General features: G+C 48.8%; 1 protein-coding gene across 4 annotated transcripts; it reads left to right on the forward strand.

Annotated features, from left to right (window-relative positions):
• Window positions 1–3,175: 3,175 nt before the first annotated feature.
• On the forward strand, window positions 3,176–35,032 carry ACKR3 (atypical chemokine receptor 3). Of its 4 annotated transcripts, XM_088167536.1 has the most exons (4): window positions 6,502–6,519; window positions 6,627–6,709; window positions 13,865–13,979; window positions 33,080–35,032. In XM_088167536.1, the coding sequence occupies exon 4, from the start codon at window positions 33,107–33,109 to the stop codon at window positions 34,199–34,201; it is 1,095 nt and encodes a 364-aa protein (XP_088023662.1). In that variant the 5' UTR covers window positions 6,502–6,519; window positions 6,627–6,709; window positions 13,865–13,979; window positions 33,080–33,106; the 3' UTR covers window positions 34,202–35,032. The 4 variants fall into 4 exon arrangements, with proteins under 4 accessions (XP_088023663.1, XP_088023662.1, XP_088023661.1 ...); XM_088167537.1 differs by lacking the exons at window positions 6,502–6,519; window positions 6,627–6,709 and adding an exon at window positions 3,176–3,231; XM_088167535.1 differs by lacking the exons at window positions 6,502–6,519; window positions 6,627–6,709; window positions 13,865–13,979 and adding an exon at window positions 29,236–29,356.
• Window positions 35,033–70,124: the final 35,092 nt, after the last annotated feature.

The raw sequence follows: 70,124 nt of genomic DNA on the forward strand, positions 1-70,124 counted from the left end.
AGCTTTGTTTAGTCTGCAGTCAGTAGTTCTAGCAGGAGCCCTGGGCGGAGAGCTGGGAAGTTGGGTGTCCTCTGCTTAGGCTGATATGATTTACAGTGTTGAGATCTGGCTGTGGGATTGACAGAGCCAAAGCAGAGGGAAAAGTGTGCTGGAGAGCTTGTCTCAGTGCCAAAGGGTGGGGAGCAAGGGTAGAGTTGCTCATTCCCCATGGCCACATTTCTCCTTGTGGCCGGGCCCATCTTTCCTGCCACCCTCTGTGATATCTGGACCATTTGCCAGGCTGGAATTGTGCTGGCAGAGCTGTCTGAAGGACCTTGGGATGCTCTGGGTGAGGATGAAGGAAAATGAGGATGGCTTTGAGGCTGCTGGATGGTTGGGATGTCGTGAGTGATGAAGGTTAAGGACATTCCTGCCCAGCTCCGGCTGCCTCTGTGAGAGCAGGAAGCGCCTCCAGAGCCCCTCCTGGCCTAATTCCTCCAATAAATAGGATATTGTCAGAGCAGGACTCCACCAGCTTGGTGAAAAGCTGATACTTGCAGCAAGGCTGTGGCTTTGTACCACCATAGTCTTGCCAGTTCCTCCAGCAGTGTAAAAAACTCGTTGCTTTTGGTGCCAACACCATCAGAGGAGCTGAATGGCTGAATTCTCTTGGCACTGTTTCAGAGCAATATCTGTTCTCCTTGCCTGATCAACATATCTGTTAATTACATTAAGGTAATCTGACCCTGGGCTCTTGCAAAAACCTCCCCCTGCTGCTGAAGGTGGTGGAAACCCTCCCTGAAGTGAGCAGCAAAGCAGCACATGTGGGATCAGAGGGTGGCTGGGGGGCACATCCAAGCCCTGGAAAACACCCTGGATGGTAAAGATGTGTCAGCTCTCTGATATCCTGGTGGTGTTGGCCTCACATCCTCATGTGGCTCCAAATCCAGAGGTTGGCAAAGAGCATACAGTCCCTAAGAGATGCAGCTTGCAGTGCTAAAAAAGCCTGGAAAACTGGAGAGCAGCCTTTCCCTTTAACTGGTGCCTGGCCCAGGGAGGAGTGGGATTTAAGCACGTACCTAAATTTCAGCATGTGTTGTCCCAAATGGGGACCCTCTTGAGCTGAAGTGCTGTTCTGAAGCAGGGCCAGCAGACTGTGGAAGTCACTTCTTATTGCCTCTACCCCACTGTGTTTGTGCTCATTGCAGCTCTCTGGCTGTTTACTACAAGGAGAAAATCACTTTATTTACTTGCAGCTCACTCAGTAACTGAGACCAGGCAGGTTGGGAGAGTCTCACATCAGCTGAGAGCGAGACATCTGACCTTGTCTCTTGTCTGTCTTGTTTCTATGATCCTAATTCTGCTCTAAATTAATTCTTTTGTTTAGCTGCTGGGGTTTTTTTTTCCTCCTTTTTGTTTTCGCATGAATGCTTGTCTCTATATTTAGGTCTGCCGGGGCGGGATGTTATGAATAATTGTTGATTGATATTATTAAACGCTAACACGCTTGGCTGTGTTGCACTAATGATGGGGCTTTGGGGATATGCAAATCAATTAATTGCAGTAATTGCTGTAATAGCTGTTTTGGAGGAGGCTGTTGAAGAGCCCTTGGGAGAGCAGACAAAGATGGAGATGTTTGGAAGTGCAGAGGAGAAGGGGTGCTCGAGTGTCATTGCAGAGGGCTCCTTCAAGTTGCCAACTTGTAAAGTGGGGTTTGTTTTGCTCTCCAAAACCCACTCACACCAAATCCGCTCTTGCTTTGTTTCAGAGTTACCCCAGCGTGGCTATTCTGGACTTTTCTGCTGTGGTGGAGCTGAAGAAACTCACGGATGAGACGGAGCCTTGTCCAGGTAATCTCTTGCCTTAGAAATCTGGGAGACCTCCCTGAAAAACACTCAAGCAGGCAAAAAACTATCTCCAAGGCTAAACCTCAGTGTCAGCTCGCACTCAGCAGCTTTGGTTTGTCAGCTGATTCTCATTCACATCAAAGCTCTTTCACCCCTTCTGTGGCCGCATCACGGGGCCTCACAGTGGGCACAAGGGGACGTGAGTTGCCTCAGGAGCCACGCTGGGAAGGGAATGGGATTTTGGGTATTGTGAGGATGGGGAGGAAGAAGTCTCTTTTGGCTTCTTCCCTGTGCTATATGCGCTTTCCCTGCCTTTGTGTATTATTGTATATTCTTTTGTCTGGCTTTCCATATGCAACGTGCCTCAGTCTCCGTGCTCCGGGGCTGGTGTTCAATGTGGTGCACAGATGGTGCTCCCAGAAATCCCCTTATTTACTAATGGGATTTTGTGCAAAGCGTTTCCACTGTTCTTTTCAAAAGTCCCCACGTTTGTGTCAATATGCCCAGAGCCCCATCTTGCAGAGACACCCTCTCCCATGCAGCTGAGAACACCACTTTATTTCTTTATTTGCCTGGTGTTTTAATCCCTGGGAAGGATGTCAGGACAGCTTCTGTGGGAGGCAATGGTTGCAGGACCCAGGCAGCTCTGAAATCACCTTGCACAGTGAAGGAGGCTCAGGATAATTGGGGTTGGAAGGGACCTCTGGAGATTCTCCAGTCCAACCCCCTGGGTCACCTGGAGCAGGTGACACAGGAATGCATCCCGGTGTGTTTGGATGTCTCCAGAGAGAATGAGACTCCACGACCACCCTGGGCAGCCCTGCCAGATGTCACAGCCTTGCCAGGTGGCCTGGCAAGGCCGATTGGGGCACTCCAACGTGCACTTGTCACCTCGCTGGTGGCCCTGCCCTTACATTTTGTACTAAGATGTACTTACCTATTCAGCAGCTTCCCCCGGGGGTCTTGCAACATTTCAGTAATGCAGTGTTCAGCTATTATGCAGCTATTCCCAGCTATTATGCAGCAATTCCCCTCTGTGCCCTTCATTCTTCAAGCAGTGCTCCAAATCAGGATATAAATAGCAAAAGGCTGGAATATGTTGCTTTTGTTACCAGAGGCCTTTCAGAATAGGTTAGATGTGTGCCTGACAGGGATAATACAGTGCTAACTCTTCCAACGGGGCACAGAGCTGGACTAGGTGACCTCCTGAGGTCTCTTCCAACCCTCATTTTTCCATCCCTGCGTGACATCCCCTGCTAGTGGGTAAGTGGAGCTTTGTTTTGCGTCACACTGGCTGGAGCAAGGTCAGGGGGGTGTGTCAGGAAGTTCCCTGTCTGTCTGCCCAGCCTCATCCTGCGTCAGGCTCTCCTCCTGGACACTTCTCAGGCTCCTCTGCCACGGGAAGGTGAGTCACACCAAGGCAAGAGCTTCTCTTGGAGCTGGCCAAGGGCTCCAGGTGGTTCCTCTGGAGCTGAGCTTAAGCAGAAAAATCTCATCACAGCCCCGGTTCACAAAGTCTGGGCAGCCCAAGGCAGGAAAACTGCCAAGGACTGTTCCTGTTGTGGTACAGGCCACTGAGATGGTGAATTTGGGATCAGGAGCTGGCAATGGCTCACTGCCAGGCAAAGAGAACCAGCTGTGGGATACTGTTGTGTGCAGATTGACCCTTAGAGCCCCACTGTGCTTCTCTGAGCATCCAGGACTGTGCTGTCCTCCAAAAGGGGGTCTGACACTCAGGAAGCCCTCATCTTCAGCTCTGTGCCAGATTCCAGCTCTGGGCTGGGGAGCTGTGCTAACAAAGTAATTCTTGTTGTAGTCACCTCCACAGCACCTGGATCTGTCTCAAGTTTTGTTTGTTTTGTTGACCATCGCTGCACCTCTTGAGCATCTGGCTGCCACGGTGTTAGTCCATCTGTGACTACTTTGTCCAAAATTTAGGAGCTATGGGGGATTATGGAATACAGCCCTCTGTGTCTCAGAGCTCTCCTCAGCAGCAGAGTTTGGGAAATAACATTTTTTAGGTCTGCAAAAGATGGCAGGGAACCGGCACAGACACTTCTCTTCAGCAGTGCCCCGCTGTGATCCGATATCTCTGCGGGGAAAACAGCTCTTCAGAGGTATTGGCTTTCCGTGCCCATCAAGAAATACCTCTTTGCCTCGTGTTTTTTCAGCCTCTCAGCTTTGCTGATTTTATCACCCTTCTGATAAGGGTGATTAGATCTGATTTGTTTGAATTACAGCCCGGCTGCTTTCAGCTCTCACAGACACAACACGGTGCTGCGGTGCTGCGCAGGGTTGGAGCAGGGAAGTGAGGAGGGAGAGCCTTTCTCCCTCTCTGATAATAGTTAGCAGATGTGATACCATTACCAGGTCAAGGATCTGAAATCAGGCAGCAGCAGGAAAAGCGCTGTGCTCGGCTGGCACTTGAAAGCCGTGCAGGGAAGGATGTGGCAAAGGCTGAATCACCCCGTGCTCAGCAGCAGCTCGGAGCATTGCTCTGCGAGGTTTCACAAGCTGTGGGATCTTTAAGCAGTCCTGGTTTGCTGCTTTGGCCCCAGGAGCTGTTCTTTACGTTTGGAATACACCATTAGTGATGTCTTGTTAAAAATCAACGCTGCCCAAGGCTCGTTTATTGCTTGGAAGCTGTGAAGTTTGTCAGTGTGTCTTGTTTTTGTGGAGGTGTGATGCCCCATTTTTTGCCCTTTTTAGAGGTTCCTGGGCTACTAGAAAGACTTTTCCCCTTGGACTAGGTTTTGTGCAAGGTTGGTGCCCTGCTGTGAGCCACACCGTGATGCACACAATATTAAAACCTGGCTTTCTGTGTTATCAGGAGCATTTTTTTCCCCTAAAGCCCTTGCAATAGCTTTCCAGGGTAGTTCAAAAAATCTGGGACAGGTCAGACAGATGACTGTGCCCCTGTGGCTTTGTCCTTTGATTTAGGGCTAAAAATCTGAAAGAAGACACGATTCAGCTGTGGGTTTGGTGCTGGTTTGGGCTCTGGGAGGAGCCTGACTTCTGCCTGCAGGTGCATCTTTTCTGCAGAGCTTGGCCAGGAGCATCTCTGGCTCTTGCCCTCCTCATCCCCTTGCCTTGCAATCTCCTCTCCCCAGTAACTGAAATCACGGTGGCAGAGCCTTGTGGGATTGCTCTTTAGAAAAAGGCTGTGCCTTAACTTTGGCTGGTTTCAGTGAGAGCAACGTTCTTGAAAAGCCATTCCTGGGCTCCAAGCAGCCCTTGGAAAAAGAGCTTCCCAGGTTTCTGGCTGAAGGAATGATCATCAGATAGTAAATGGTCACTCCTAGCAGGAGGGCAGAGAGCTACAGGGGTTTTAAGGAGACAAATGGGTGTGCTTACAGCATGCCAACAAAGAACAAAATATCTGGGAATACTGGGAGGAGTCTTGAGGAGTTGCTCTGGGAGAAAGGTGAGTGAATTGCATCTTTAAAAGCTTCCATGGGGAGGATGTGGCAGCTTCACCTTAACATGGAGGTGTGTATTGGGAAGGAAAAGCTTAACCTGGGCTGTCTTTTCATTGCTGCAGTGGGTGGTGGTGATGTGATATACTGATGGTCTCCTGGCAAAAGTCCTTTACTCTTTCCTCTGCTTTTCTTTCCCTGCTCCCCCTCACCTCCAGCAAGGTGTCCTCTTAGGTCAGGCTTAGGGTGAGAGAAGGGAAGTCCATGTATTCAACTTAATGAGTGGTTTGAGTGCATGCAGGGTCAATGCAAAGCAGGGGGGTACAGCAGTGTGCATAGGTGTGTCTGGAGAGTCTATAAATAAATACCATATATTGCACCCTCCTTTGCTTCTCTCTTATGCTCATGGCACATTTTCTAGCCCCACAGGTGGCAAACCCTTCCAGGTGATGTTTGCCCATACTGAGAGCCCCTGTGAACTCTCCTGCCACTGCTCTTCGCTGCCCAATGGCCATGGGAAGAAAACTGCAACGCTGGCAGTGTGCCTGCTCTCTCCCACCTCCCCCCTATATCTCCTTCCCCAGCTGCTTTGACCAGGTCACTCCCCAGCTTTGATTCTCTCCTCTCACTGAAAGACCTCCCGTGGCTGCATTGTCTGGAGAGCTCTCGTGGAGGCTTCAGAGCTGTACTTCCACCTCAGTAGAGAACAGGCGCTCATTAACAGCCTCAGGGAGGGTGAACATCGCTGCTGCCTTCAAAGGAGGCACAGAGGTGCTGAGCCAGCTCCTGGCCCCTCTGGTTGGAGCCCTGCTGAAGGCATCAGCAAGATCAAAACATCAGCTGGGGAGAGCAGAAGAGCTGCAGGTATTGCTCCACGAGGCAGGAGCTGCCTGGCTTTGGGGCTCCTGGAGACACCAGGTGTGAGTGGGGATGGTTCTGACAAAAGGGCGGGCAGCAGGCCCAGCTCTTGGGAGGGTTTCCATGCATGTGCTGCTGTCAGCACTGACTGCTGCTTATCCTAGATTCTCCTAGGACTGCCCACGCCAGTGACAGCTGGCAGAAGAAATGTACCTCAGGCAAAACCACGCTGAGGCTCAGGAGCCAAGGCCCTCATCCTCCTGCTGACCTCCTCCTCTCTGAACACCTCTGCCAGGCCCTCTGTCTCCTCCCTCAGAGCTGCATCTTGGTGGATGAGCTCCAGATGGTTGGGTGGAACCTTGCCAAGCACAGGGGGCTATCAGCAGTGCTGGGGATGACTGCAGGCCTCCTGCTGGGAAGTATGTGGAGATCTGTTGGCTTCTTCATTTAAGCCCCCAAAAAAGCACTCTCCCAACTACTTTTGGCTTTCCCTTTAGCCTAATGAGTTCTTCTCCTTTTCCAAAAGGTCTGAGGCCAGTCAGTCCTGAACATCTCTTTGTCTGGTTCCCCTTGTCTGGAAGCATGTCCAAGGAGTGCAGTGGGGTGGAGGTAGGTTGGAATTGGGCCATCCTTTGGCTCCTGCCATGAGTGCATAAACTTTTATCTTTCCAATGTTACCATTAAGGGGAATTGGAAAAAAAAAAAGGAAAGGAAACTAAACCACAAACAACTGCATTAAAATAATAACCAGAGCCTCATGAAAGTGCACAAAACCCCAGCAAACCCTCTGTGCTTTGAAACTTGAATCTTATCTCCCCCTGTCAAGGTTAATTGCTGCTGGGTTCAAACCATGGACAAGCTTTCATTGAGGCTGGAGATGGGAGCCATGGCTGGGCTGGGTGCATTGGAGCAGAGCTGAATTTGGTCCAGTGTGTTAAGGAGGGAGTCACATCTGTAGCTACACAACTTCATTGGAGTCGTTGGATTTAAGTCTATCTTTAATGTTTCTGGACTGTCTTCTCCCAAGGTTATAACCTGTGGAGCTGTTTTAAAAGTGGTCACTTTATTTCTTTCCATATAACTTTATTTCTTTCCATATCACATCGAAGACTGGAGTATTGCAGTGTGATGAGATCTGGAGAGCTCAAGAAGAGCTGATAAATATTCTGCTATAAAAAGACCCTTTTAGTTTATGTGGTGGGGAGCAAATAGTCTGTCCTGGGAAGCAAATCCTCCTCATTTCTCACTTAATCAACCTCCCAGGAGCCAGACACTGCTGATTTTCTCTTTTTTTTGGATTGCTGTAGAGTTGCTATTGCACCCTAACCTGCATGTTGAGGATTCCAGCTCTTCTGGTTGTGGTTGTTGCTCCTGCACCTCATGTTCTTGTAAAGGGATGCTTGGAGGAAAAGGGCTTCTAAGAGCATTATCAATGAGAAAAACACACCACAGCATTAAAAATACACTAAAGAAAAAGGAATCATGAGTTTTGGAAATAGTTTTTTACCTCCTTGAACTAGAGAATATCAAGATATGTCAATAAAATGAGTCTCCCCTACCCCCCCCCAGAGTCATGGCTAGATTAATTTGGGAGACAGTTTTTCACATTCAAATATGTTGGGATTATGGTTCTGCTTGGGTAAATTAAAGAAACTAACTGTTCAGTGACTCAATTTGATCAACCATGAAAGGATTGTCTTTGCCTCTGCTCTGCTTCCTGGGATGCTCAAGCAAAAATAATGCTGAGAAGATATAGGATGAAAAGAGAATGGATTTATTTTCTCACTTTCAGCCATTTTTTTGAGGTGGGTGAGACAGTTGCTTGTGCCAGTGCTGGAATCTGTCCCGGTGTTTGTGTTAGAACAAGCAGTAGGGAAAACAAGCTTGTTTTGGAAATAACAGTGGTGGGGTTTTGTTGGTTGGGTTCTTTTTTTTTTTTTTTTTTTTTTTTTTTTTTTGTTTTGTTTTGTTTTGTTTTGTTTTGTTTTGTTTTTAAATTTTTCTTGACTTTTATCAGAATTTTGCAAATTTTTAATACCAAGTAAAATTCATTAATTCCTCTCCAAACTCCTTTCTCTCAGCAACGTTGCAAAGCATCTCCTAAAGTGGTGATTTTGTATGATTGAGCCCTGGGTGGTTTCTGGGTTCTCCTGGTGTAAAGCACGGGAGCCGTGGAGCTCTGGGATGTGCAGCCACTGGATGCCAATGCCTTGAAGGAGCCCATGTCCCAAAAAAGAGTCCAGAGTGCTGCAGGATTGGCTGTGCAGGATTCCTCCTTGGCTGTTTTGACACGAGCACCCCTCAGACACGACTAACGGGCTGTGGCCAGCCGTGACTTGACATGATTGCTTAGCATTCCATCCCCACCTTTCCCCCAGCCCGCTCCTTTCCTGTGGCTTGTTTTCATTTCCTTGCTAATTCAAGCATGTCTGATGTTAGCAGGAGGAATTTCTGTGTGGTGCATAGGTCAGGGAGAGCTGACTGGGACTGGATTTTACAGGTGACGTTCATGTGTAGAGGTGGGGGAGCAGGACAACAGAAAGGTCACTGAGATGGGAGCTGGGAGAACTGCTGTTGTGCGTGGTGGGGAAGCCTCGGAAGGGGAATGCAGTGGTAGAAATGAGGTTAAAACACTTGTAAATAGGTTCAGTCCATGGGGATTTCTGTTACTTTCGGCTATTGGAGACACAGGAGCGCCTGCTTCCTCTCTGTGGTGACCAGCCCCTGGTGCTGTGTACCCTCACGTGCCATCCTTGGTCACCACACAAGTGCTGGTGATAAGCAGGTGTCCCTTGCTGGCATGTGGGAAGAAGAGTCTGCTTTCTTTGGGAATGCTTTCCCCAAAAACTGCTGCAGCCCTTTTGTGGGGCTCAGCCTGTTCCCTGTTGCTGTGGCTGACAGAAACCAGACCCCTCACTTCTGTGTGGACTCTATCCACCAGCAACCAGCTGGTGCTGGTATTTGATATCAGCTGGGACAGCCATCAGGAAGCTTTGGTTGGTCTTTTTTCATTTCCTTTTTTAAAAATTTCCATCACCTTCTCAGCCTTGCCCCCTACTCTCTGCTTGGTCATGTGCCCCCAGCAGGGACCCAGAGTGCCAAGCTGTAGGAATATCCCTGATGTGTCTCACCTTGGGCAGTCTGAACTTGGCAGCATTTCTATCAAACTGGAGAAAAAAGCTCTGGAACAGGCTTTTTTTTCCCAGTCAAATGCATTTCCATGCCTGGAAGTGGGTACATGTTCAATTTATTAAAAGCAATCCTTAGAAAGCTACAAGCTGTAGCTTTTAAATTTCTTGTGTGTTTGTTTTCATGAAAAAGAAAAAAAAAATCCCATGTTTTCTTCATTAATAGATGGTATTTACTTTAAGTACAGCAGAAATCTGACGTTGAGCTTCAAACTAAGTAAATCTCCATTTATTAAACCCCTAAGTGGCTCCGTTTCCAGATTTTTTCACGGTACATTTAGGCTCTGTGTCAGAGACTCAAGGCTGAGCAACCTGAACTCTGATCCAGCAGGAAGGGATCTAACAGTGGGGTTGACTTTTTGGGCTGCATTAAAGGCTGGTGCCATGCAGGGGTGTGAAAAGCCTTTCATGTGGCCACAGGAGGACTCTTCAGAGGCCAGCCTGTGTGGAGGAAAATCTGGGAGCAAGGCAAAGACAGGGATCCAGCCTGTTAGAGGCACAGATAAGGTTTCATTTCTGGGGGCTGATTCCTGTACTCTAAAGCAAACAAAGCCTCGGGTTTGACTCTGCTCATTTGGTTTTGCCTTTTCTGGAAATGTGCTGCTTTATCAAGCACTGCTGGGTGCCTCCAAAATCTTGGTTTGCAAGAGGACATTTGAGCAATTGCTGAGAGATTTCTGTGTCAAATCCAGTCAGCTGAGGAGGGACCCTCTTAGCACCAAGGTCTCCAGTTTATACTCCAGTCTGAGTAATGCAGGTGGAAGGAGAGGTGGCACTTCCCACCAGATGTGCTTCCTAAGCTTTGTATCCAACTCAGTGTGACCATGAGCCTTGCAGGCACCATCATTAGCAGATAATTGTCCCCTTCTGGCAGCCTTTGCACTTCCCTTCGATTTTGTCCAGTGTCAAATGGGTACTGAAAAGCTTTCCCTCCTCTCCAGAGGTGCTTAATTCCAAAGGATCTCAAGATAAGATAGGTTAATAGTAACAGTGAAAATCTGTCCCCTTAGCAGCTGGTGCTCGATTAAGGGGGGTGGCCCATTTTTAGAAGAGAGGAAAGCAATTTCTCTGGCACGGGCACTGTCAGGCCCTTTTGCAGTAGTCTAGTGCTGGTATTATATTAACTAGAACTGGAAATAAGGAAGTCAAGTGTTAGTCCAGCAACGGATGCAACCACCCCAACCAAAAGCTCCAGAAAGCATTGACATCTCCCTGCCCCTCCCAGTATTCAAAATTTCCATCAGAATTCTGTGTGCTGTGGGAAGAATATGTTAGGAAATGAGCAGGTGCCACAGGTGGTGGTCCTGAGGAGCTCTGCCCTCACCTTTCCTCCCTGCAGCCATCTTCCCCTCCTGGAATAATATTCCTAAATAAATCACATTAAATTCCACACCTTCCTCCCAGGCAAAACCACCCTGGAGTGATAGACATTAGCATAAGCAAAACTAATTCCCTAACTTATCTCCAGTGTGCCGTATAATTGATTTCATCAAATCAAATCTGCCTAATAAAGCTCTGGAAGTGAAGGGAAAGCTATGACTTAATTGTAGTTCAGCCAAGAATCAACTCGTCATCTTCTGTGTTTTCTGACAATTCCTGTGTGTTGATGAGAGCCAAAAAATATGGACATTTTACAAATATTTCTATCCTCTGGATCACTGACATTTTATATCCAGACTGAAAATGAAAGGAGATTTTGCAGATTGGATCAGCCACAGTAAGGAAATATCAGGGTCAAAATGTCCAGCAATGAAGCTAAATATGTGTTTTATCTATAAATTTATATTTTAGTTCATCCTGTTGCTTCCTCTCAACACAGAGTTAGGGGGAAAAAGGGATCAAGACTAACTTATTTTATGATGTCTTCATTTCAGAAACACAATAAAAACGTAAAGCACAATAAGAAGTTGCAAGCTCAGTCCTCATTTGCTGAGTGAAGAGGTTTGGGAAATATTTCGGATAAGAAATCTGCAGTGAAATCCTCGAGTCATTCACACTGAAAGATATTCAACTTTTCTTTGTTTTCAGTTTGGAATTAAGTGTCATATCCAGGAGGAAAAAAAGGAAGGATTGGACCACATTTATCTCATATTTTCTGGGTTGCCTGGATAGCTGAAGAGTGGTGGATGGTCTGGGTGAGCAGGTGCTGCATGGGCATAAATTGCCTGTGAAAATAAATCTTGTAGGAGTCCAGCCAAAATGCATGGCATAGGGTTGTTTTTTTTTTTTTCTCAAGATGGAACTGTTTCCCTTTTGAGTGTTTATTTTAGGAATGGCTTAGATCTCTCCAGTAGGAATGTCAGCTGCAACTCTTGAAAGCTTTAGTTCTTCACCTTGTCTCAATTTGTTGCTGCTTTTCATGACCAGAGAGAATGCAGGAGACGTTTTGGCCACATAAGAAGCCTTAAGCCCTTCAGAGGAAGAGGCTAAGGGAAGTGGTGAAGTGACAACTCCTGTCTCTTCTCCTTAATCCTGTCAGCCTTGGGATTTCAATATGGACTGCTGAGATGGAAGCATCATCTTGATTTGGAGCTCCAGTCCTGGTGGGTTGAACATGCCAGGTGTAGCAGCCTGGGTTCAGCAGGGATTATTTAAAGCAGTCATAACATGGCAGACATTTTAATTCTGGGGATGCCCCACATTTATCTTCAAACTGAGAGGCTGCAGAGATCAGGGAGGGTTGGGAATGGGTGGAGGAGGAAAAAGGAGTGTGCTATCCAGAGCCTTGAAGTTCCTCATCCACCATCCACACGGAGCTGGGCTTCACCAGAGATACCTCTCCTTGCTTTCTCTGTTTGCACAGCTGGGTTTGAAGCACGCTCTTGTAGCACATACATTCAGAACAAATATTATCTCTATCCATTCCCCCCCGGTATTCCTTGTGTGCAGGCTCAGCAGCTTGCAGCCATGCCTTCAATCTTGCAAGATGCTGGAGCCAGCCTGAGAAACATGGCCTTGAAACACACCCTTCCCCTGGCCAGCCAGCAGGACACTGGGAATGGGGGCTGGAAGGTGCCTTCAGCCAGGCCTGGATCCTGAGAGAGGTTTCAGTCTGCAGGGAGGAACAGTGAGGTGAGACAGGCCTGGCTTTCTGCAGCTCATTACGCTCCCCTCGCCGATTTCTAAACGGAGTCCTGGCGCTGAGACAGACCAGGTTTGCTTTTACTAAAAACAGAGGGGTGGGGTTTTTATTTTTCTTGTACCAAAGTATGTAACTTTAGATGGCCATCTCTGTGCCTGGTCACCTCTGAGATTTTTTTATTTTTTTCCACTGGCATTCACCTTGATAAGCTACAAAGAGGTAAAAACGACAGTGGCTTGCTGTGTCTTGACTAGTGTCTTGCTTTGATAGAAATCCTCAGGGTAAAAAAACCACCTTGTGCAACGAAAGCAAAGGCTGAAGTGGCTTTCATGAAGCAGGCTTAGTTCCCCTGGAGGACTGACATCCCCATTTTTGAGGCCTAATTGCATGAAGTCTCCTGTGATAATCTTTTAGCGATGAAGAGCAGCCGGAGGCAGCCTCTGGCAGTGAGGGGTATGAGCCCAGCGGGTCAGAGCAGTGTCTTGATAGGGCAACAAAGAGATCCAAAGCCTTGGACAACAGTGCTTAAAGCCTTCCTTTATCCATTGCTAACACAGGTTCCTGGGAGTGATCAATATTAAAATGCTGCCCTGGAAGGTGTGTTTCCTGTGCAATTTGGGACGATATTGTAATGATAAAGGAGTGTTTTTGTATTAAGTGGTTTGGAGCAGAGGCAGTGTTTGTAAGAGCCCTGAGTCTGACACGGGGCTGATGATATCAGCCTGGCCACACAGGGTGATGGCAAGGACCCATCAGCAGCACCTGCCTTTGTGTGCAGGGACCACAAACCAGGCTCCCTGCAGCAGGAACCTGAAGGTTTTGTGTTCCTGCCTCCCCTTTTCCACTCCATATTTCAGGATCAAGTGAGGCTGTGCTTGCTCCCTGTGTTTTACCCTGCTCCCAGCGTTCCCCTTCCTTGCTTTCCCAATGATCCCATGTCCCAGCCCCCAGGCTGAGCTCGTAGCAGTGTGTGGGGTATTGATTTCTGTTCCACAGAACGATAGCCTTCAAAGGATGGCTGGGCATAATGAGCTGGGCAGCTGCCAATAGCTCCGTGTCACCAGCAGCTTGTGACTCTCCATGTGTCAAAGCTTTGCTGCCCCTCAGTACTTCAGATGGCTTTGTGTCTGTAAGAGCAGGCACAATGTCTCAGCTTCTTGGGGTGCGCCTATATCTTCTGAACCCTTTTTGAAGCTATTTCTGCATTTGATTTGGCAGCCTAAAGCCCACAGAAGGGAAGAACATAGGTTTGGAGGCACGCAACCCCTACGTTTAACTTGGACATCACAGCCCCTTCATAAACCCTAAGGAACAAGCAGTTTTGAAAGTCCTCTGCAGTATTGATTTCTCATTTTTTGCAGCATCAGCATCACTTTGAAGAACAAGGGGCTTTGTAATGTAGTTATACATTATTCCTATAAGCATCTAAGTGCCTCATGGGAGTGCATGATCGCTCAAGATGCTTCATAATTTATTCCTTCTCATGTTTTTCAGCTGTGCAATGAAACATTTGTGAATATCCAGGAACGAGGGTCCTTACAGATAGCATTGACATGCACCAGGCTCACATGGAAACCATCACATCACCTGCAGGAAGGAGAACAAGAAGGTAGGAATGAGTCTCAGAATTTCCTGAACCTATGTGGTGGGTTTGAAACTCCTGAAAAGATTTTAAACATGGTAATTTTGCTTCTTGAAGCCTCTTCACTCTCAGTAATGTTGTTGCTGTTTAAGTACTTGATAAGCTGGTGGATGTTGAGCTGGTAGCATCAGGTCCTACAGGGTTCCAAAAGCTGCTGTCCCAAAGTGTGGAGTTCCACTTGTAAATCGGAGAAGACCTCAATGACCAAATGTATACAAGGGATTACAAGCCCCACTTGCCTCTTGCTGGTGAGAGCAGGCTTATGTCATCCCAGATACTTTTTGAGAGTAAATAAATGGCTTTGGTTTACATTATTTGAGAGAAGCCTAACAGGAAATTTGCTCTGTTGACTTCAATGATCTCAAAAACACTCGTAGCCATTTAATCTTGCTCATTCAAGTTCTGTGTAGATTTGTTACGGGGATGTAAACGCTGGTTGAAATCTTACAAAGGTAAGTTTTTCTTGAGTGGAAGGCCAAGAGACTGCAGTTCAGTGAGTAAACAGAGAGGAACCTTTATTTCTGGCTCCACATTGGGATTTCTAGCTCACTGCTCCTCCAGGCTGAATGCCATCAAATCCTTGAAGGTAAGGCAGGGCGTGGTGGTCCTTTGACAAAACAGGTCTTGAGGGGTTGAGATACTATCAGCATATCTGCCTGCTTAAATTAGCTGATACAGAACTAATAGTGGTCCTATGACTCAGGGTATGAAATAAATACCAGTCACTGCTGAATGTTGATCTTTGGAGCACAAGAATTGTTTGTGGCATTCTGTTCAGGTGTTGACCTGCCCTGAACTCTGGGCAATCCTGGGAGTTACTGATAGCTACAGCCCGAACACAGCGAGCAGCACCTTTTGCTCTGTGCAAACACACTGTGAGACCAATGCTGAGTCCCAGGGACTGCCCTCAATCCATCTTTGGTTTGCTCTGACTTCCCGACATGTCCAAGGCACAAGGAGCTGTTCTGGAGCTCCCTGTGGTCATGGGCACCAGATGTTGCCCTACCACAGCTGGCCATCCCTGCTACCCAAACACCTGTCTGTGCTAGTAAGTATTTCATGCCAAATCCTGAAGGATGAGCCAAAATGTCTTGGTAGCCTGGGAAAGCCCCGAAAGTGTGTGTAAGGTCTGTTTTCAAGACCAATCACCATGTGTGGGCCTCTTACTCAACAATGGACTGCTCAGTGCAGGTCTTGCAGAGCAATTGGAAGTGCCTTTTGCCCTCTCCTTCATCCATCTGGCCACTCATAGCTTGTTAGGGGATCCAGAGGATTTAGAGGGACTGGCAGAAGTGGCAGCTGGCCTGGTGGCCATGCTGCTGTCTCCTGGTTCCCTGTAATAACCCATAAATTACCTCCCTTGCTTCTGAAGCCAGTGGTGGGTGTGTGCTGATTACAGCGCTGTGCCTGACTCATCATTGCAGCTTGGCTTCAAAACCAAATGTATCCTTTTCTTTTTCGTGTCAAGAGCATGATTAAGTCCTTCTGTTTCTGTGCAAGAGCCTGGAGCAGCTGCCTCTGTTCTCCTCTGGCTGGACCGTGTTTCTCAGGATACAGGAGGGATGCCAAGGAAGCAATGTCTCTCCTGGGAGAGGGTTGGATGAATCATGTTAAGGGAGCTGTAGCAGACAGTTTCATCCACAAAGGGTGGAGAACAGCAGCTGATCTAGACCAAATGATGGCTTAACCTTGAAAATTAAGACGTTCCTTCAATTTTTTTCCTGCTGGAAAACTGAAAATATTTCTGTGACGATATTTCCATGAAACCCAACTTTTTTTTTTTTTTGGCAGAAAACCTTTCTTCTGCCCGAAATCTTCCTGTTGGATTGCTCCCCACCAGCTCTATTGGTGGGCTGGGAATTTTCCAGGACTAGCCTGAAGTTTCAGTCAAGGAGTTGCTTGGGGTTTTCTGGTTTGTTTATTTGTTTGCTTTTAAGGCAGCCAAGCAGAACAACTGCTGGCAAGAACTTCAGTACTTGATTCATCTCTATAAAATTCTCTGCAAAATGAGAAGGCATTTGCTTTTAAAACTGAATTTCCTCTGCTACTCCAAGTAAGAGTTAATAAAGGACTTAGAGGTGTTTGTTTCATTTTGGGTGCCTAATCAGTTCTCAATTTGTTTCAGATGAGCCATGTTAAATTTATCCCATGACCCTGTAATTACAATCTGTCTTTCCATCCCTTCAATAGCCATTGTCTTTTCAAGCATTATTTTGGTTCACCTTCCTGGCATCCAGTTTTAAGTAAATGTTTTAAGTTCTGAAGAGTGTGGTTGTCTGCCTTCCGCTCTCCTGGCTTCCTTGAGGACAGCAAGGGCTTCACCAGTTTCCACTGATGGGCTTCAGATCAGCTCCAAATTTCTTTCTGGCCTTTCATTCTGGTGGAGAACAACTTTTTGGCTGTTTAGAGAGTGGAAAGGAGCCTCAGGGAATCTCCTTTTTCTCTCTGATGGAGGATAATGAGCACTTTTTTTATCTTTTGTGCCTTGGTGCAGCTGAAAGGTGCTGGAGCAGACCCTGGGAAGGGAAGGTCCTGCAGAAAGAGGAGAGGATGGGCCCATCCTTCCTGGAAAGGGTGGAACAGGGTGGCCTCTGGCTCTTCAGGACATCATGGAACACCACCCATCAGATCCTGGGGATGACTTCAGACTGGCCTGAGGATGGAATACCACCAAGGAATGACATTTCACTTGGATTTTTAAAGTTCTAGGCAGAGCTTCTGCTCCAGGTCTGCTTGGTAAATGAGTTCATAATTTTGGCTTTCACTGCTTGGCAGTGTGCTTTGAAATGGGATCATCCATGAGGCAATACTGGAGCTTTTCCCACCTCCTCCTCCTTAGTGCCTTCCCTTTCCTGCATTTCTTGTGCTCCTCCAGGCTTTATTGCACTGGTCAGGAAAGATGGAGTTGAAATTGCCACAGCTTTGCTTTGAAGACTGCTGCATTAAAAAGAGCAAGCTTTCTGTCAAGCTTATGATATTAAAATCAGTAAGTCTCCCTCTTTTCCAACTGTTTTTAGTGGTGTGCAGAAAAGACTCACATACTGCAATGCACTTGGCACCTGAGCAGAGAAGGGGCAGGTTGTGGATAAAGACTGGGCAGGTCTTCTCCTTGCTGGGACCTCTCCTGATGGCTGGAAAATCTCCAGGGTTGGTTTTGCTCGTGTTGTTGCTGTTCTAAGTGGAACTGACTTATAAAAAGGAGTGGTAAGATGGCCCTGCAGACATAGAGGGGTTGAGAAGTTCAGCTATTGTGATGATGAGTATTTTTTGGGAAGGAAAGATGTGTCCATTAAAAAATACTAGAGTTTCCATGTGCATAATTCCTAGACCTGCCTCAGCAGAGAAATTCTCACCAGCTGGGTGAGAAGTGATTTTACAAGGACATGTAGGACAGAACAAGGGGGAATGGCTTCACTCCCAGAGGGCAGAGTTAGATGGGATATTGGGCAGGAATTTTCTCTGTGAGGGTGGGCAGGCCCTGGCACAGGGTGCCCAGAGAAGCTGTGGCTGCCCCTGGATCCCTGGGAGTGCCCAAGGCCAGGCTGGACATTGGAGCTTGGAGCAGCCTGGGACAGTGGAAGGTCTCCCTGCCTGTGGCATGGGTGGAATTGTATGGGCTTTAAGGTCCCTTCCAACCATTCCATGATTGTCCCAGAGCTCTCCAAGATGAGCAGTGGCAACTGCCGGCAAAGCCCATGTGGAGAGACTGATCTGTGTCTTTCTTCTGTCTGAAGGAGAGACAAGTAAAGCCCTTCCCAGCACTCGTTTCTTCGAGATGGCATTGCCTGGCTGTGAATATTCATGTACAGCTTGTTTTTGCAGCAAAAGTGTAAGCAGGGCTGTGATGCTGCTAATTGCAAGTGAAAGTGTTAATTTTCACACAGGTGTGAAAGAAAATCCCAATTTGTGAAGATTTCGCTTGAGTCAGGGGTGAAGTTCCTGTCACTTTTAAAAGGCGCAGATGGGAAATGCTGAGTTGGAATATTCAGCCCCTCTTAAAATACTTTATTCCATCCAGAATCCAGAAAGATTCCCAGGCTCTCTCAGAATGTTACTTTGTCAAACTCACCTTTTTTTTTTCCTTTAGAGAGGTTGGAGTCTCGACTTATTATTCAACTTTCTATTGCAGCTTTGTTTAATGGAGTTTATATATTCTTAGATCAAACATTATACAGTCTGACCAGGAATCACGCAATCACAGTGGGAGATGGGAAGAAATAGTATAATTTATTTTATAAATAAAGGCATCATCCACATTAAAGTACCAGTTGGTTAATAAAATGGGTTTTAATGCAATAAAAAAAATAAATATGCAGCTTTCCCTGAGCTGTGTTTAGAAATAGTTGCACTCAAATGAGGAATGTGGTGCTCATGTCTTCCCACAGAGGCTGCCTTCATCTCCTGAACGCAGCTATCCTGGCTGGTTTTGTCTGGGAAGCCTGGAGGGATTTGACCAGCTCCTTATTGTAAAATGGAGTGGATAATGAATGCCAGCAGAAGGGCTAAACTCCATTTAATATTTATCCAGAGATGAACCAGCTGCTCTAGGTTGGGAACACGCACAATCTCACGCTAGGAGAGCTCTGAGGAGGCTTAGCAGGGACAGAAACAGGTGATGTCCAAGCATCACTAGATGTCATTACCCACAGCTTGTTCCTGGAGGATGCATTCATTATATCCTTGTGGGACAGCTTTGCTGGTAAAGTTGGGACTTTGGGAAATTGGCCAAATTACTGTGCTTGGGCTGCTGGGTGGGCAGAGAATCCTCCTGAGTGTTTGCTGGACAACCAGCCTCGTTGAGGAGCTGGAAAAAATGCTGAGTGGGGTTTGTGTTGAGGGCAAAGATCTGGTGGATCAAGCTGGAGCTTCTGGAGCTGGGCCCTGGGAAGGAGGAGAGCTGGGGAGATATCTGCTTTTTCTGAGGATGTATTGCAGTGTGGATAGGGATCTGGGAATTATCAGCTGGATCAAAGCTTGCTTTATCCAACAAACATTTTGACAGCTCCTGGAAGAGGAGGAAGGCTAACTTGAGTGAAGGTAGGGGTAGAGTGAGCCAGGAGAAGATTGCATCCTGGGGCTGCAGTAAGTAGAGTTATTACACACATGTGCACACAACAGAGCTCAGAGCCCAGCCACTGAGATCCTTCCTTGGGGATCCATATAAAATACCTCTCACAAAAGCTGCCCTGTGTGCAAGCAGAGGAACTCCTCCTAGTGACGTTAGAAATGGTAAAAAAAAAAACAATCCCACAACCCCTTTTTCACACATCCAAGTGGCATAACTCTTATCTTGCTGCCAGTCTGCTGGAGATACCAGCACAGCTAAACAGTACACACCATATGGGACGCTAAAAATGCTGCCTGGGAAGCGCTTTTCAGAGGCTGCTCTGAACTGTGCCAGTGTAAAAAATGTCCCCTTTGTCGTGGTTGTGAATGAATCTTCTTGTTCCCCCTTTTGCCTGGATTTATGTTAGCCCTGGCTTTCAGCCGAGTTTGATCTGCTCACTTTATTGAATTGCAAACAGTAGTCAATGGCTCTTCAGCTCGAGATCGCCTGGATTTATTTTCAGGTCAAGTCAACTCTCCTTGACCCAAGTCTGAACCAAAATACATTCCCAGAAGATTCCCCCACAGGATATGGGATCCAAAGACAGAGTGGCATTGTAATGAATTCAAGGTTTTGGCTCAGTACAACAGAGACCCCGTTGGTGCAGGGAAGGCACTGAGCAATCCTTATTTCAGCAGATTTTGTCACCCATCAGTCACTTCCCTTCACTGAGCAGTGTCATCCCATGGAATCCCAGGATGGTTTGGATTGGAAGGGACCTTAAAGCTCATCTTGTTCCACCCCCCTGCCATAAGTAGGGACACCTTCTACTAGACCAGGTCACTCCAAGCCCCAGCACACTGCTGGTGTTTGTGGTCTGCAGGGAAGCCAGTCCTTAGAGGTGTGTTTGCATGGCTCTGACATGCCTGTGTGGAATTTGCTGTGCAAGCTTTAAGCAACTGATGAGATGGTCTGCATTCTTTCATGATTTTTTGTAAAGGAAAAGTCTTCAGGAGACTGCCTGGCACAGAGGCAGAACCAGCTGATACCGTGTCATGAAGTGTAAAACACTGCTTTGAAGATTTGGGACAAAACCAGAATGAACTCATGGATTTAGCCTGGGTGATAAATCTTCCTTCAAAATAAGGCAGCCTTATGTTTGGTACAAAAGACTGTTTATTTCTTCTATGGAAAAAAAAAAAAAAGAAATGGTGTAATCAGCTAGGATTAACTTTCCAGGGGCCCTGGACAGAAGCTAAAGCCCACATTGCCTCCTTCTCATGCTCACATTGGATAATTTGAGTAGTTTAAAACCTCTCTGGCTTCCTACAGTTTTGGGCTATGAGCTGCTGCCAGTGTGCCTTGAACCTAAAGCCATTGCTAAGGACCTCAGCAACAGAAATTAAATGCCCAAGTATGAATGGTATGAATTGCCTGTTTCAACTAGGAGCCTGGCCCAGGTGTGGAAAAAACCAGGGCCTTACTCCTGTTTTCCATCTCAAGGAGGTATTGAATCCACATGGCAAATACACAACTAAGGTCCAGCTGCCTTAATGCTGCATTAAGAGTCTTTGTGGTTCAGGTGTGCTGCTTTTGTTGTTCTGCATGCTCGTGGTTAGTGTTTCATCAGCCCTTTTTCATTTTATCTGCCTATGTAATGACCTAGGAACAGCCCCGTGTGCAGTTTGGTGATGCTTCAAATTTCACACCTCGTTGGGATGGGTGCTGGGAAAGCTGTCAGCGAGGTAGTGGGGCAGAGGGAAGGAGGAGAGCGGGAATTCCTGCAGGAGCTTGTGTGTGTGAGCTCTCTTGGGCAGAGTGGTCCATGCAGTCTGAGTGATAAGCAAATCCCATCTTTTCTGATGGGTCAGGCTGGGTTATCAGTGCTTGAGCTGGCTGAGAGTGTGACAAGGTCAAACAGGCATCAATTGTTTTATGGTGCAACTGCCGCTCAGCGGTCCCTGTTATCTTATGTGGGGAGCTTAAGCTGTCCTCTCCCCTTGTTCCTCTGGAATAAACTCCTTTGGATGGGGAGTTGGCTCAGGGGAAGGCCACGGGCACAAGCAGTTACTGTACACTGAGTTGTGTGTCTGCTGAAAACCTTCCATGAAGTGCTTCTCTACAATCCACAGGTTTCTCCTGAGGAAAGACACTGCAGGAGACAGGTAGGGAGGAAAACAAGGAGAAAGGATGTTCCTCTTTCAAAGGAACACAAGGTTTGTGTGGTTAGGAGACCGGTGGGAAGCCAAAAGTGGAGTGTGACCATACCTGTGGAAGCTGCCTTTGTGAGGAGACCTTGCTGTGTGCAAGGTGTCTGCCAGGAAAGGTCCCTCGAGGGAGGAAGGGCTTTATTTGCCTCCATGTGATGCAATTTAGGCAGGAGATGGGGCTGGATCTGCAGCAGGAACATCTGGCACGTGCCTCCTGGAGAATGAAGATCAGGCATGTCGAGAACCTAGGCTGGGAAGCAGCTGGAGCAGGGCTTTGGAGAGCCCATGTTTTGCAGTTGGCTACTGAGTTCTCCCCAGATCATGTGTGTCTGGCTGGACTGAGAGCCAGGAGAGCTTGGCAATTTCCACTGCTGAGCCAGAGGCAATCCAGAGGAGATGACCAAGCAGTTCCCAACTACCAAACATCCGATGAAAGCAGCTGTAATGTCTTTGTCTTCTCACTTGTTTGCTGGTGGGCAAACAGTGACTGTTCACAGTAAAAAATTACCCTTTGTGTTCACTTACTTAACATTTTCAGGAGTTGTGGCTAAATGGAGGTGACCTTCACTCTCAGCTCCTATGCAATGGCTTAGCTCCAAGAACTGCAGTCAAACCACGCTGACTTTCAGCAGCTGGGACTTGGGCCCTGCGTTTAATGTCCCTTCCTTGGAGCTCATGCACTCGCCTTTCCTTGCCAAGATTATATTTGCTTTCCTTCCTCAAGGACTGCTCTAAATATCAGACTTTAAAACAATATGTCTTTTTTCCCCTGCAGAGAACAATATGATATGCCACCGTTGAATTAATATGTCCATGAGAAGTGAATATAATCTCCCCAGTAGATCCCCTTTCCAAAAGATTTATTATTTAATGAATTTTTTATTTCTTACTGACCTGTAACGTTTAGTTGTTTTACACCTAGCAGGGCTCTTTCCCATGGAAGCAAGAGAAGGTGGGGGGGATCCCATCCTCCTAATTCCAGCTCCTTGCTTTCCTCTCTCTGTCCCCAGCCTGCCACTTGCTGCTGATGCAGATTTCCATAGCATGGCTCCTGTCAAAACCCACCCTTGCCATGTTCAACGTCTCGCTGTTAATGTGAAAGTACACTGTGAGGACAGGAAAAGTTTTTGAATAATGTTTATGTAGAAATCAATGTCTCTGAAAAAAATACTATCTGCTGTCTGCTTAGCTGCTCCAGGCAGGATTTCTGACTCAGGGTTTGATGTTATCCTCCTCATGGTCACATTCTGGCACGCCTGCAAATAAATAGCAGTAATGCCTCTGACAGGAGATTATGAAGCAGCAAATTACATCCATTGGTAACGCCTTTATTTAGTGGAAAGGGTAAGATGGAAATGAACTGTGAAGGGGAGACGCATCTTCTACAATTATTGGCTACACAGGTTATATTCCTAATTCCACCACCAATTGATTTCTCCTGAAAGCTCTGATTGCATTGAAAACAGCAAATTGATTGCTCTGCCAGCCCTTTCCTCAGTGGATCCTGCTGGAATTGTTGCCGTATTATTGCTTGGCTTTGGGAAAGCTTGCTGGGATTGACAGTAAATGCCCTGCCACGCAGGTGGACAAGACTTAAACCTTTCTCTCTCCTTTATCCCTGGGGCTGTCCAAGGAATGCTTGGATGGCTTGGATGTGGCACTCAGTGCTCTGGGCTGGGTGACAAGGCGGGGATTGGTCACAGGTTGAACTCGATGATCTCGGAAGCATTTTCCAACCCAAATAATTTTGTCTTTGAGTGGACAAAGGCAGAGAATGGTTAAAAGCCTGGGTGGCCCAGCTGAAGAAGGCCACGTGAAGCACTGTGTGCTCTGAGTTGTCTCTCTGCATCAGAGCTGCTCACCCTCACTTGTCAGGAGGCGAGAGCTGATGGCAGTGTCCCTGGGCCTGGAAAACACAGATCTCTCGCGGCAGCTTTTCACAAAGCTTTCAGCGTCTGCTGCCTTAAACCACAGATGCTGGAGGCCTGTGAGAGCCCAAGAAGCTCAGCTTTCTGCTGGAAAATCTTCCTCTTCAATTTGGTCCTTATCGTTGTGGTGCTGAAGCTGAAAATGCAGCCTTGGAGCTGCAACAGAGATGGAAACCAGCCCCCGAGTGGCTTTTTGTAATAAAAATGTAATATCTAGTGAACCTTTGAACTAACAGGTGGGTGGTGTGGAGGAGGAAGGGAAGTCCTGAGCTGTGATTTCTCTTTTATTGCTTGGTTTAGTGGTTTAGGCTAGGCTAGGGGAAGCAGGAGCCTTGCCCTAGGATGGGTTGTGGTTGCCCTGGCAGCCTCTCTGTGCACTTCTCTTCCTTTTTTCTCCACTTTTAAGAGGTCAGCTTCTTTCTGTCACAGTTTCTCTTTTCCCACCCTCTGAGCAGCTTCCCCAGCTTCGGGCACCTCTGGCTGGCTCCATCCTTGTGCAGAGGTTTCCTGGAGCTGCCTATGAGCACAGGAGCAGTGGCAGGCTGCTTCTCCCTGCTCTCTTCCCCTTGCTTTCCTCGTCGTGCGTCTGTTCTGGACGGGACAGGACGGAGCTGGACAGGAGAGCAGCCCCGGGGCTTCCCTGAGCCTGTTGGAGGCAGGGTTTGGCATTAAATGACCCGATTGTTCCCTGCTGCTGCGGGAAGTGAAGCCTCTTTTTCTTTCCTCTCATTTTCCCTCTCTTTTTCTATTTTTCTCTTTCTAGCACCGCACCCGCTGCCTGCTGGAATCGCTCCTTTCCTTTCTGCTGCCGTCTCAGATGTGACTCCTGATGCAGTAATCTATTTATTCCTTTTGTTTGTCAAACCATGCATCCCTGCATCCATCCATCATCCCGGCGATGCAGCGAGGGACGTGACCGGCAGAGGACAGAGGTCTGGTTGTCCTGGCAGAGGGAGGAAGCGGGCGCTGCGCCTTCATCCCGCAGGAAGCTCGGCTTCACCTTCGGCCACTTTATGGATCACAGCCCGGCTTCCTGCAGGGCTGTCCCGGGCTCTGGGTGGGTGTTTGCGCTCCTGGCACCGTGCTCTGTCTGTGCGTTAGGCTGCTCGCACCTCGCTCCTGCTGCACGCAAACCCTCTCTTGTGCAACGGGAGAAATGTTTCCCTTTGTCCCACTCCGATACTTGCCGTGCAATCAAAATGCTCCCCCACCCAGCACGATCTGCACTTTGCCTTCTTGGCCTTCTCTCACACTCCCAAACCCGTGTCTTCCCAGCACTCGAAGCTGCCAACTTGACTTTTTTACCTTTTAGTTTTGATTTCTCTGTTGATTTGAGTAGGCAGGGCTGGGTGTCAGCTTCCATCTGCCTCCCAGCTGGAAAGGGAAGCCTTAAGAGAAAGGGAGGGTGCCTTTCAACCTGTTCCCTGATTTCTCCCAAAATCAATAGGAGAAGGCTCTGAGAACTGGGAGAAATTCAGGATTTTTTCTTTCCCCGCCCTCGTTGGTAAAACTTATGCTTTCGGAGAAAAAAAAAGAACATATTGCTGCAGTTCAGGCAGTTAAACAAAATATAAATGCAAACCAAAGCAGTTAAATAATGATCTGGCTTTCAGTGCTGCATTTTGCCCAACATTGACGTGTTGCTACAGACTCCATAACGGGGTGAAAACTGCAGAGCTTTGCTTCCTAAATCATAAAATGGTTTGGGTTGGAAGGGACCTTAAAGCTCATCCTATTCCACCTCTGCCATGGATAGAGACACCTTCCACTCTCCCAGGCTGCTCCAATCCCTGTCCAACCTGGCCTTGGACACTTCCAGGGATGGAACATCCACAGCTTCTCTGGGCACCCTGTGCCAGGGCCTGCCCACCCTCACAGGGAAGAATTTATTCCCAATATCCCATCTAACCCCACCTTCTGGCAGTGGGAAACTATTTCCCCTTATCCAAAGTCCCTCTTCAGCTCTCTTGGAACCCCTTCAGGCACTGGAAGGTGCTTTAAGGTCTCCCCAGAACATTCTGTTTTCCAGGCTGAACAATCCCAGCTCTCCCAGCCTGTCTTGTTTCAGGGGGTGATGGATCACCTGGACAGCTGCATCTCTAAGGAGCTGCTGGCCACAGCAACTTCAATCTGCAGTCACATCTCTTGGATCACCTGCTTGGACTGGGGGCAGATACCAATTAATCATGGCAAGCAGGCAGCGCCTCGACCTTCTGCTGATTTTATCTGAGGCTCCCAGTCTGCTTGCTCTGTTCTAAGGAGGTGGTTTTGTGTCATGTTGTTCAGGTTTTTAATGCCTGAACACCGAGCAAAGTCTAGTTTTTGTAATGAAAAGGGAATTGACCCTGGCTCTCCTGTGAGGAACGTGCTCCCTATAAAATGATAAAAGGAGGAACCTGGAGAGGGCAGCGAGGGCTCTGCCCATTGCAAAATGCAGGAGAGGGGAGGTTGCCTGTGACTCCTGGACACCCAGCAGCTTTGTGGTTCCAGGTGCTGGCTGGTATTTTTGGAGAGCTGTGGAAGCCTTTGCACTTTTTGATGTTATTTTCTGGCACACCAAGTAAGGAAAAAACACTCCACTTGCTTTTTTGGCCAAGTGACCAGAGTGCTGCTAGAGTGCCTTTAGTTTTGATGTTGGTTTTTTTTTTCCCTAGGATTTTCAGAGCCTGATTTAGCCAAGTTCTTCAGTCCATGCTTATTTTTAAACCTAATCCTGTCGCTGTCTGACATCATCATGCTTCAATCTCACCAACATCCGTGGGCTTGGGCAAGCACTTGGAATTCAAGCAGATGCTGAAACACTTTGCTCACTGACAGGTGTGAAGTTGGGAGGACCTCATCCTGGGAGAGCAGGGTCAGGAGGGAGATAAGGCACCTAACATCCCACTTTCCATCCATGGGATGGTGTTAGACTCATCCCTCTGTTCTTATTCCCTGGCACCCAAACCAGAAAGGACACCAAAGCCCCTCCATGGGCAGGAACACCGTCCAATATCCCAGCTTGCTCCAAGCCCCATCCAACCTGGTCTGAAACACTTCCAGGGATGGGGCAGCCACAGCTGCTCTGCGCCAGGGCCTCATCATCCTCCCAGGGAAGATTTTTTTCCCCAATATCCAATCTAAACCTACTCTCTTTCCGTTTGAAGCCATCCCCCCTTGTCCTGTGGATATAGGATTATGTGTTTTCTTGGGAAACAAAATACATGTTTCCTGGGGGTAGGTTCAAGGACTAAACTTTAACCCTGTATCTTCCAAAAAGTCGTGGTTCCAAGGTGTCAGCTAAGCTTTGTGTCCTGGCTGGTCAGTGATTTAGGAGCTGTAGGTGGGCTCAGGGGGAGGGTTTGGGGGCCCAGCCCTGCTCTGGCTCATCTGGGAGCTGTCAGTGCTGCTGACAGGTGGATGGACACCTAATCCCAGCATTTTTCCTGTGGCAGCCAGCCTGACTGACACCCCCTTTCCCCCACCTTCCCCGTGCTCACGAGCCATGCAAGGAAGGGGATTTTCACTTGGAGTCAGTGACTCCCCGCCTTCTTGTTGCTTTTCCTTGCTTTTAGTTTTTCTTGCCCTTGGGCAGGGAGCAGAGGTGAGGATCTGCTGCCTCCCCTTGCCTTCTCTACCTCAATGCTTTATTGTGGCAGGGAAAAAACAAATCAAAATAGAAAACAGCTACAGACATGCTGTTTAATTTTATACCCCTCTTACATCTCTTTTGTGTTTTTTCACCTTATAAAATATCTTTTTTCTCCCTATTTCCGCTATTTCTCTCCCTCCCCTTTTTTTTCTCCCCTTCTCTTTCATCATCTCTTCCCCCCCTTCTTCTGTATTTTTTCTCTCCTTTTCCTCTTTCTTTTCTTCTCTCCTTTTTTCTCTTTTCCCTCTTTTCCCACTTTTTCTCTTTTTTTACCTTTTCGTTTTTTCACTTTTTCTCTCTTTGCACTTTTCCTGCTCTTTTCTCTACTTTTCTTTTTCCTTCTGGTATTTTTCTCTCCTCTTTTTCCATTTATCTTTTTCTTTCCTCTCATTTTTCCTCTATTTCTATTTTACTCTTTCCATCTCTTTCTTTTTCTCCTTTTTCCTCTATTTCTCTTTTCCCCGTTTCCCCTTTTCCTCTGCTTTTTCTCTCTCTTCCTTTCTTTTGTCCTCTTTCTTTTCTCTCCTTTCCCCGTCTTTCCTCTCCTTTTCCCTCTCTCTTCTTTTTCCTCCATTTCTCTTTTTCTCCTCATTTTCTTTCTCTTGCTTCCATCTCTCCATCCCCTGCCTTTCCTCTTTCTCCTCCCTTTTCTCCATTCCTTCTCTCTTCTTCTCTTTTTCCCTCTTTTTCTCTCATTTTTTCCATTCCTCTATTTCTCTTCTCCTCCTTTTTCTTTTTCCTCTTTTCTTCTGCCTTTTCCTCTCATTTTCCCTCTTTTTTCTCTCCCTTTCTCTCCATTTCTTTCTTTTCCCCCTTCTCTCCTCTCTTCCTTTTTCTTCTCTGTTTCTCTCTTTTTCAATCCTCTTTTTCCCTCCTTCTCACTTTCTCTTTCCTCCTATTTCCCTCTCTCTTTCCTCCTATTTTCCCTCTCTCTTTCTCCTCCCTTTCCCCCCTTCCCTCTCTATTTTTCTCCATTTCCTCCTTTTCTCTCATTTTTTCCTCCTTTTTCGTTTTCCTCCTTCTGGTTTTTCTCTCATTTTCGCTCTTTTTTTCCTCTCCCGTTCCCTTTTTTGTCTTCTTTTGTCCTCCCTCTATTTCTCTCTTTTTCCTCTCCATTTTTCGTCTCTCTGTTTCTCTTTTTCACTCCTCTTTTTCTCTCTTTCCCTGGCTTCCACTCTCTTTCCCTTGCTTTTCCCTCTCTCTTTCTCCTCCCTTTCCCCCATTCCTTCTCTCTTTTTCTCCCCTTTCCTCCTTTTCTCTCCCTTTTTTCTCCCTTTCTCTTTTCCTCCTTTTTCTTTTTCCTCCTCTGCCTTTTCTCTCATTTCCTCTCCTTTTTCCCCTCTCCTTTTTCTTCACTTTCTCTCCTTCTTTCCTTTTTCTTCACTTTCTCTCCTTTCCTCTCCTTTTTCTTCACTTTCTCTCCTTCTTCCCTCTTTCTCTTTTCCTCCTTCTTCCTTTTCCTCTTTTCTTCTGTTTTTTCTCTCCTTTTCCCTCTTTTTCTCCCATTTTTCCTCTCTCTGTTTCTCTCCTTCTCTCCTTTTTCTCTTCCTTTTCCCTCTCTTTCTCTATTTCTCTCTTTTTCACTCCTCTTTTTCTCTCTTTCCCTGGATTCCATCTCTCCTTCCCACACTTTTCCCTCTCTCTTTCTCCCCCCTTTCCCCCTTGCCTCTTTCTCCTTTTACTTCCTTTTCTCTCCTTTTCCCCTTCCTTGTCTTTTTTTCCTCTTCTCCTTTTTTTCTCCTTTCCCCTTCCCCCCCCCTTTTTTCTCTCCTTTTCCCTCTTTTTCCTCTTTTTTCTTTCCTTTTCTTCTCCCTTTCCCTCTTTTTTCCTCTCCTTTCTCTCCCTCTTTTTTTCTCTTTTTCTTTCCTTTCCCTCCTTTTTTTCCTCTCCTTTTCCCTCATTTTTTTTCTCTCCATTTTTCCTCTCCTTTTCCCTCCCTCTTTTTCTCTCTTTCCCCCGTTTTTCCCTCTCTCTTTCTCCCCTCATCTCTCCCCGTGTCCCGTTATGATTCCCTCTCCTACCCCACCCGTTCGCGGGGACCCGCCGGGGCCGGGGCTGGGCCGGGCTCATCCGGGTCCGGCCCGGGGTTGGCCCGGGTCTGTACAGGGGCTGGGCCAGGTCTGTCCCTGGTCTGTCCCGGGGTCTACCGGAGCTGGGCCGGGACTGTACTGGGTCTGTACCGAGGCTGTGCTGAGCCGATCTGGGACAGAGTCGGGGCTGGGCCGGGCTGATTCGGGTCTGTACTGGGTCTGTACCGGGGCTGTGCTGGTGCTGGGCTGGGCCGGGTCGGGTCTGTACTGGGGCTGTGCTGAGCCGATCTGTGACCGCCCCGGGGCTGTGCTGAGCCGATCTGTGACCGCCCCGGGGCTGTGCTGAGCTGATCCCGGGCCGTGCCGGGGCTGTGCCGGGCGGATTTGTGTCTGGATCCGCCCTCGGGAGGCGGGCTCCCCTCACGGCCGCTATAAAGGGCGGCGTTGGTGGCGGGGCCGCGCTCACTCGCTCGGGCAGTACTGTCGGCAGGCCCTGAGGTAAGGGCGGTCCCCGGGGTCACAGCAAGGCCGGCCCACTCGCCTTAAGCCTGCCCCGGCTCCCTCGCGTCCCTCCGGGCTCGCACGGGGTGGGGGGGAGCCTCTTCTCCTTGTCCCCACCTGGATTGGCCGCGGCGGGAGGGTCTGGGGGAGCTCGGCCTGGGCACGGCTCGCCTGCGGGTGCCCCTGCATGCCCAGGTGTGATCCTCGGCTCCGATCCTTCCTTCCTTCCTTCCCCCGCGGTTGCTGTATGTTCTCTTCGGCTCGGAGCTGCGGCAGGGTTTGAATGTGCCGGGCTCGGGCTCGCAGAGCCCCGTGCGGGCATGGGTGTCCTCTGGTGGTGGTGGCCACCTCCTCCCGCTGGGGAGCCAAGAGTGAAGATGTGCGGGTGACAGCCCGCCCGGAGTGCCAGACAGCAATCCTGACTTTCCCTGGCGTGGCTCCTTTCCTTCTCCATTTGGGAAAGGCAAAGCCCGGCTTGCCCACAGCCCTGATCAGTCGGGAGTGCAGGAGCAGGCTGTGGGGTGCTCTGGGAAGCTCCCCAAATTGTTGAGGATTTGGACACTGCCATGCCATGCCGTGCTGGGCTGCCGTCCCAGGCAGAGATGCTGGTTTACTTTGTCACAGCCTGCAGCGGGTCCTGGGCAGGAGGTGCTATGGATGGGGAGGGTGCAGTTCTGCAAGGCTGCATCAGTTCCAGCCACTCCTCTGGGTGTCTGCCGTAGGATTTTGGGTGCTTCTCCTTTCCTTCGTGTCCTGACTCCTCTTACCAGTAGCGTTGGACTCAGCATATGTGCCTGCCAGGTGAAGGGGTGATGGCCTGCAGGAGTTTTGCAGTGTCGTGGACACAAATTACAGTCTCAGCTTCCCTGACGAGTTTTTCGGATGCTGTGCTGTCTGCAGAGAGCGCTGAAGGTGTTTTTTTAGGAGCACGGAGCGGCTGTATTGAGTTTGTCTGGTGGGTTCCTCCCGTACCTCCCAGCTAATCTGATGGGAAGCAGAGCTCAGGTTACAGCAGCTAATCCCAGACTACAGCCCGGGCTGTGGGGCTGTAATCTGCGAGCAGAGCCCTCCTCCCCGGCGGGACCTGGAGCCTGGGAGGCCGCCTCGGTGTCGGGTTTTTATTGCCGCGCTGGGGATGCGAAAGGCGCGGGCAGATGGATGCACGTGCGCGCAGCAGCCGTGCTCTCGGAGTGCAGCATCGGGCTGAGCATCCTCCGCGCTCCCTAACACCCCCAGGGCGGCTCTGAGCCGTCAGCTGCGATTGTGGTGCCGCGGTGTCCCCAGCATTGGTGTCAGCCCCAGCTTGAAGGGCTCTCTGCCGCCCTGTTGCTGCCTCTCTGTCGGAATCTGACACCCCTCAGCCAGGTTTGAGTTTCTTCTCCATGAGGTATGTGCTGGAGGCTTGCTGGTGCTGGGTGGTCACAGTCCTGTCCTGAACTGGGGCCTTGGGATGTGGAATGAGCTTGTTCCTCTTGTTTTAGACCATGTGCCTTTGCAGAGAAGCCCAGGCTCACCCATGCTACTTCTGTAGGGTGTCAGGGGGGTAGCTGGGTGTTCTTCCTACTCTGCTCCCCTTGCTGCCCCCAAATACCAGCGGGAGCTGATGGCTTTTGCCATGGGGCTGGAAATTTTGCTTTAATTGCTGCAGAGTTTTGAGGTACAGGGACTTGGGGATGGTGCTGCTTTTCCCTGTGAGTGTGACGCTTGGAAAGTGTTTGTACTGGGGATGCAGTGGGACCCTGGGTGAGATCTGGCAGGAGCCCCATCCCTGTGTCCCACTTGCAGCCCTGGGATGAAGTGAACATCCAGCGGATGCATCCAGCCGTGCTGCCTACAGCACCAGGGTGGTACTGGCAGCTCTCGAGGGGCCTGTGTCTCAAGGAGAGACGATCAACCCTGCTGCGCTGCATGGTGTGGGTTAAATCACTCTCTGCTTTCCCGAGATGGACACAGGATCGGCTGTCCCAGGATGGAGAGCTGCCAGCTCCCTCTCTAGCCAGTATTTTAGCAAAATCCAGGCTTAATTTGGTTCGAGTCTCAGCTCCGTCTTTCATCAGGCCAGCAGGATGAAAGGCACAGGCCAGATCTCCTCACGGGGCAAATTTGGGCCTGTTTGTGGAGAGATTTGATCTCCCCTGAATGGGTGCACGGCCCCTCTCATTGTTAGTGCCACCAGCTTCCCCTCTGTTGGGACAATAGTGCCTTGAGTCCTCCCGGGTAATCTTTCCCCTTATCTCCCTTCTCTTCCGTAGCCTCTGTCCCTGACAGGCAGGAGGGTGGGAGCTTTGGGAAGAGCCAATTATGCAGAAGGAGAAGGAGAGGTGCTGTGTCAACCATGGTCCCTTTTTGGGGAGAGGGGGTGAGAAGAGGATATTCAACACATTCAAGTTCTTCACTGCTCTGTGCTCCTGAAGGCCCTACTGAGAGATCTTTTGGTGGGGTCAGGGATATTTGGAGATCCCCTGTTGCTCTCTGGTCACTTGGCCACACTGGCTTTGCCCCGGGCTGGTCCCTTTCCTTCTGGGGCTGTGGTCATGGGGAAGAACAAGGTGACCATTGTTGGGGATGCTGGATGTGTCCATGGGGGGACTGGCTTACCTGACTGGCTTCACCAGCTCAGATGAAGCTGTGAGGGAGCAAGGATCCATCCCTTGGAAACCCATGTCTGAAGCTTTATTTTGGCATGTCCCAAGCTGGATCTTGTGCTCCAAAACAGTGTGGTGAGCACAGGCCTGTGGCTGTGGGTGGTACTGAGGGTCCTGGGAGGGTCCCGGGGAGGAAAACAGCATTTTTATGCCTCCCCAAAAGCAGAAGGGTCATTAGCAGCCCCACCTGGGGTTTTGTGTGAGCCATTGAAGTCTGATGGGCCTTTTCTTTCTGCTGGTGAGGAAGTTAAAAAGTTGCTTTGTCCACTGCCTGAAGGTAGAAGAAAGCATTGAAGAGGCAGCAAAAGTAGGTAGAAAAGCAGAAGGCTGGAAAGGAGACAGTGGTGGAGCCAACCATGATGGGGGAGTGTCTTGAAATCAAAGCACTTTTCTAAAAAGAAAATTTAAGCCCCAGCAGATCCACTCAGCAGTCAAGCTTCGAGGTTTTTTTTCTTTTCTAAACACTGTGTAATAATTGTTAAATGCAGGGGATAATTTGTAAAATGGAATTCGAGGAAAGGGGCGAAGGGAGGAGGGAGTAGAATTTAAGTTTGGATAGGGGTACAAAGCCCCTTAGTAACCCAGTTCTACTTAATGCAGCTGTAGCTGGGCTTGCCAAGATGCTGACCAGAGCCTGTGGTAAATGTCTTGTTGTGCCGTGTATCAGCCAGATCAATTCTACTGTGCTTGAGGGAGTGCAGATAAAATGGCTTAAAGATTCCCCTCTGAAAGCAATAGGACCATCACTTATGCCGGAGGAGACCGGTTTAGTCACCTGACATTTATTTGGCTGCTGTGCACTTTGCAGATTTCACACCCAGAGACCATAGCCAACCTGATGATGTCAGATGTGAGCTGGAAGAGAAGGAAAAATCACACGAAGTCTGGTGCTGCTCCTCTTTGTCAAGCAGATGAGCTTTGCTAAGTGTCTTGGTTGTTTTACTCCATGTAGCTCTTAAATGGAAGGTGCCTGGTGAGAGCAGGACATTACTAAAGCGGCATGTCCTGGTACGACACGGCAGCAGAAATAGCTCCATAATTTACGTCATTTCTTTCAATCTTATCTTGCCTTTAGGTCATTTGAAGTCCAGTCTGAGCGACCATGAGCGCGCTTGACTTCACTTCCATCCTGGATTTCCTGGAGACGGCCAACTTGACGGAGATCAACTGGACGTGCAGCAACGGCGAGTGCATCACGGTGGATGCCACAACATGTCCCGGCACACTCAACAAGGGCGCCCTGCTCTACACCCTGTCCTTCTTCTACATCTTCATCTTCGTCATAGGCCTGGTGGCCAACTCGGTGGTGGTATGGGTCAACCTCCAGGCCAAAATGACCGGCTATGAAACCCACCTGTACATCTTCAACCTGGCCATCGCCGACCTGTGTGTCGTGATCACGCTTCCCGTGTGGGTTGTCTCGCTCGTCCAGCACAACCAGTGGCACATGGGGGAAATCACGTGCAAGATAACTCACCTGATATTTTCCATCAACTTGTACAGCAGCATCTTCTTCCTGGCGTGCATGAGCGTGGACCGCTACCTGTCGGTCGCCTACTTCACCAACTCCAGCAGCCACAAGAAGAAGATCATCCGCCGCTGCATCTGCATCCTGGTGTGGCTCCTGGCCTTCTCCGCCTCCCTCCCGGACACGTATTACCTCAAGACAGTCTCTTCCAACAACGAGACCTACTGCAGGCCCGTTTACCCCGAAGAGAGCTTCAAGGAGTGGCTGATTGGCATGGAGCTCATCTCCGTGGTGCTGGGCTTCCTCATCCCCTTTCCTGTCATCGCCATGTTTTATTTCCTCCTGGCCAAGAGCATCTCCGCCTCCAGTGACCAGGAGCGCAAGAGCAACGGGAAGATCATCTTCTCCTACGTCGTGGTGTTCCTGGTGTGCTGGCTGCCCTACCACGTGGCTGTCCTGCTGGACATCTTCTACAGCCTTCACTTCATCCCCTTCAGCTGCCAGATGGAGAACTTCCTCTACGCCACCCTCCACATCACCCAGTGTTTCTCTCTCGTCCACTGCTGTGTCAACCCCATACTGTACAGCTTCATCAACCGCAACTACAGATACGAGCTCATGAAAGCCTTTATTTTCAAGTACTCTGCCAAAACTGGCCTCACTAAACTCATCGATGCCTCCAGAGTGTCAGAAGCAGAATACTCAGCTCTGGAGCAAAATGCCAAATGACTGCAGCCCCAGAAATTTCCTTGACTCTCTAACCTGATGTGGGTTTTTTTGTATGTTGCGGTTTGTTGTTTGGGTTTTTTTTTGTTTGTTTTTTTTTTACCCCTTCCTTTCAATGTGCTTGTTACGAACGGGGCGTGAATTCCAGCCTACAAAAGAGAGAGGACAAAGTATAATTTAAGAGTAGGATGAGTTGTGAAGTGGAAGTGGTACCAAAATGAAAACCTTTTCTCCTCCTAGCCCAGTGTGGACTCCTCAACAACGCTATGCAAATGGAATGACTTCCTAGCAGACAAAGCCATTGTGTACCATAGATAACATGGATAAGCTTCTCCTTCCACGTCTTGATTCCCTCTTGTCTCCTTGTATACGTTTATATATAGTGTGTGTTGTATTTAAAAGCTCGAGACTTTATTTTCTGCCTCTTGGTGTACCTTATACAAGTGTATTTGAAAGTTAAATATATTTTTATCATGTATTTGAAGTATATTGTTGATGAGTGTATCCAGAGTGCTGTAGTCTGAGTGTTTGGCTCCAAGAGGATGCTGACAAATAGGATGGAAATGATCTCTTGGGAGCATCCTCCCTGGCTGGCACACTTTATGGACCGTGGCTTTATGTGGTGTCACACCCACATGCTGGAACATGAAATATATGTAGTGTAATATAGCTGCCATCATGTTAAAATTAACAGTATTGTCAGAGTCCTTAACTCCTCCACCCCTGCTTCACCAGCCTGTATCCTCCTGCACAGAGTGAGTGATCTTACTGCTGAGAGTTGTCTCTATTTGTAAGTTATTTTTGTAAAATAAAGATCTGAGGAAAAAATCAAAACACCTGTGCCTAGTAGTGATTTGAATTGCCAGCCTTTTCGTCAGGGGAAAAAAAAAGCCAAAAAGGAGGAATCTCAAGGCCACCCTCTGTCCTTTGGTGCAGGAGCAGACAGGTCAGTCAGAGTTTTACTGGTGGCCAGAAAGAGCTGATGGAGGAATGGGAAGTGGCACTGGAGTGTGGTGAGCAGGGATAGAGTGGGAGGAAGTGGGTCTGTGCTGGTGGGGAAGGTGAAAGTGATGGATTTATAAGGTAAAAGCTGCTAGGAATGATGGAAAGCTGTGTTTGTAGCTTAGAAATAAACAGGGAAGGAAAATACGGAAGTGTGCAGATGGAGCAGATATTTGGACTAATCCAGGTTCAGCCCTCTGTGGTTTTTGCTGGTGATAGAAGTAGGGGGTTAGCAGTCCTGACAGCACTAAATCCCTTTTTATCTCTTCTTCCCTTTGTTGTGGATTTGCAATGCCCTAGTGTCCGAGTGTGGGGCAGGATCCAGGCGCTGTGGGATGCCTCAAGTGGAGCTTTAAGCCAGCAAAGGACTTGAACCATGGTCGTGTTCACCTCAGGACAAAGTATTTAATGCCAAATCAGTGATGTCTCCCAGCCGTGTGTGCTGCTCCAGGGCAGTGCTCCACTTAAATTCCTCTTCAATCCAAGCATGCCCTCATCCCTCTGTGATCCCAGAAGCCAAACAATTTGGGAATGGCTCTATGTTGTTTCTTTCTACACGTTCCATTACTGTGTCCTCAAAGGTCATCCTGTAAAAACAGATGCTAAGTCTGCCATCCCCTCCTCGTACTGCTGTTGCTAGAAAAACACCAATCAGTTCCGAAATGGGGAGAAATCCCAAAAGAAAAAGGAATTCTGGTTGCAGAGAAGCTGTCAGGATGGAGTGCAGGCGTAGCTTTCTGTGCTGGTGTTGTCTTGTATACTGTGGATATTTTGACCTTCCTGTAAACCTTAAGATGCTGCAGAACTGCAAGGAAAGTTCTCTCTTGTGCTGACACTTGAAATTGGTTAATGCTGAGAAATGGATCCCCTGCTCTAGCTGGGCATTGGTTCCCTTCCCTCAGCATCCCTGTGTGCAGCTGTGTGTCCTCCCCAAAGGTGCTGGATACAGCTGTGGCATCCTGCTCCTGTCCCCCTGCGGGGTGTTGCTCATTTCAAAGCAGCAGAAGTGTTTCAGTTCAGGTTCCCTCTCAGGCAGTGGGCTGTTCTCACGTGGTACTGTAGCTTTACACTGGCAGAAACTCACAGAATTTTTTTTTTTCCCTCTGCAGTTTGGTATTCACAGAGCGGCGTCAGCCCTGCACATAGCCCGGGTGGTGCTGAGTGTTGGGGAGATCCTGCAGACCTGCTGCTTAAACCACACTGATAAAGTCTCCAGGCCTCTTCCTTGGGGAGGTGAATCGTGGTGTGATGATGCCTTTTCCAAAAGCAGGGTCAGACAGGAAGCAAGGAAAGGTCAGGGCCATGACCCTTGCTGTCAATACTGTGCATGCATGGATCCTTTCCAGCTCCTTGATGGGAAAACCTGGAGCTGAGGACTCACCTTGTCCCTTGAAAGGAGAAGTGGAACTTGGAGGCAGCACCCCCCACAGCAGCAGTTTGGGAAGTGGGAACACTGTCCTTTCCAGGGATTGGCACTGCTGAGTGGCCCTGAGGTGGCCATGACTGTGGGAAGCGGGGTAGTGGGCAAAGGATGGGAAATGGGTGGAGTGCAGAGCAATGCATGGGGACAGGAGGGATGGAGTTTGTGATTGTCATGTATTTCTCATTTGGACTTTGGTTTCATGCTAAAAATTCTCAAAAATCAAGCTGGCAGAAGTATAATAGCTAAGAAACTATTCTCTGTTCTAGGAAGCTTTTCTCCTGTGTGACACAATACTCCAGCTGGTGCTTGTACTGAGACCAAAGTGTGAATCCTTGGAGACTGAAATGAGGGAATTTATCAGCAGATGGCAGGTGAGTGAAAATAGGTGTCTTCTGTGATGTGGCTGTGACTTAGAGTGATTGATGTGATGGCTGCTTGTCACTTTGTTTTGTCACAAATGTCCTGAGCCTGGGACTTGGGGTGTTTAGGAAGAATTTCTTCAAGGAAAAGGTTGTCAAGCATTGGAAGGAGCTGCCCAGGGGAGTGATGGAGTCCTCATCCCTGGAGGTGTTCAAGGAAAGACTGGACATGTGCTCTTGGCTGTGTGACAAGGTAGGGATTAATCACAGCTTGATCTTGGTTGGAAAAGGCCTCCCAGCCCATCAACATGATTCTGTGATTCTGTTTTATGAAGAATCTTCTGCATCTTCTCATGAAGATTCTTCTTTATGAAGAATCTTCACTTCTTCCTGCTGTGGCTTTGCGGCCTGCTGTGCCTGGGGATCTCCCTTGTTCCTCTGACAGCTGCAGATGTCCATGGGGATTCAGCTCTTGCCTTTTCCAGGAGGTCAGATTCACTGTGTTAAGGCTTGGCTGGAAAAATGAGTACAAATCAAACATAATCCATAACCTGGAGCGAGTCCTCCTGCTTGACTCTTGGGCTTTCTGATGAAAGCATCTCCACGTGCCTCGGAGGCAGGCACTGAGCAAATAAAAATACATCTGCTCGGTGAGAAAGGCTTTATTTCTCTTCTTCCATAGAAAGTGCAGTGCTGCTTTATTGTTCCTTAAACACAGCTTTCCTTTTATGAGCCATAAACCACGTTCAGGTGTAGCACAGTGACTTTAAATCAGCTCCTCTGGCATTATGCAGATAATGTACTGTAAGAAAACCCAACTGGCCCCTTTCTCCTTGTGCTAATTCATGGTTTCAGTGCTGCTGACTTTAGGTACTCTCCTTTCACGAGTTCATTGAGCATAAAAGCCAGTTAAAATTCCTAAGAAGCAAGAAATAACTCAGCTGTGAGCAATATTGAAGCACGTGGGGGTGGGGGCAGTGCTGCCAAAGCCCAGCTCTTAATTCTGTTTCTGAGAGTTTCTCCATGACAAGAGTGGAGCTGGTACTTTAAAAAGTGAAGGGGTGTGGGGCTGAGCAGGGCATGATGTGATGGGGATGGGTTTTGGGGGGAATTGGTGTGTGCAGAGCCCAGGGTTTGCTTTTAGGCTCCCTGCTCCATTAGGATGTGTGGCTGAAGAGCATCTGAGCCAGTCTGCTCCGACTGACACCCCAGATTTACAGTAGGATAATGCTGCTGATTTAAAAGGAGCTCTCTGGGATTTATAAGGCTTTTTATAAGCAGGATCAGGAATTTTAGCCATAATCCTGTGCAAATGTATGGGTGTGAGTGGCGACGTGTGCATCTGCATGGCTAATGCAGAGTAATACCAGAACTCAGAGATGAAATCACAGCAGAGGATAACCATGGCAGTCTGCTCCCACAAAAGTACTTGCATTAAAGGGTGATAATGGGATCCAAACCAGGCTCCCAAAGATCCTGGCATGGATAAGCCAGCTGTAACTCTAAAATATGTGACTGACGCTCCAACACCTACTGTAAGGAGAAAAATCAGCCTCCTTCCACTTTGGTAGTTGCTGTTTGGAAACAATTCTTTTTTTGTTGTTGTTGGGGGTTTTGTTTGTTTGTTTGTTTTGTCTTAATCTCTTTGTTTTTATTGTGTGAAATACATGCAAGGCCTTAGCTAAAGGAAATGCTGTAACCTCATAGTGCCAAGGAGATAGACAACATCCTATTGATGTGAATCCAGGGAGACCCCTCAATCCTAAATACTGAGCAAGATGGCTCAGAGGAAGGCTTTTGGGGGATTTTACCTTACTAAGCAGGTACAAGAAAACACTGGGAAATCAACCAGACCCTCTGCAGATGATGCTTCTTGTCATCCTCTGGTTTGAAGCCAGCTCTGGTGATGGATGGTGCCTCTTGCCTTTAGGTTAAGGGGGGAAAAAAAGCCCAAGCCTCTCTCGTGTTTGCTGTCTGTACTTCCAGACTAAAGAAAAAGAGTTAAATTACACTTTAACAGAACAATACTGACTACAGCAAAGGTCAGGAAACTTTTACATAAGGTCACCCTATCGATTGCAGCAGTGAAAGGAGAGACATCAAATACTTGGCCATGAAAGGCTGAAAAGAAGTAAATTCAGCATGAGATATTGAAACCCAAGCCTCTTTCATATGTGGCAGAGCCTCTGACATAGCAGAGGTTTACTGTTCAAGCTGAGATATGTTGCCTTGCCAACATATATTCTGAGTTACCCAAGCAGATTTAATGTTTTTGCAGTGGTGACTTCTCCCTTTTTTTTTTTTTTTTTTTTTTTTTTTTTTTTTTTTTTTTTTGGGGGGGGGGGCCGGGCAGGGAACGCTTTTCTTTTTCTTTTCAAAAAAGAAAAAAATTGTTGCAGAAGATTTCAAACCTACCTAGGAAATGACCTTAATCAATTTAGTTCCACCGATGAGTATGAAAACTCAGATCTTTCTTTTTGCTTTCTCTGAACATTGTCTTGCCCACATTGAGCAGGGTGACCGAGTCACAGCTTGAGAGAAAAGTGTGTTTTGTTTGTTGTTTTGTTGTGGGGTTTTTTTTATCCATCCAAGTGGCAGCTCTGTTTTGTCCAAAAGGATTGACGTGACTGACAAGTGTTTTGAATTTCTAAGCTCCGAGGTCTCCAAATGCATGAAAAGCGAGTGACACACACATAAAAATGTAAATCTTTGGAGAACAAGCACTAACTACACACAAAAAACATAACAATTCTGCAAAAGGGTGACAGACGCTGCATTCATTCTGGGGTTTTTTTTCCCCCCTCCCTTTTTCTTTTTAATAAGCCAGTGTTTCTGGGCCACCTACAGGCACATTTGTGTCTCCTGCAGTGGGGAATCAGATGCACAATAAGGCAAAGTCATGGTTGTACGTCAGGGTGGGTCTTTCTGCAGCTTCCATCGTCACCAGTTCCCCAGTATCTGTTCCCATCAGCTCCATGTCCATCGGGGTCACTCCCTGATCTTGATCCAACAGGCACACAACACTCCAATGTCGTCATTACTTGGGGCTTGGGCTGTGGGAGTCCCAGGAGAGCGAAGCCAGTGGGCAGGAGTGTGCCTCCTACCCTGTGCATCCCTGAGAGCAGCATCCAAACCCTCCTGGAGCTCTGACAGCCTCGGGGCTGTGCCCATTCCCTGGGGAGCCTGGGCAGTGCCCAGTACCCTCTGGGAGAAGAACCTGTTCCCAGTATCCAGCCTGGCCCTTCCCTGATACAGCTCCATGGCGTTTCCCTCCTGTCACTGGTCACCACAGAGTGACCAGAAGGTGTGAGAGGGAAGGAAAGGCACTTTTCTGATCTCCCAAGCAGCAAGCTGGCTTTTCTCTTCTTCCAGGCATCCCATCACAACCTTGCTGTCACTCACTGTCCTGGGCAAAAACTGCTTGGCTCAGTATTATCCATGGCAGCCACATGGAGTTACTCTAGAGAGTATTTTAATCATTTTTGCCTCCTGGTAACATCTGAGACCAGACTGGCTGAATGCAGGATGTGACTCCACAGAGCAGCCCAGGAGCTCTCTGTGGCATGGTCCTACTCTCTCCTGGTTCCCTTGGGGCAGGATCAAAGATGTGGGAATGCTGCAGTCTGTGGAGAAGGCTGAGCCCTTGATGACACAATCTGGAGCTCTCGTCCCCAGCTCAGCCACCCTGATCCAGGGCTGGCTGGAATCTCAAGGTCGTGCCTTTGGTGGGTGGCAGTTTTATGAAGAGGAGTGGTGGTGAGGAGAGGTTTTCTTCCTGTTTCCCATCCTGTCTGGCCTGGTGAATGCCATGTTTTGGTTGAGGGCTTTGAGAGAGCAAGGGAAGCAGTCAGTTGGAAAGGCTTCCCCTCAGTTCAGCTCCAGTGCTCCCTCATGGCTGCTTTATGGAAAGCTGGCTGGCAGAGGAGAATCCATACCTTCCCTCTGCACTCCATCCATAAAGCACCAGAGTGTTTTGGATTCCTGCTTCCACGAGAGAATAGCCCTCGTATTCCTGGAGAATAAAACAGGAGAGGGAGACTCTTCCCTGTGCCTGCTCCAGCTCCCTTGCTGAGAGGCAGCTTCGCTCACCCACGTTTGGTTTCTGGCATTATTCGAGGCTTTCTAAACCTTGCCTGAGTTGTGTCTGTCTGTGGAGCAAATGCCAGGTGTTCTTTGCTCAATTTAATTATGGGATGAGAGTGATGGAGCCTAGGAGATTCCTGGGAAGGGATGGAAAGTGGATTTTTCTATCAGCAGCCCTGGTAGTTTGCTGTCTTCCCTGGGCATCATCTCAGTTCCTTTGCATCTGGTGATCTCTTGGCCCTGCTTCTGCCAAAGATACTTGAGGATGAAAGCCTGGATTTCAGGTTGGGAACTCCCAGACAGGTGAACACCTTGTGTGTCTGAGAGGGGTGACTGCTTGGCTCAGCCCCTGGAAGTCTGGATGCAAACCTGAAGTGCATTAAACCTTCTCCAAGAGTGGGGAGTGGGGGAAGTTCACACTTAGAAATGCTTTCTGAGCTTTCCAGTGTCTGCTGCTTCCAGTCAGGCTGGAATCCAGAAGTGCAAAGGCCCGTGAAAGTGATTAATAGGGAACAAAAACCAGACCCTGAGACAGGTTCAGCTCCACGACAGCTCTGAAATCATGGGTTTGCAGCAGCCTCATGCTTTCCTCAGGTAGGTTTGCTCTTGGAGAGCTGGAAATCCATTTTCCACGCTGCATTCACTTCCAGGTGCTGTTTGTATAAGAGTTAGGAGCGCCTCCAGGTGTAAAATTTCCAGCGTCTGCTGGCATCCGTGTCTTACACGTGTCTGGAAAGTCTGGTCCAGGCAGTTTGGGGAGGAGAAGGGGATTTACTTGCAGGGTGGGTAAGTGCTCCTGTACGTGTGGCCTTTTCCCTGAGCTTCCCATAGATTTGGGGGCCACCTCTTTTCCCTGAAGTCAGTGAGAAATTCCCAGACACCTCTCAGCCTGGATTTCTTCCTAAGAAGTTTCTTGATCCCCCTCTGCTCAGTGAGACCACAGCTTGGTTCCTGTTGGAAAGGAGAGGCTGTTTCCCATTTGTGCCAAGGAATGTCTACACAGGAAAAGACACCTTTGGAGGTGGTACAACCCTAAAGATGAATTGCTGGCACACACTGTGAAAGGAAGCAATGTACAGCACCAGAAATATTACTTGGGATCTCACAAATCCTTTCTCCTTTCCTTTGGTAAGTGACCAACCCTTTCCACTTTCCAAGCAGTTGGAAACCATCCACATCGCTGGGGAGCTAAAGCTGTCTCAGCCTGCAGGGTGATGGAAAAGGGAACTTTAAATGAACTGCAGGTTTGTGTTACACATGTTGTACACGCTGTATCTTCCTGCAGGGAGTCATCCTGAGCTGATTTAATCACCTTTCTCCTTCCACTGACAGCTGGAGTTGCGCATTAGAGGAAGATTATAAAGGAGAACAGTTCAACACAAGACTCTGAGGTAAGCCATCACCCCATTTCTCGTAGGAGAGGGATGGAGAAAACTGCTGGGGGAAGAGCAAAGCTGTTGACTGTTTCCAGGACAGCTATGGAAGGTTTTTTCCCCTTTGCTGCTCTAAGATATAAATTAAGCTGCCCTCTTAACCAGAAACACATTCAGTTCTGATTTGGAGTCAGCTGAGGTGGTGTTTGAGCTTTATCATAGTGTGCAGCCTCTTTGGGTGCTCCTGTTGTTCATTTTCAAGGAACGAAGGTGAGAGCTTGGCTTTGGGAGAGCCAAGAAGCCCACATTGAAGTGGAAAGCTGTTTTTAGCAGCAGCATCTGCTTGATAGCCAGCACTGCTTTCATCGGGATGGATAACAGTGATCAGGTGTTTTTCTGGATTGAACTTCACTGTTCTCTGCCTCCTGTGCTCTGCTTGCCTTCCTCCTGCAAACCTGAGGCTGGGAAAGCTCTTTTTCCTCCAATTCCAGGAGCCTTATCTCTGCCTTACTGCCAGGAGCAGGGCGCTGTCCTATCTGGTGCTGCAGGCTCCTGAAATCTAGCAGGGCTGGAACGAGCACCAAGCTCTCTGCTCATCTTTTCTAGGTCCTTTCCTGCTGAGGGACGTTTCTCTAGGCCCCTTGATGCACGTGACAAGGGGTGATGCTTTGTGAAAGCCATGTTGTGGATATGCCTCAGGCCTCCCTGGTGCACTGGTGATCCTGCTGCCAGCAGAGTGGGTTTGTAGGAAGCAGTATCTCCTGTTAGATTATCCAATAGATTTGGCAAAAACCAGCCAAGCCACTCGTCAGGCTAAAAGCAGCTCTGTTTTCCCCCAGCTGTGTCTGTGCTGGTTTTTCCAGTGGTGTCTGTGCCTCATGTACTGATAAAAGCCATGTGCTCCCCAGCATTCCCAGAGGGGTGTGCCTGCTTTTTCAGCAAGCCTTGAGCTGCTGGAGTCCAGTTCCTACTCCCTGTGTCTGGAAGCCCCTTGGCAGGTGATCCCAGCCCAGGTGGGGGCTTCCCATCCATTCCCAGCTGTTCACAAAGATGGGGAAGTCTCTTCTCCTGGCTGTCCCCCCTGGAAGTGCCTTTTCCTTGTGGCTCCTGAGGGAGAGGTTGCCCACAGCCCCTTCCAATCCATGTTTGACAGACTGAACCAACTTCTTATGAAACCCCTCCAAGATAACCAAAGTCTCTTTTGGTTTACAGTGCAATCCACTGACTCTTTATTCCTCCACCACCAGCAGCCAGTTGTTTCTGTGCAAGTCTAATACAGGTTAGTAATACATCATGGAATAAAGTTATAGGTTTTTCTCCAGGGCCAGACACTTGGAAGCATCTGGTGAGATAGAGAAGTACCCAGCACGGATAAATCATGTTTAAAAAGCTTTCAAATTTTAACTGCTTGTTAAACTGCTTTTTTTTCCCTTGTGTGTATGCTTCTACCTTGGAGGCATCTCCCCAGCTGGCTGGCAGTGAAAGCCTAGCCCAGAGGATGCTCTGCTGGAAAGGCAAGGAAGTAGTGGGAATGTTCTGAATTGAGTTTTATACCTCATTTGCTAGAGATTGCCTTTAAAAGCTTATTCTTCAAAAAAAAAAAAAAATAGGTTTCCTTTACTCACTTGGCAAAGGAAATATTTTGTGGAGGGTTCTTGTAAGAGCATCTGTTCCCTTTGTTTAAAACTCAGCTTTTTGAGCTGTGCTTTGTAAATGTTTACTATAGCATATTGCTGGTCTAGTAATTCCCTGCTCCTTCTAAAAATAGGATAGGATGTCCTCTCAGCTCCAAATACCTTTGCCTGTTGGGATTGGGGTTTTCCAGCTGAGGTGTCTGCCTTGGACCAAGTTCTACTGGAGAAACGCCAGCTCAGAGTGGAACAGCCACTCCTGAGAATAAAACTGAGGAAAACCAAATAATTTTCCATGCTGAAGCAAGCCTGGCTCTTGTGGAAAAGGCAAAGGGGAAAGAAGGGAGGCTGGGAGCCTCCCAGTTAATTCCCTGAATATGCCTCTACCTGACCTGTGTTTGATCTTTCCTCTGAGCTGTCCTTAGTTTGTGCAAGCCTGAGGGCTTTGGCCACAAAGAGATGGGTAACCTGTCCTTGGGGGAACTTTATCTCCATTTGGTGGCTTCCAGTGGGATGAAAAGGGGCACTGAACTGTCTGGAAACACGAGGAGTTTGCAGTTCATGTTTTATCAAATTTAAGACCATTTAAAATATAATTTCTTTTCTTTTTAAACATAGACCATGTCCCAAAATGGAAGAAGTTATATGGTTTCCAAACATGGAGCCAGAACATGTTCTAGAACATGTTAAAATCTGCATGAATTAATCACCTGGGGCACACTTAAAATCATCATTACGTTTTGTCTCCAGTTCTGAGCCCTTCACAAGAAGGACCTTGAGGGACTGGAGTGTGTCCAGGGCAGGGAATGGAGCTGGGGAAGGCTCTGGAGCCCCAGGAGAGGCTGAGGGAGCTGGGAAAGGGGCTCAGCCTGGAGAAAAGGAGGCTCAGGGATGTCCTTGTGGCTCTGCACAACTCCCTGACAGGAGGGGACAGCCGGGGGGGATCTGGGTCTGCTCCCAGGGAACAGGGACAGGAGGAGAGGGAACGGCCTCAGGCTGGGCCAGGGGAGGTCAGGGTGGACAGCAGCAGGAATTTCCCCATGGGAAGGGTGGTCAGCTGTTGAAGGGCTGCCCAGGGAGGTTTGGAGTCCCCATCCCTGGAGGTGTCCAGGGAACAACTGGACATGGCACTCAGTGCTCTGGGCTGGGGACAGCCAAAGGTTGGACTCAATGATCTTGGAGGTCTTTTCCAAACTAAATGATCCTGTGATCATAAACCCACCAGGATGTGGAGTTGCCCACTAGAAGGACAGAGCTGACTTTGTTCAGGACCCTCAGTGGTGGCAACCTGGCAAGGAGCAGCACCAGTGGGCAACTGGGAAAGGAGCATCCCAGTTCTGGAGGTGATGGGCAGCTTGGACTTTTGGGCCACCTCCAGCCCCAGGGCCTGCAGAATGTGCCAAAAGGGCAGTGGCTGTGGGAATATTCTGCTGGGGAGCCTGTCACCCTGGCACATTGCAAATGGGTGCCAGCAGCAATTGTGTGCTGTTCCCCAGCCTCTGGTAGCAGTGACACAGGGCACAAACAGCCTGGGGTTCAGGGACCTGCCTGGCTGCTCTCCCAGAAAGGAATCCGTGGTGTTTTTCTTTTTGAAAGTGAAGATATTCAAAGCTAAACAACAACAACAAAAAAAAAAAAAATCGTGCTTACATGAGCTTAAGCCCCAGCCTGTTGTTTTTCAGCTGAAATCTCCCAGCAGGCTTTCTGCCCGGACCTGATAAGACAGGAGGGCATGGATGGGGTATTATGGATAATTTCTGGATGCATCAAATCCCAGGGATTTACTCTGGGGCGAGAGGACATCTCCCCTGGAACACCCTTTATGTCCGATTCACGAGCGATTTGCTGCGAACAAATGAGGACGGGTGTGATCTGCATGAGAAAAGCTGGGAGAGGGCCAGGGGCTCCAGCTGCAGGATCCCACTCCATGCCCTGCCTGCTGCAGGGTGGCTGGGTGGGCTCGGGAAGGCCACCTTGGTGGCAGCCCAGCTTCCTGGGAGAGCAGCAGAGGTGGCTGAGTGGCTCCCAGAGCAGCTTTGGGAGCCGAGGATAGAAAACTCGCTGGATTAACTGGTCAAGCAAGCCCTGCTTAGCAAAGTCTGAGCTCATTCTGCAGGGCTTGGCCTCAGCATTTATGCTTGGGGGCAAAGAATGGCCAAAGCCTGGGCAAGGCATTGTTATCACTCATCATGCACAGCAAAAATGAGCTTCTGCAGTGCTGCCCTTCCAGGGACACAGGTAGTGCTGGTGTTCGGGCCATGCAGGGAGTGCCAGGACCAGGACAAACTTCCCGAGGCTTTAGGCAAAGGTGTAAGAAGGCAGAGAAAATTCCTGTAGAGTGAGAGGTGCTTTTGACTGCTGCCTTTCAGAGGAGATGACCAGAGGTTGGGGGGTCTGGCCACTCTTCCCAGTTTTGCTGTTTTATCCCTTCCCATCCCAGCACTGCCCAGGAGAGTTTGGTACCCCAGTTGCTGTTGCCTCTGGCAACCTGTTGCCCTTGGCAACTCTCCTGCCACGATGCTTTTGCCTTTTTAACCAGTGTGAAAGGAAGGGCTTCTGCCAGGCTTATTTCTCCTGGAGCTGACATTTCCCTTCTCTCTCAATTACTCCATCCCCTGCTTCTTTTCAATCCTGCTGGAAATCTTTAGGTGCAAGGGCATTGCTCAGCAGAGCATTTAGCCCAAGCAGATTAGGGAAAGGCAGGAAGGGCTTCTGATTGTGCTCTATCTGCAGCATAGGTGTTAAAGATGTATTTGTGAGCCAGTCAGAGAAGAATGCTGAGGAAATCCTGTTTGGGTTAATCTTGTTTAATTTTATAATAAAAACCAGATGGCTGGCCATCTGGTGCTTCTTGCAATCAAATATCTCACAATTAACAGTAATTTACTTGCCCTGAGACTTCCATGATCTTCATGTGCTTTTTTTCCTCTCCAACCTGAGCCTGTGTGGTCCCTTCCCAGAGGAAGGCTGAGCATGAGCCTGCCTGTGGAAAGCTGTGATGGAGGGGCTCTCGGGAGGCATCTGCTTTCCTCCTGGATTTCCCCCCCAAAACCAGAGGTTAGGCAGCACATCTTGTACTTTTCTGGCCCTGTAGGACCCATGTCCAGGATAAGCAAAGTGAAGGACTGTGTGAACCTATGGATGGGTCATTGCAAGGTGTGTAAGTCAGCACTTAAGGGGAATATACAATTTAAATCCACATCTTTCACCAGGCTGTGGGATTTCTTCAGAGCTCAAAATGGTTATGCCTAAAGTGGCTTTGCTCCAGCAGTTGGAGTTGCTGGATGTAATTAAATGAGATGCAGGCCATCCACAGCACTAGGAGAGCTTTCTGAGGGAATTAGCAGGAAACTGGGATGCAGAATAAAATCCATGGAGCAAATATAGAATCAGAGAATCACAGGATGGTTTAAGTTGGAAGGGACCTTAGAGATCATCTTGTTCCACCTCCTGCCATGGGAAGGGACACCTTCCATTATCCCAGGTTTTTCCAAGCCCTGTCCAACCTGGCCTGGAGCACTGCCAGGGATCCAGGGGCAGCCACAACTTCTCTGGGCACCCTGTGCCAGGACCTGCCCACCCTCACAGGGAAGATTTTTTTCCTAATACATGCTAATTTTCTGTGCAATCTTTCCTCCAGGAGTTTGAGAGACCCCTAGGATTCATTATTCCCAGAGCAGACACTGGCCTCTTCAGGAACTTCAGGTCCCTTGAATATGCCCTTCCCCAACCACCTCTGTAGCTGAGCAGCATCAATAGTGAACAGGAATAAATGAATTCCAGATGAGAGCTCTGCATGCTGGTAGGAAGGAGCTCTCCAGGCATTCCTGGGTGATTGCTGCCTGTTTACTATCCCAATATTTTTTTGCTAGCAGATTAAGAAAAAAAAATGAGCTTTTACCTTCCTTCTCCTCCATGAAATCAGCTTGGTGCGCACTCAGGGAATCAGGCCAGGGAGCTAAAGGAAATATTCAGATACTGGGGTACATTAGTGCTGGTATACTCCACCTCCAGGTTGTTTATTTAAATACAGAGGAGCCTTCTGAAGGACAAGAGCTCATTTCACTAGGGTTCCCAAAGGAGGTGTCAGGGTAGCAGTGGGGTTGATGGAGCCAGCAGGGATAGGATTTCACACTGCCCCAGCTGCCAAAGGATCCCATCTCAGAGTGCAGCCCGGGAGTGGATCCCACATCCAGCCTCAGCACCTTACCTTCCAGCCTAGAGAGGGGCTGCTGGGAAAACAGTGATTAGTGGAACGGCAGGAGCACACAGGCCAGTGGAAGGGTTATTGTTATTGTTATTATTAATGGTGATTATCAGAGCAGTGGGAAGATGCTGCATGTGATGATCAAGGAACTGTGTGTATAGAATCATGCACGAGCCTTTCTAGGCAAGCACGGTTTATTTTGGACCTGTTTCCCCCTTTTCTTTCTCCCCTTTTCCAAGTGGGACCAGGGCAGACTCTTTGATGCTGCTTTCCCCTCCTCTAATGCAGACTTTTTGGTTTTTTTTTTTACAGTGTCTTTTTCTGAAGAAGGAGAAGAATGGATGGGGCTTGGAGCAACCTGGTGCAGTGGAAGATGTCTCTGCTCAAGGCAGGGGATTGGAATGAAGTTTTTGTTTTTCAGGTCCCTTCCAACCCAAATAATTCTGTGATTCTGTGATCCAGTGGTGGCAGATAACTCCACAGGGTTTTCCTGAGGGATGTGCTGCTTGGCATGTCACTAAGGATGTGATTACAACCTTTGCTCCAAATCCAGCTTTCCCACCCACCCATTGATTTATGTGGACTAGATGGAGGCTGTGGGAGTCTCCAGGTGGGATTGCTGCCACATGAACACCCCCCATCCCTGTTCCTGCATCTGGCATGGCACATGCACCCACCACAGGTGATGTTTGGTGTTGGTTCTGCCCAAGGGTGTGTAGAACACGAGGCTTGCTCAGTCCTGCTCTTCTCCCCACCACCTGGACACTTGAAATGCTTGACCCTGCAGGTTTCACCAGCCCATTCCTGACTTTCCCCAGGCTGCAGAAAGCCTGGATGGCCAACACACCTCTGGAACTGCTTTGAAGGGTCCGTGCTACCCCTGCTAGGCAGGGCAAAGCCAAGAGGCACTGGGGACAAATAAATGCTGCTGAATCAGCCATGCCAGGAAGTGAACCTTGTTCTTGAGGAGAGCTGGATCTTGCCAGCACAATAGCTGGATTACAAAGCCATTTCCTCCAATTACCTTCTCTGTCAAACCTCTGCATCGTCTGGCACTGGGAGAGCTCGGATTCAAATTCATTGTGAATCGGGGCGACGACACCAGAGATTTCTAAATTAATATCCTGCCAAGAGGAATTGAGCTTGTTTTTTCCAATCATGTCAGTTCTGATTCCTTTGCTTGTCAGGGAAAACTTGGGCCTGCCATCTGTTTTCAAGGTCATGGGGTAGGGGAGCTCTGGGTTGCTCAGCCCAATGTGGTGAGTTTGCAGTGCAGCAGCTGCAGAGAGCTTTGGGGAGGAAAAAAAAGGGAAAAAAATAAAGTAAAACGGCTTAGTGGGCCATTCCTGGCACCTGGCAAAGAGCAGAGAGGGAGATCAGAGGCACAGGGTGCTGGTGAGAAGGAAAAGGAGGTCATGACCTCTTCCTTGGAGCAGTGGGAATGTGCACAGCAGAGTGGACTGGGATGAATTACTGCCCTCTTCATGTCTGCCCAGTAGAGAGTCGTCAGCCATTCTGGATGCATTAACCATGGTCTGTTTGCTCCACAGGCTGGATTAAACATATTCAACTGAATGCCAAAGGACTCCTTTGCATTGCAAAACCCACGGACCTTAACATTTCCAGGAAAGGAGCAGCTCCTATGGCACTGAGCTGGGCTCTGTCTTACCCTAAATGCATGGGTTTATAAATTGGGGTGGCCTTGGGAAGGAGATCTCCACAGCTGTTTATGGGGGTGCTGTGGGAAGGTAGGATGTGGAGGAGTAGGGGAAATTGAGATGGTCTGCATACCCTTGTCCTGTTGCAGACAGATTGGGACAGTCTTAAGCAAGAGGGGGGTGCAGGATGCAGGGCTGTGCAGTGGCAGGGAGCAGCTCAGTGCCTGGCATGCCTCCTTCTGTAGGAGCAGATTTGGGGCGATGCTTTGTGTCCCTCCTTTTCCTTTTGGCTCCCAGTGTGTGGAGGAGCCTGATGGGTGGCCCAGAGCTGAGCCCCCCCCCCCCCCCCCCAGCCGGTGCCTCTGGGGCTGCACAGCTCCTTTGTCACATCAAACGCTGGCCCTGGGCACCCAGCCAGGGAGGTCACCCCTCTGCACAGGCCCTGGGTGCCAGCATTCCCACCCAGCCCTCGGGAAGGGACGCCTGCTTCTCCTGGGCATCGCTGCCATCAGCTGCAGCTGCCAGCCTGGGGACTGTCCCCGTGCCTGGGGCCGTGTCCCTTCCCTCTGAGCCCCCTCCAGCTGCAGGCAAAGGGTCTGGGGGCAGGCAGTGCTGCCAGTGCCAGCTGGGAAGGAGGAGGCTGCTGCTGTGCTAGTGGCAATTTGGAGAGCATTCCAGACCTCTCCCCGCTGAGCTGTTTGTACAAACCATCTGCCTGGCCTGGGCACCGAGCTGGGATCTGTGGGGAGCCTGGTGGAGCTGGAAAGACACAGCCATGGGTGATATCCTTATTCCTCAATATTATCCCCACATCCTGCCTGTGGCTGGCTGCACTGCTGGGATCCTCACAGAAGGAAGGAAGATACTCATCCTGGGAAGATGGGCAGCTCTGCGGGTGCCCCAGCAGCTGGGGAAGTGTTGGTGGCCAGCACCGGGCACTGTGTGGCCACCCCATTTTTATCACCCCTTCACACCCAGCAGCCACTCGTTATCTTTGTTCCCAGCCCTGGAGTGGTCCCTGTCTGTGTCACCCCTGCCGTGCCTGGCTGGGTGCTGGGGACATTCCAGGTGCTGGGGACATTCCGGGTGCTGTGCTGGGGAAATGCTGCTCACGGCTCAGCCAGGGCTTTGTGAATCCCAGCAGATGTGGTTTAGAAAACTCCAGCTCTGAGGCACGCTCGCTCTTCAGATGGCTTCCGAGGAAATTTGCACTTCAGTGGATGTGTGGAAAAATGGTGTTTTCAAAGTGAAAATGAAATGGAAACCAGCCTTCCCCCTCCCTCCCCCATTTGCAAAGTGGGGCCTCTGTTTTGAGATATTTGAAGCACACAGACGTCCTTCATTCTGCTTCTTCCGCTTTGCTGTTCTTTTCTTTGCTTCTATTTCCCCTATTTTCTTTATGTCTCGAGTCCATTCCCAAGCAGCTCTCAGCTCCCCTTGGCACGTGTAGGGTGTCAGGAGAGGGCTGCTGGAGGGTTGTCTAGTGTGTTAAATCCCGTTATTTTCCATTTTCTTGGGGGTAAAATGTGCTCAGCACTGAAACTCTCTGTAGAAACTTTCTGCTTTTTTCCATAAATCAGGCTTTATAATTTATGCCTGTGAGCCTTGGGCCCTGCCTTGCATGGGAAGGAAAGGGGATGGCTCCCCAGGAGCTGCTGGCTTACCTGTGAACAGGGACCCTGCTTGCACTGGCAGCTCCATAAAAATCCTCCAAATCCTCACATCCTGCTGCATATCCTTCCCTCTCTGGCTGAGGAGATGATGGGGGGTCCTTTTGGCAAGTGGAGGTTCAGGACAAAGGAGCAGTGGATTCAAATTGTCTGAGCGCAGGGTTAGATGGAGTGTTGGGAAAAAGGAGGGAAAATTTGGGGGAAATGAGGCACTGTCTGCCAGAGAAACTGTGCTTGCCTCATCCCTGGAAGTGTCCAAGCCTGGATGGGGCTTGGAGCAACCTGGGATAGTGGAAGGTGTCCCTGCCCATGGCAGGGGGTGGCACTGGATGATCTTCAAGCTCCCTTCCAACCCAAACCATTCCATGCTGCTGCGTGCAGCATTCCTGTGCCCACACGGCGGATTTAAGGAGAAGAGGCAGTGCTGTGTAAGTCCGTGTGTGGGTATGAGCTCAGACAGGGTGCCCTGAGCATGGAGACCTCCGTGGGGGGATGCAGAGGGACTCCTGAGCATTGGAACAGACAGACAGGAGCAGAGGCCATGCCGGATGCTGGCTGTGCATCCCAGATCCTGAATCCCGGGGCTGGGCTCTCAGGGATGGGGTGAGGGAGGCTGGACCCGGCTCTCTGGGTCGGTGGCCACCAGACTCCCATGTCTGTGCTGCTCACAGAGCCTCAGCTGGGCCAAAATCTCCTTTCAGGGCAGGGAGAAGGAGCAGATGTCTCATTCTTGCTGCTTACAATGCGGCCGTCCCGGCACAGCGATCCATCAGGGGGCTCAGCACGGCCCCACAGAAAAGTGCCTGACACGTTTTTACAGCAGGGCCAGGTTCTCACCACTTGTGTGCATTGGTGCCCCTTGACAAATAGCTCTTGGCTCTGGTTTTGTTCAGAGTCACACTGGTGTCAAGCACAGGGCTCCCATTCAAGTGCCCACCAACAGTGGCCCACAACTTGCCATTTCCTCCCCTTTTCTTGCTTTGTTTCCCCGTGACAGTCACTCAGGAATTTATTTTTTTGTCTCATTGGGTATTTTTAAAGACAATTTTTCCTCTGTAACACAGGCTATAAAATACCCTGGCAGTACATGAGGTGAGGAATTGCTGTTTGCATAGTTGTGCTGCTGACACAACATTTAATTTTTTTCTTTTCCTTTTTTTTAAGGCAATTTTTCCAACTAGTTGATTTATGGAGTTGGCTGGCAAAGCCTTGAATGCATTGGGAAATACAACTCCTACAATGGACCAGTGCATCATTAATGAATGGCTCCTCTTTAAACTGGGAACTGTGCTGGTAAAACCCACGGAACTCAGTCATGCATCCCCAGGTGCACAGTGCCACTGGGATGTTCTGTGGAGAGCTTCTGCTGATTAAAATTTGGGGTTATAACCGAGGGGCTCTTTGTATCCCCTAGGCTGCAGCTTTGTGCTGTACCTCTCCATCTGCAGTCCCCCTCTGACTTCAGCTGAGCTTGTCTGCTCAGAGAGCATTTTCCATCACTGCAGCCTGGAAGGGAAGAGGATTTATGGGATGGGGAGCTTGAGGCACCAGCTCAGCACATACCAGAGTGAGTGTGTAACGCTCACAGGTCTGAGATGGAAGCACACAAGTGGTCTTGATCATCCGAAGCCACTCTGTGTTCCAGGTCCAGGGGCCGAGCTGAGAACGTGCAGCAGACTTTGCACAGGAACATTTCCAGCTCGTCTGAGGAGTTTTCCTTCTCTGATCTTGCATCTCCTCATTAGTCTCAGCCTGTTAATGGACTTAGAGCTGCCCAGCAGAACTCTTGGGTTTGCAATTTCCTCATGGTCTCAGCCTCCCTTCCCTTCAATTCTGGCCAGTCCTTTTTGATGTCTGTGACCTTTCGGGTCTCCTTCTGACCTGGTGATGTCCCCCCTGCTGCCATCATTAGGGAGGTTTGTGGTGGCCCTTCCTATGTCTTAGACTTTGTCTAAAAGAGATCAGTCTCCACTCCAGCCTTTAAAGTCATCTCCTGCTTCTTTCCAGCCAGGTAAAGCCTGTGGGGATCCTGTGGCAGATAATGTGAGAGTCTCGCCTGGTAATTAGAAAGTCAGGATCTGTAATTACATTTTCTATAAAGCTCTCAACCCCAAGGTGTGTCTTCATCCCTCTATTAATTAGCACAGGGAAGGGACACTCCTGTCTAGAGGCAGAGGACAAAAATAGGAGCAGGGACGAAACAGAACTGGATCCTTTGAATGATAAATATTGTTCCCTTCATGCCTTAAAATAAAATGAGAGCTTGGCTAAAACCAGTGGGGTTCTAACTCTTGGAAGCGCTGACTTAAAAAAGAATTGGAGGAAATAGTCCTGGAATAGGCACCAGAGGCCTCTTCCAGCAGATTCCTGTAATTCCAGGGCGAGCTCAGCAATACCTGTGTGATTCTTGGGAAATGCTTGTTTGACCTGTTTTTGGGACTGCTGAGATGTTCTTTTTTTTTTGCAAGCAGGAGGCTCAGGAGCTCCCACTGTTCCTTGGGTTCGTGTGTTAACCCTTGTGAGCTGTGGCTTTGGGAAGACACCAAGTATTGGAAGCACTGTTAACACATCATTATTTGCTTTTAAAAAAAATTTTTTTTATTAACAACTTGGAAGCAGTTTAAAAACCCTTCCCTGAGAGGGACTGTCTGAGAATGGTTTTCTTCCCAAACCTTCATTCGGAATTGATTATCCAGCCCTATTTACTGGAAGGAGAACTTGATGTACCTCCATGTAAATCTACAGGCAGCAGGACTTGTGCTGCCAGATTCAAAGGGAAGAGAAGAGTCCCTTTGGGCTGAGGGCAATATCCAACAAAAGCAGATAGTGCCTGACAAATCTTGTTACTATTGAGGATCCAAAGGTGGCTGGGCTGCAGAGCAGTATCTGTAGGATACCTGCTTGAGGACCATGCAGCTGTGCCAAAAAAGTGGGGATTCAAGAAAGTCAAGGTAGACAGCTGAAATGTTTGTTGGTTGGCTGGAGTAACTTCGAAATCAAAATGGGAAAAAAAATTAAAAAGCTATTTCAGTTCATCCTTTTGAAGGATTCTGGGGGACAATTGGGAGAAACACTGTCCAAGTGATGGCAGCTGGACTTTTTCCCCTTGATGTGAGCTGATGACCACCTTTGGAAGGGCTGCACTGTCATTCCTTTCCCAGGCCTCCAAGGCTCACACATCCCACTGGGAAGCCAACAGGAGAGCACTAGGAGCTGCTTTGGAGGTGTGGAGGTGAAAGTGTGTTAAGACATGACTTTAATTCACTAGTGAGCTTTGGAATTTCTTCCAGGAGGTCCAAGCATTCTGGGATGTCTTGGCTCTGCAGTTCAGGGATGCTGAGAGACAGCTGAGCTGTCGTGGGCGGTTCTGACTCTTGGGGTTCCTCGAGACAGGCAGCTCCCCTTCCCTGGTGGGTGTGATTTTTTCTGCTTTGGGTTTGTTTTCCTCATTGCAAAATTCCTTGGAATAACGCCCTTCGCTTTTTCCTCTGCGTCCTGCTCAGTGACTCAGGTCGAAGGCATCTGACTTCAGGGCAGTTATTTCATGGGGTGTTTTGTGCTTTTCCAGATGTGCAGGAGCTCTGGGACCATATCTGGGACAGAGGTGAGTGTTATGAGTGGTGCTGGTGCTCAGCTCTGGTTCAGAAAGGGAAAGAGGACTGGGCTTTGATGTAGCACAGAGAACCCTCACATTCCATCCAGGAATGCCCCTTTGGGGCTGGCTCAACTGACAGGTAACCACTGAGCTGTGGTCCAGGTGAAACCACCACCTAAGTGGGGTTCCCAGGTGGCCAAGAAGGCCAATGGCCACGGGGCTGTGTCCAGTCGTGGGCCCTCCAGCCAGGGAGACACAGGAGCTGGAGTGTGTGCAGGGCAGGGAATGGAGCTGGGAAGGGCCTGGAGCCCCAGGAGAGGCTGAGGGAGCTGGGAAAGGGGCTCAGCCTGGAGAAAAGGAGGCTCAGGGATGTCCTTGTGGCTCTGCACAACTCTCTGACAGGAGGGGACAGCCGGGGGGATTTGGGATCTGCTCCCAGGGAACAGGGACAGGAGGAGAGGGAACGGCCTCAGGCTGGGCCAGGGGAGGTTTAGGGGTTGCATATTAGGAAAAATTTCTTCACTGAAAGGATTGAGCAGTCCTGGCACAGGCTGCTCAGAAAAGCTGGGGTTTCCCCATCCTTGGACAGATTTAAAAGCCGGGTGGATGTGGCACTTGGGGACATGGTCAGTGCTGGCCTTGGCAGTGCTGGGTTAAGGGATGGACTCCATGATCTCAGAGGGCTCTTCCAACCTTAACAATTCTGTGATTCCATGAAAGTAGAGGCTCCAGTGAACTCCATGCAAGATGCAGTGGTTCAGCACAGATCCTCCCTGGAGACACCTCAAGGAATGAGGAACCAAAGTCCAAACCTGGAAACTCTCCAGGCCTCCCTGCTCACCTCCCACGTCTACTCAACCTGCTTGATCTTGGAGCCATTCAAGTTTGCCTCAGGTTTTGCCTCTTCATCACCCAGCACCATCCCCGTCTCCCTACAGGGAATGTCCAGGATCAAGCCACACAGGTTTCCAGCTTGGACTCTTCAGAGCCAAAGCAAACCAAACTCTTAAATACTTCTGAGCTCTTGAAAGGCCCTCAGATATTGATATTGAGCCCAGAAATGCTGGGGTTATTAAGTGCTAATGACCCTGGAGGACTGCCAGTGCTGTCATCACAGTGTGGGGAAAGCTGGCTGAGCACCCCAGGGCTCTCAGGAAGATGTTTCTGAGCAGTCTGGGCTCAAACTGGGGGGTTGAGCATCGGGGGGGACCTTAAACCTCATCCAGTGCCACCCCTGCCACAGGCAGGGACACCTTCCACTGTCCCAGGCTGCTCCAAGCCCTGTCCAGCCTGGCCTGGGACACTTCCAGGGATGGAACATCCACAGCTTCTCTGTGCCAGGGCCTCCCCACCCTGAATTTCTTTCTGAATTTCACCTCCTCACACCAAGAATTTCTTGCTTCCTGGGATATGTGTTTCACTTTGCAGTGAAAAATACACAGTGGCAGCTTGAACGTTTGTGTTTTCCACCCTGCAGCAAACTGTGTGCTTTGTTCCTTTTCCCTTTTTCCAATTTTTCTCCACAAGCAAAGTTTCCTACTGGCAGAGCTTCCTCTCTTTCAAACTGTGCAAAAACCTGGCAGTGAGGTCAGGACTTGTCATCCACAGCTGGCCTTAAGTCTCATGATCCAAAGTATCATGGAAGATGCTGGAAAAGGGCAGAGGGAATTTCTTAGTGTTTCAGAGGGAGCAGTGTCCAATGTCAAAGCACATGTGCTGAGGTCCATGGAGCCAAGCCCCTTTGTCTTGGAATTAAAAATGTTAATTAGACCTGAGCAGGCATTTCCCAATGTTGATATGCAATGATTTTTGCAGGTTAAATTTTCCAGAGGAAAGTGTGTTGAAAGAATGTTAATTTTTGCCAAAAAAAGTCCTTAAAAAAACCCCAAAACACCACAACAAAAAAATCCAAATTACCTTTTCAAGCCCCTTTTGGCCCATACATAACCTGCCTTTGCCACATTCCCCCCTAAGTGACATTCCCAAGGGCCCACTAGGCATTTTGGAAGGGCGAGGAGCAGGAGTGCTGCTTTTCTTTTCCTTGGACACACATCTGGTGTTATGGGATTGCTTGTTCCAGCTGGGATTGACCTCAGCCAGAGCTTGGCTTCATAGAAGCAGGGTCAGTGTTTTTTGTGCCCTCACCAGCACAAATGGAACTGGAGGGAAATGGAGCTGGGACCGAGAAAAGTGGTCATTGCAGGAAAAAGAGTGGAACCACATCCATTCCCGCCTCCTGTCTGTGATTTCTCAGCTGGATGGCTGATGGGAAGAGTAGGAATCCAACTGTCCTCCTCTCTGCTGCTCTGTGTCACAACCAGAGAGATCTGGAGGAAATTAGAAATCTGTTTTTACCTCTTGTGGTCCTAAAAGCTTCTCTCAGTTCCTCTTCTGTGCTGATTCCTGGCTGTCAGTGAGGTGGTTCCAGCTCTCTTGCTGGAATTTCATGGAATCAGAGAATCATTAAGGTTGGAAAAGCCCTCTGAGATCATGGAGTCCAACCATTCCTCCAGCACTGCCAAGCCCACCACCAACCCATGTCCCCAAGTGCCACATCCATGTAAATTTTAAATCCCTCCAGGGATTGCAGCTCCACCACTGCCCTGGGCAGCCTGTGCCAGGGCTGGACAACACTTTCAAGAAATTTTTCCTAATCTCCAATCTAACCTGCCCAGTGATGCCATCTTGGCAGGACCTTGCTTTTCTTAGCACACTGGATGCCATCAAGCTAAGGACATCCCAGGAAAATGTGTGTCTTAATTTATTCCCAAAGAGTATCCCAAGGCTCTTCTTATAATCTCCCCCTTCAGAAGATGTGCATGAATCCTCATCCCCTGCTCCCATGGCCTCTAAACCTTGGCTTGGTGAAGGATGCTTATCCAATTCTCCACTTTCCTGAGACTTGAGCTGAATCAATGTTCCTTATCTTCCTGTGGATGATGATAATGAATTTGCACCCATGTATTCCTAATGGTTCTCACATGGAAAAAAAAAAAAGAAGTCACTGGAGTCTGGAGAGGGTCCTCTTAATATTTCTGTTTATAGACCCAGGGGAGATAGTTGCTTCCTGAAATGATCCCAGCTCCAGCCTGTGTGTTCCTTGTCAGTCTTTGGTTGGAAAAGACCTTAAAATCCACCCAGTGTCACCCCTGCCATGGGCAGGGATACCTTCCACTGTCCCAGGCTGCTCCAAGCCCTGTCCAGCCTGGCCTTGGACACTTTCAGGGATCCAGGCAGCCACAGCTGCTCCGGAAAACCTGCTCCAACTTGAGTTAGGACAGGATCTTAGGTTTAAAGGAAGATTAAATTTGAACCTGTTCCCAGTCCAGGTTAGAGGGTTTCCTGCATGGCAGTGAATCTGGGGGAGCTAAAGGCAAGATCCTGATTGTTTCATGCAAAACCTATAAATTTATTCAGGATAAAAGTAGTGCTTGAAATCGTCTGACAAGGTTATCAGGACAGGTCACCAGCCAAAGGGTGATTCAGACTCTCTTTGGTCTCAGCCCACGGTCTCCAAGGTTTGAGCAAAGCTTTTCAGACAAGGCCAAGGACAATGATGTGGGGACTTTTCCTGTGGAGGGTCACACTTTAGTTGCTATCTTGATTAAATTAAGCCTTGTACATGATGAACTCACATAAAATTCCTGCTCTCCACTTCCCTCCATGCTTTATTAGGTGCTTTAATTGTTTTACACCCTTTTCTACACTTTGCCTTAGACATGCTGAACATTAGGAAATTTGTTTTCCTTTCTACAATAGCTGATGATGAATTTTGACTGGAGTTATCTTGGCACCAGTCTTCTCCTTTGGGAAATGCCCCTGTAAATGGGCCAGAAGTAGCTGATGACATTGCTGTGCCCAGAGGCTGCTGCAGCAGGGGAAGTCTGTGATTAGACTTCAGCAGGTTTTGGATCAAGTCTGTTCTAAGGAGACAGTGTCAACGTGCTGCTATTTCCTGAAAATCAGCCTGGCCTGGAGCAGGGATCACATCCAGAGGGCTCTAATCAGTCCTTCTGGCCTCTTAGTGGGACCCAGCCCACAAGCTCTGTGATTACAGGGGATAGATACCAAAGGCCCACATGGCCTGGACAATCCCTTTTATTTATTTTAAGCATTGCTTTGAGTATGAGCCTGCTCAAAGCAGTGCCAGTGGTGGAAGAGCAAAGAACCTGAGCCTCTCCTCGTGGAATGTTACTTCATTTTCCAGTACTTCCTACTCAAGGAAATATTGTTTGCAGATGGTGCAGCCACAGAACCATCATGTACCACTCTGTTATTATCCAGACGGATTTACTGCTGCCAAAAGGGAAACCTTCCTGCTGTCTCGTTTTGGGAGCAAGGTTCACGCATGGAATGGTTCTGCTCAAGATCCATCCAGTGCCAAGATGTAAAAAACTCCACATCCATAACCCTGACAGACTGGTTTGCTGTTGTTTCCTTTAAATCCCACCCTGGGCTTGGCAGGATGGACAGAAAGAGATCTCGAGTCCTTTTGGGGTCAGATTAGGAGAGACTCTGTTCCTTACAGGAAAAGCAGATGCCATGGTGGATAGTTGCCTTGGGGTGAGTTTGTATCCTCTGTCCCATCTCTCCTTTCAGAGGAGATGGAAAAATGCTCAGCATTCCAGCAGGTGACTTGCTGCAGGTGCCTCTGACGTCTTTGCTCACCCTCTGGCACGAGTTGTTTCATTCACTTGCCAAAACACTTGGAAGAAATATTAAAGGATGCAATGCCACGAGGGAGAGCAGAGCTACCAGGAAATCCTGGGAAAGGGGCTCTCCAAGCTGTAGTGTGAACGATGCCAACATCTGTCTGTGACTTCCCTTGAAGACACCCATTTTCAGGCTCCCATCAGCCTGCCCTGAAAGCTGGGCAGGTCCAAAACACCACTCTGAAACCAGCTGGGAAAAGTCTCCCAGGTGAGAGGAATTTCTTCCTGGCCACCATGGAGGAGAACCCCAAATTATCCCAGGGAACCGTGACTCCAAACGAGCAATCCTCTCATTTCCCACTCAGATCAGAGGTGAGGAAGAACCAGGGTTAGAGCTCCAGGCTGGATCCTGGATCTCCAGCAGGTTATTCTCCCTGCCCTGGTCATGCTCTCTTAGATTTCCCAACTTTTTTGGCTGGCAGCAGTGTTTTTGAAACAGCATCCACGGAAATTATGGTCTTGCTTCACTGCCCACACTTGGATGACAGCTGGCTCTGGCTGGAGCTCTTTAAATTTAGTGACCTGCATTTAAACAAGTTTCGTTTATTAAAATTAGGTGAAACATAATCTTCCCATAAACAATATTTGTTTTTTTTCAAGACCTGCTCAGCGATTTCACCTTTGCCTCTAATTCAGCCTTTTGATTGATTTTGTATTTTTTTCTGGCTTGTTATTTATGTGTGTACAGCCCATATTTGTGTGGGTTTGGTGCTGATCAGCTGCGTGTGTGTTTACAATAGCCCTTGTGTTATCCCACCCGGCAGCCTAAAAACACTTCCAAATTATTCCACATCAGAAGCAATGAGGGTTTGGATAGACTCCTAGGGGAAAGTCTTGAAATGGTGCCCAAACCTCAGTCTCAGGGCTGTAAGTCAGGCACGTGGCTGATATTTTATCCACCCCAGCCTGGACTTTTGCAGGCTGTTTTGTTTGTGGAGGAAACGGGAACTTGGGAGCAATTTTAATCAGCGATTTCTTGGAGATGGCTTCCTCCATTCCTTCGTCCTGGTTTCCTCTCCTGACACACGTGCCTGCCCTCTGCCCATGTTTTCTAAGAAATGATGGAAAATAACTGCACAGAAGCACAGGGAGCAGGCTGGACTGGAACAAACCCCTCGGTGGAGAGGGACTGACCTGGCTCGTGCCTTTGGAGCAATACTGGTTTAATGTATAAAGTATACAAAAAAAAAAATTTTGATTTATAAAACTTGGATGGCTGTAGGTGGATGAGCACCAGGGATTTCAAGCCCAGCTCTGTTTGGTGTTCAGATCTAAGCAGTGCTATAAAAAAACCTGGAAATGCTTCAGTAAATCTCGGAGTGGTTTGGGTTGGAAGGCGCCATAAAAACCATCTCATCCCACGCCCTGCCAAGGGCAGGGACACCTTCCACTAGAGCAGGTTGCTCAATGTGGAAAAAATCAGTATTGTCTCAAAAACAAATTCCTACATGTGAGTTGAGTTCTGGAATTCTTTGCTTTTTAGCTGGACTAAATATGACATTGTTTTCCAAAAATATTGCCATTACTGTGGCTTGAAGACTCAACACCTAAGCCAGCTCTGGTCTTGGACCCTCAGTTACTCATAAATAATCCACTGTACTATTGGGGTAAAGATCACTTCTAAAAATTGTAATTTAAAACAGGCACCATGCACTGATTTAGGAATGCAAAATTATTTTGTTGCTACTTCATCTTAAAGCCTTTTCCTTGGCCCATCTGCAATTCCTCATCGCAAAATGTATTCCAGAAACACCCTTGTCATGTCCTAAAATGTGAGGTAAGACATTCCATGGGGGTTGCTTTTCTCAAAAACATTGAAACATCACAAGCAGTGTGGATTTCACACCCCTGGAAGTGTCCAAGGCCAGGTTGGATGGAGCTTGGAGCAACCTGGGATAGTGGGAGGTGTCCCTGCCCATGGCAGGGGTGGGATAAGATGGATTTTAAGGTCTCTCCCAAGCCAAACCAGTCTGGAATTCTCTGCTTAAGAGCTCTCTCTCTGTCTGAGTTTGGCAACTCCTTTAGTTGAACACCTCACAGAGGTTGGGCACTGGGGCTGACAGAAGGACATAAATTCCTTCACCTTAAGGCGGTGCAGAAGTTCAGAAAACAGAGCCAGCTCCTCTTGGATCACCTTGTCCTTCCCTCTCCAACTTTCTGAAAGAATCCCAGGGATCTGGTGACACTGAGTGACCTTTCGGAGAAGGGCAATAATCCCTCTGGAACCCCATTCCCTCATTAGGGCAATGAAGTTTTTACCTTTCCTGCAGCAATGACGTATTTTTAAAGCGTTTCACACCTACTTTAAATCTCAGTGAAGGCCATGAAACTCCTTTGGCCATGGCCACATGGTGTCCGTTGTTAAGCAGAGTGTTAAAATTAATCAACTCAGATTAGACAGCCAAAATTATCACTCTGCTGAATCTGCTCCCTCAGAGACAGCCTCTTAAAGAGGCTGAGTGCTGATTAAACCTCCGAAAAATCCTGGCAGGAATTGCCTGTAGAAAGCATGGAAAAAAAATGTATGGGATGTGAAAGGCTCGGAGTTTGGTCTGCTTGAATCCAAACTATCCCTTGCTGCAAATCCCTTCATCAGCAAACCTCCCCTCTGCCTGAGGAGAGCTTCTGTATCCCAAATTTCCATGTTCTGTCCCCAGGGGTGTTATCGTGTGAGCTCATTATTGCTGCTGGCTCTAAGTCACACCCCAATACACAGAGCTATCAGCAGAAGAGATTAAAAAACCAAAATAAACTGGTAAATAGCCACGATTTCCTCAGAGCTTAGGCTGGAGGCTTAAACTCATCCTTGGAGGAAGTCCTGCTGCATTCAGGGTGGGAGAATGGGAAGGAAGCCCAAGCTCGTGAGCCTTCACAGGCACTTGTTGGAAGTGGAGGGCAGGAGGATGAGGAACAATTCACTTGGGAATTTTCCCACTGGGCTGCTGAAACAGAAGCATCTGGACCACTTTTGATCCTCCTGGGCAGGCTGGATCCCTGAGGGAAAGGGTGCTGCCTTGTTCTAGCTGTGCTTTGGGGAGGGGGATATTAGGGAATATTCCTTATGGAAAGCGTGGCTAGGCATTGAAACATTGTCCAGGGAAATGGTGGAGCCACCGTCCCTGAAAGTGTTCAACAAACGTGTGGATGTTGCACTTTAGGACATGGTGGCAGTGCTGGGTTGATGGTTGGGCTTGATGATCTTAAAGGTCTTTCCCAACCTAAATAATTCCATGATTCTGTGTCTGCAGAACCTCCTTCCTCCTCCCCGTTCCCTAGTCTTCCCTCTCTCCCTCCCTGAGAGCACCTCAGCAAGTCTGAGGGCAGCAATCACCCTCATCCCCAACAGAATTTAATCTCCTGGTAATTAGAAATGGAAAATCACAACAATTAGCAATGTTTCCACTTAAACAGAGGGGCATGCCTGCCAGGACTTGGATTGCCTTGGAGTAAGCAGAGTGATGTCAGGATCCCAGGATGCTGAGCTGGAAATTTGGGGGAAGGGGGGCAGATCCTGTGGTTGCAGTGCCACTGACTTGAGCAGAGCTCTGCTTTGTGTCAGCTGGGGATGCAGCGCCTCTGGAATTGTGCTGGGATCCTGCTGGGTGGAGACTTGACTTTCCAAAGCCAGCAGATGATGCCTGAAACCCAGGAATCTGTTTAATATCATCTCCGGGTAGTCTGGCCCTCCAGCCCAAATGACATCTGGTGCCAAGTGTTGCTTTGGACTATTTTGTGGTTTTCTGAAAGGCAAACAACTTCCATGCAGGGCTAATGGAGGAGCTCCTATCTCTGCTGCTGGGTGTGTCACACAGCCCAAAGCTGAAGAAATAGAGAGAAACACAAAAGCGGTCACAGATCTGTACTTCTTACAAGACCTGGAATGTTGCACCTGTAGTAATTTTAGTAATTTTTTCCCCCCGATTTGACAAAATCCTGGAGTGCCAGGATAAGGGGGAATGGCTTCCCACTGCCAGAGGGCAGAGTTAGATAGGATATTGGGCAGGAATTGTTCTCTGTGAGGGTGCTGAGGCCCTGGAACAGGATGCCCAGAGCAGCTGTGGCTGTCTCTGGATCCCTGGAAGTGTCCAAGGCCAGGCTGGACACTGGGGCTTGGAGCAGCCTGGGACTATGGAAGGTGTCCCTGCCCGTGGCAGGGGTGGCACTGGATCAGCTTCAAGGTCCCTTCCAAACCCAACCCACTGAGTGATTCTGAATTCCCTGAGAGTCTATCCGAGCTGTTTGTCTGATCTGTTTGCTCTGAGGACATCGGAGGGTTCCCTTCTTCCCTGCCACCATCTCTTGGCCGGGAATCAGCTCCATGGTGGGGCCAGCAGCTGGAAGCCAGGGCAGCCCTTGGGTCTCTGCCCACTTGGCCACCCCTCCCTGAACCCAGGGCTCATTGTTGGCTGGCCACGGGCTGGGGGCTCCCAGAGCCAGCCCAGAGAGCCTGGCCAGCAATTCCTGGCACTCCCTAGGGCTGATTTGCATCTCCTTTGGTGCCACCAGCCCACCTTAATGAACAGCCCTGCCTGGCCTTTGACTCCTTTCCAGGATGCCAGACTTTGGAGGCTGAAAAGAGACAGAAAGTCTGCACAGTTTGCTGAGGAGGAAAACATTGGATAAACCCCATGAACCCCTAAAGCAGAGCATTTTCTGTGGTACTCTGGGAATGCTCCTGGTGTTCCCTGGTGTGAGCAAGGGAGGATGGGATGGCATGGCATGGCATGGGGTGGCGTGGGTGGGGTGGGATGGGATGGGATGGCAAACCCTGCAGCACCTGCCAGATGCTGGATTCCCTTCCCACTCTTGATTTTACTCACAAAGTAAGTGACTCACAAAGTAAGGCTGACTATCCCAGCAGAGCTTGTCAGGAGGGAGGGAATTCACATGTTCCTGCTCTCTGCAGCTGACCTGAGGGAATTATTCTGTGGTGACTCTGCCCTGCACTCCCAGGCACAGCAGTGACCTGAACCTGGGGAACTCTCCAGAGTTACGGAGACAAAACAGGTGCTTGGGAAGAGATATCTTGATTTTCTAAATAAATGCCAGTTTTCTTTTTGTGTCTTCTGAGCTCTGTCTCTGTACTTTACATCCTTCAGAATCACTTTGCTGGTTGCATGTTGTGACACCTATTTTATGGTGTTGTTTTTATCTGTTAAAAATAGTCTTTTCTGAAAGTCAGGTTTTCTTTGTCTGCATTTCACCTTATAAAAGACTTGTCTGAAACTATGGTTTCAATCACTCTGGTGTCAATCACCATTATTTTCAACATATGAAAAGGAGAATAATTTGAATGCAAACGTGGCTTCAAAATGTAGAGTTTAGGGTTTTTCCCTAAGCTAAAATAGGTGTAATTTTAAAAGTGTTTTTTGTCTGTGTTAATGTCAAAGGAAATTTTAACTGCCTTTATTTTTTTTAAGCAGAAACTTTAAGCTATTGTAATGGGACTTTTGGACAACTTGGCTTGAAAAACTGATGCTTTGAAAGCTGTGAAATATCTGAGAAAGGCTGTCAACTTTTTTCTTTTTTCTTTTTTCTTTTTTCTTTTTTCTTTTTTTTTTTTTTTTTTTTTTTTTTTATGCCTAAAAATAATCATGGCTTTGGGAAGGGGCTTATTTATCCTGACTTCTTGTTGGTTCTCTCCAACCTGTCTTGTCATTGGTGATGGAAACTCATCCCAGAGCTCTCCTGACCTGGCTCAGTACAGGACTTGCTTCTGGAAGTGCTGCCACACATAACCAAAGCCTGTGGCTCTTACAACTCACTTGGCATAAGCCAGCCTGACATTTTCTTCAGCAGAGCTTATACCAGACTGGTTTAAAAGCTGAAGGGCAAACAAAAAGGAGGATTAGACCAAACCAGTTCCAGAGCACACGTTGTACATACTGATTGATGTCTTGTTGAAACAGGAGAAGGCTGGAAAAAGCACTGCCCGTGATTAATGGGGATGCAGTCTTGCTTCCTGAGTCCCTGCCTCCTTTGCCAATCAGATATTCTGCATCACTGGAGGAGCAGAGCTAAAGAGATTAGGGGTTATCACCTCAAGAAATAAAACCCTACCATTGGAAGAACAAGATTTCCATGGGAATTGTGCTAAAGCCTTGATTTGATTGCTGGGGTCCCCTCCTGGGGGGGTTCAGGGGAGAGCTCTGAGCCTTACTAGTGTTTCCACATGGATGGCACCACATCTCCAAGCAAAAAAACCAAACTGGAGTCACTTTATATGCTGGGATTTACCTCAGCTAAGCCAAGGGCCGAGTTTTAAAGTGACACATCACAGATCTTGTTCTGCCCCAGCTGCCTGCATTGTGCCTGCTGCACCATGGAAAATGTACAATCCTTGGGATTTTCCACAAATGCTGCTGCCTAAGTGCACAGCCAGGTGTGGGGCAGCAGGAACAGACTGCAGGCAGAGGAGGAAAACCTCCACTCCTCCAGGTTTTCCATCCTGACTGAGGCTGTGCACATCTGTAGGAACAGCTGCAGCATCCACTCCTGTTTCCCCTGAGCTGCACCTCTGGCATCTCCCACCTTCTGGGCACTGGGATCCCAAGGAGGATTAAGGGATAGGAAGAGCTTTTCCAGCACTGTGCCTGTTTCTGGTGGGTATTAAGAGTAGTTTTGCAGTTGGATTTCTTTACCTATAAAATCACCTCCTGGCAGAGCAAAAATGTGATGCTGCAAGAGATAGCAGAGATCATGGAATATCCTGAGCTGGAAGAGACCCACAGGAATCATGGATCCTGATCCCTGGCCCTGCACAGACACCCCAACAATCCCACCCTCTGCATCCCTGAGAGCATTGTCCAAACACTCCTGGAGCTCTGGGGCTGTGCCCATTCCCTGGGGAGCCTGGGCAGTGCCCAGCACCCTCTGGGGGAAGGACCTTTCCTGATCTTCAACCTAAACCCTGCCCTGACACAGCGCCAGCCATTCCCTGGATGCTGTCCCTGTCCCAGAAAGCAGAGATCAGAGGTGCCCCTCCAGTTCCCCTTGTGAGGTAGCACAACATCCTAAAACCACTCTCAGCTGGGGAATGGCATTTATCAGCACAAGGAGCCTCCATGGGGAGTTTGATGGGTGAGGATTTATCCCTCTCCACCTGTTCTCTCTGTTGGCATGCCCAAGGCCTGGCTTATGGGGTCAGGGGATACACCAGCAAGCTGAACTTAACCTTTAGTGCCTTTCAACCCTTCTCTCTCCCTTGGTGTGGTGTTCATCAGCAGGGAGAATATTTGCAGAAGGTCAACGGGTAGAGGATGATTGCTTGGGCTGTGACACAGGCCATGCTCCTTGGGGCTGGCTCCCAGGGCCACCAGAGCCAGGGACACGAGTGCCACCATCACTCCAGGCTCTGCTGTGCTGGCTCCTCACTGGGTGTTGGAGGACATGCAGGGAAATTCCTGATATTTAGGGACTTCTGACTCAGGTTTTTTTTTGGGGAACATAGCTATGGATTGGCGCCCTGCCTAATCACTGCTCCTGTAGCATCACTGCTTTGATCCATTTGGGGAATTTGAGTTTTCACCTCTCCTGTGTCCAATTTTTCCTTACAGAACCCTGTACCAATCTTGGAGCCAGCAGTGGTGCAAGTTTTCCATGAGGGTAATCCCCCCTTCTTGCTTTATCCAAACAAACCTGGTGCGCCACATTCCTCCTGTCTGCTGCCCCAGTGGAGAAGGAGTCCCAGGAAACCCGAATTGTGAGGTGAGGAGAAGCAAGGCAGGAGAGGGGAAAAGCTGGAGGATCACTGGTGGTGTGGGACAAGTCCTGGGATGTCAGTCCTGCTGCTCCCTTGGGTGCCACTTGGAGTGCAAATGCTCCAGTGAAGCTCTTGGAAATTCCCTTTGGGGTTCAGCATTATTCAATATTATTTTATTGTATTGATTTCAATTTGCAGAATGCTCAAGCTGAGCTGTAAAGCCCCAGGAATCAGGTTCCCCTTGGGGCACTATCCTGGTCTCCCTTAGCCCAGGAGCAGTGCTTAAAATCCCAGAGTTTTCAATATAAATGTGTTTGGGTTGTTGCTTTTCAGTTTCCCAGCTTTTAAAGAGGCAGTTTAGAAAGTTTATTTTTCCCTCCTCTAACAGAGCTTGTCACTCACAACACAAGAATTTACAACACAAGATTTTAAGACACAGGCACAGAGTTTTGAATTAAAGGCCTCAGTGCTCTGCTCTCAGCTCTTCTTCCCCTCTCCCTCATCCCATAGGATGCTCTGATGTGGCATTTGGGATTTCTCAGCTCTCCGTGGTTTATCCTCACCATCCTTACCGTGAGTGCCACCATCCTGCTGGAGCTCTGCTGGCTTTTAAATCCCCGGGATGTAGGGGAGGGGAATGGGATTTGAGGTGATTAAATAGCGGGGAGCTGCTATATCCAGATGTCAGCCGGTGGGAAGGGGATCAGGCCGGGCCAGCTCCCGCTCTGATCCGCAGGGATCATCGGACCATCCCTGAATCCCACAGCCCGAGGTCCACACCCCTTCCATGCCTGAGGAAGAGGAGGTGTCAGGGTAGGGTTTGCCCTCCAGCCTCAATCAGCCTCGAATAGGGCGCAAACCCGATTTGTGCTTCCCTCTCCCGGCTGCTCCCGCTGATTTATGGGATGCGCTGCGGGGAGACCTCGCAGGCTTCCTTGGAGAGCCCTTCTCCAGTAATAAACCCGGGATGGAAGAAAACCCGCCCCGATCCCTGCGAACACCCGGCTGATGCTCTCCAAAAGGAGACGCTGCCTCTTCGTCCTGGTCTTTTCTTTTTGGAATGCTGCCGTTTTTTGGGGATGCAGGCTGGAGGATGCCGCTGTCTCGGAGGTCTCAGTACATTCAGCTGTCCCCAGAGCCCTTTGTCCCTTGGTCACTCGCCCGTGGAGCTCCGCAGGCACGGGCGGGGATGACAAAAGGAGTGCGGATTACCGGGATAGGCGCGGTCTGGCAAAACGCGGCTCTGATCCGGGCTTAGGGCGGCACAAATTGCTGCCGATGGAGCTGCTCGCTGCCCTGGGGATGCCGTGGTTCACCTGGCCCTGGAGGCTGTCCCTGCTGGGAATGGGGGGCAGGAGGAATTCCAGGCGCTGATCCCGACAGAGGTGCGCCGCTGTAGCGGGACGAGGAGATGGAGACCAGCTCTCCCTCTTCCTGCAGCTTGAAAAGGGGGTGAGTTCACCCTCTCACAGGGCCCTGAACTCATCTGTTTTCATTATGCAAATGAGGCAAGAATGGCTTTTAATAGACACCCAACAACGATGCTTTAAATTCCAGCTTTCACATTTTCCAGACTGCCCTGCATTAGGATATAACTCTGAACTCCATATAAAGTGTTCCAAGTTCTCCTCACAGCTCAGGCACACAAAACAATCCTTTTCCAGCCCCAGAACTAAGGACACCACTGCAGCTCCAGCCCCAAAAAGTGCAAACAGCAGCGAATTGAGGAGAGAATCTGGGAGGATGGGACTGCAGAACCTGGAGCTGGAATTGGACAATTAACCCCAAAATGTGAATGGACCAAAACTTGTAAAAGTGTGAGAACTCGTGACCATCTTGGATCCATCCTGGGTGTAGTCCTGGCCAGGCTCTTGTGCTGCCCAAAGTGAATCCTTTTAATAAATCCCTATTTTATTCCTTTGTCTCTGCCCAGCCTCTGCTCCAAGTCAGCCTCTTCGGGCATCACACAGAGCACAAGAAAACAAATCCCAAACAACCCAAATGTCTCTGGGACCGTCCCTGTTCTATCAGAAATACCCATCGAGCACCCCCTAAATTTTCCTGCATGTACTTCATTCCCAAGTAATGAACCTTGTTTTGAAGGAAATGCTTTTGGTTTTCCTCTAATTTGGAAAGCCGTCTCCTGTTTGTGGCTCTCTCCATCAGATTACTGATTCTCTCCCAAAGGAATTGCAAACTGTGTAGCGAAATCTCTACGTAGGGCTGTAGATAAATTAAGTATGTAAGTTATTTGAATGTGCAATGGGTTATACTGAAGTGAAAAATTTATAAAAATAATTTTTAAAGGGTTTATTTGGGTTTGGGGGTTTTTTGGGCTTTTTTTGGGGGGTGTGTGTGGTTTTTTTTTTTGGTGGCTTGGGGTTTTTTTGAGGGAGGGTTTAAACTTTTACTGACGGTGCAATCCGTTTCCTGGCATCTAAACTGTAATGTAAAAGACTTGTTTTCCCTCCTTTCCAGTGCTGAAGGTCTTTATTCATCCAAGGTGAGAGA

Source organism: Sturnus vulgaris, chromosome 7 (assembly GCF_052056855.1).
Source record: "Sturnus vulgaris isolate bStuVul1 chromosome 7, bStuVul1.hap1, whole genome shotgun sequence".
Classification (NCBI taxonomy): domain Eukaryota; kingdom Metazoa; phylum Chordata; class Aves; order Passeriformes; family Sturnidae; genus Sturnus; species Sturnus vulgaris.

Bases quoted from the DNA above. Each gene is read 5' to 3' on its own strand.
- ACKR3 (XM_088167537.1), top strand. From the start codon at position 33,107: ATGAGCGCGCTTGACTTCACTTCCATCCTGGATTTCCTGGAGACGGCC.